At 37.1% G+C, this 72089-nt stretch overlaps 1 long non-coding RNA gene and 1 other non-coding gene across 2 annotated transcripts; one reads left to right on the top strand and one right to left on the bottom strand.

Annotated features, from left to right (window-relative positions):
• Positions 1–23276: 23276 nt before the first annotated feature.
• On the top strand, positions 23277–48740 carry LOC138752671 (uncharacterized). Its single transcript, XR_011350826.1, has 4 exons — positions 23277–23343; positions 25657–25790; positions 46250–46413; positions 48608–48740. It is a non-coding gene; the product is annotated as an uncharacterized lncRNA (long non-coding RNA).
• LOC138752109 (U6 spliceosomal RNA) lies at positions 33193–33299 on the bottom strand. The gene has a single exon (XR_011350383.1). It is a non-coding gene; the product is annotated as a U6 spliceosomal RNA (small nuclear RNA).
• Positions 48741–72089: the final 23349 nt, after the last annotated feature.

The raw sequence follows: 72089 nt of genomic DNA, 5'->3' as shown, positions 1-72089 counted from the left end.
TCTGCTCTGCCTCCAAAGACCAGAACTGCATGCAAAACTTAAGATTCTGCCTCATCAGTAACCAGGAGTTGGAGCAGAATCTCCCTGCTCTTACGTTCAATCCCATGAGCAATGAACGCCAACATTTCATTTGCCTTTTTGATTATCTATTGCACTTGCTAACAAACCTTTTGTGATAACATGAACAAGTACTATCAGGACCTTCTGTACAAGAATACAATGATCTTCCACCATATAAATAATAATCTGATTTTCTATTGTTTTTCTATCAAAGTTAATGACTCACATTTACCAACATTTTATTCTATCTGCCAGACCCTTTCCCACTCGCCTATCCTGTCTATATATCTCACTGCAGACACTCCAAATCTTCTGCTCAATTTGATTTTTCCAGTCAGATTAGCGTCATAAGCAAACTTTGACATGGTGTACTCGCTCCTTTCTTTCAAGTTACCCTCTTACACCACACTTGAGTAATCACTATGTTTACTGTCCCACTCTATGTTTACTCTCCACACCTGAGTAACCACTATGTTTACTGTCCCACCCTGAAGATCTTGACCTGGATCAAAAGTGATTTCAAATGAGCCACCAATAAGAAGCAAGTGAAAACTCTTCTGTTACAAGGGGCAGGTAAAAGCAAACCTCTTCTGAACTTAGTGAGCCTAAGTTATTACAATCATAATCTGGCAAGAGCTTGATTTTAAAAGGATGAAAGTGACAGATAATAATTATAAGTTATAGTTTAAAATACATTTCTGGGGTGGCACAGCGAATGTAAAAGTGGATGCGTGTTTTGTCCTCTTCCATAACTTAGTGCTCTGCATCCTGTGAACACATCAAGAAACTGCAGAGTGCCCACTTACAAAGTTCTGCTGAACACTTGTTGCATCAGGATCCTCGCCGTAGGCAAGGCCAAAGGAAGTCTGTTCTAAGAAAGAAAGAAAATCATTAATAATCACAGTACTGCACTCTAGAAGCAAAGTGTGATAACCTAGCATGAGTTGCATGTTATTTCACCTCAATAAAGGCATCATGATTCAGTGATAACTAATTCATTCTCCTGTATCACACTCTGAGTGCTACACTTTACCACCTCCTCAGGCAGATTCCCTGCCAATAGCATAGATGTCATGTAAATTCACCATTTTGCTTAGGTTGTATGAAATTGATAGATGGAATGTTTCAAAAACATATTGCAACATCAATTTTAAACTATGTAAAACATTTAAATATTTTTGACTTGTCAGGAACTTAATTCAACTTTAAAATGTAAGGTAAAGTACAGGCTGGAATTTGAGATAGCTCTATCAAACTGATAGTATAACCTTGGTGGGCCAAGAGGCTTCACCTTTCACTGATATTATGCAAGTCATATAAATAATTAACATGTATCATCATTTAAATAAAATCAATGTTGACCTAATATTTTGAAACATAGAACAAATTAAAAACAAATGGCATGGATCTTTGAAGGGAAGGTATTGCCAGAGTAGCTTGATTGAATTGTTTGAGAAAACAAGGAAGGTCCTTGAGGGACCACATTTGAAGGGGCTGAATGATGCAAAACAAAGTAATAATGGTGAACTAATGATTTTTGTAAGAGATGGACAGCTTCCAGTGAAATTGTGCAAGGCTAAGAGTTATGTACTTGTTTTTACATTGGCGTGTATTAATGAATTGCATCAATATGTATGTTGTTCTTCAGTAAGGAAGAAAACACAAACAGAAAAATGTTAATTTGCTAAGGTGAATATAAAAATTACTAATGGAATTCAGTCCAAAAAACTGAGAATGGTAAACTAGCAAATATGATGCAAAAAAACGGCTGGATATTAAGAAATATGAAGGAATAGACAGATCTTGGATTTATATGTGCTCAGCATGTTAAGGGTGCATGGGACAGGTAGACACAGTAGTTAAGAAATTATATGTCTTAATATTGATAGAGACATAGAGTATGATCACTGTGGGGTCATGTTTTAACTGCATTAACACTAATTAGATCTTGGCTTGATCTCTATATTGAATGGGTAAGACAGAAACAGTGCATAACATCAAAGATAGTTTGGTGGAGATTTGTAAACAAATTGCTTGAGGCAATTCCCTGTTGCAGCCCAATAGTCACTGTCTGGAGAAAGTCTTTTAATAATGCTGTTTCTTGCCTGTCAACTAATTCTCATTCCATGCCACATTACTCCCATCAAGAGTGTTTTAATTTTTATATAGATTCTTGTCAACAGCCTCCTGAAAACCAAAGTACACCACACCTACTAGTTTTCTATTAGCTATTCTATTAGCAAAATCTTCAGAGCACTCCAGTAGATATTGTTAAGCTTCCCCTTAATAAATCACACTGACTTTCTGTTACTGCTTTCTAGTGTTCTGTTATTGGGTCTTCTGCAACATATGCCAGCATTTCCAATTCTGCTGTATTAAGCATATTAGTCTTATGTATTATTATTTATTGTTGTTACTTTTAGAAATTACATTATTTTTAGTCTTATTATTAATTATTTATAATTTATGATTCCAGGTTTTTCATGTCTTCCTTTTCAAATAGTGGGGTCACATTTGCCTCCCTTCAATCTATTAAAAATAATTGAGAAAAATGATTATGACTACATGTAGTATTTCTGAGGCCCCTGCGATTAGTACTCTGGAGTGTAGATTATTGTTCCCTCGGAGTTTCTCAGCTATTCATCCCATTTATCACCTCAACATCATGTTCTTGCTGATATTAATCTATTTTATTTCTTCCCTCTCTCTTGATTCCTGGTTCCCCTATATTTCTGGGAGCTCAGTTGTGTTTTCCTTTGTGAAGTCAGACCCAAATTATGTGTCATTTTCCTTTGATTTCTTTGTTCCCAGATCTGATTTCCTCTGTTTTCCATTGCAGTGAGATCTATTTATCTTCACTAATCTTTTCATCTTCACATATTCATGTGTTTTTTTTAGTCAGTTTTTATATGGCCTGCAAATGTGCTCTCATCATCTATCTTCTCCTTTTTAATCACATTTTTGCTGAATTCAAACTGCTGCTAATTCTCAGGATTGCTTTTCTTTTTCTAGAATTTTTACTTTGAATCTAATCCCATCTTTATATTCTTTCATAAACCACAGTAGCGACCTCATTGTTGACTAATTTCTGTGCCAGACCTGAGCAAATAATTATAATTCATATATATATACTTCAAATATTTTCCATGACTTGTCTATTGTAAACTCATTTAGTATATTCCTCCAATCTATCATAGCTAACTAATAACTCATATTGGTAACTCCCTTTGATCAGATTCAGGGCCTAGTTTGTGATTTTATTTGTTTTACTGCCAAAAGGGCATGCATAAACATTAGAAATTATTTCTTTCTCATTGCACAATTCTAGTGCAGGTTGTCTGTTTCTGTACATTCCTCCAGCTATTGATCTAAAAAAAATGACAAGCACATTTCAGGAATTCCTCCTTCATTCTACTATTGCATTTTTGATGGAACAATCTGTTTAAATTAAAGCCATGCTCCTCGATTCCAGTTGGACCCTCAATGCATGCATACAGTATCTAATATCTTGTTTATTTCCATCACCTCTACTGTTCAAGTCCCTACAGACAATGTCCATCAATACTTTTCACTCCTTTTTTTAAAATTTTCTTTTTTTTTACATTTTTTTTATTTTTCACACTATAAACCATATTGATCAAGATACATACATTTTCCTTCTTGAATATATAGTGTCGTTTTCTCCCCCCTCCCTCCTCCCCTCCCTTCTCCCTTCTCCCCTCCCTCCCTCCCTCCCCCCCTCCCCTCCCTCCCCTCCCTCCCTATCTCCCCTCCCATTTATTTAAAGTTCAGAAAATAAGATACATTAAACCTGTCAAACAATGTTGTCACTCAATAAAAATAAACAAGAAATTCCACCGAGTCAGTTCTTTTCATTCTCTTCTCCTTCTGTCATTTTGGGTGGTAGATGTCCCCGGTAGGTTTTCTCTATTATGTTTCATGTATGGCTCCCATATTTGTTCAAATATTGTAATGTTATTTCTTAAATTATACCTTGATGTTTTTAGCTCCACCCCCAACCATTTTCACATAACACATTGATTTCTTCCTTTCCTACTATCATTTCAGCTTTGTTACATTTTGCCTGTCTTCCCAAAATATTTAAGATCCTTCATGTTCAGTTCCCATACTTGATCACTTCATAGTGGGATGACCATAATAAAAACAGCATCATGTGTGTAAAAAGAGAGACTGTAGATGCTGGAAAATGGCAGCATCAGACAATATATCTGACCTCTGCCTTGCCAAGCCTTACTGCTTTCTCTTACTTTCGCTCTTTTTTTTTTCCTTGTTTTGTCCTCTGTCTCTCTTTCCCCTGTCATTCTAGTTTAAACCCTTCCAGAGCACATGAACAATTCCCCACTCCCATGTCTTTCCCCAACATGGACTTAGCTCCCATTCCTACCTTAGTGTAATCTGTTCAATTTGTTCCTTTCCAGAAACCAGTTCTGGCATCCCAGGAGTCTGAATACCTCCCTTTTATCTTTCCAGCCACATGCATCTTCCTTTGTTTTGCTTTGAACAGCACATGGTACTGGGCATAATCCTGTTATTACTATCTTTGAGGTCTTACATTAATTCCCCATATTTGGCTTGTAGGACCTAATCCCTTTTTCATATGTTGCTGGTTTTGCTACCTTCTAACTCATTATTTAACCTCTCCCTCCAGAATATCCCACAACAGGCCTGAGGCACTCTTGAGCTTAGCAGCAGGGACACAAGATTAGAACTTGGAGTCTTGTTTGTGACTGCAAAGTGCCTATCTTTCTCCTTGCAATGGAATCCCTGAACACGGTAGCCTTCTCATATTTTTTGTACCTTCTCTCCTGTTCAGCAAGTCAATGAACAAGGATGCTATTGCTTTCTTGACATGAAGCTGTACAGCTCCTATTAGTATCTTAACAAAAGAGGAATTGACACCATGATTCTTCCACAGTCTCTTTTTTTTTTCTACTCTGTCTGGCTGTCCTTCCTGCTAATTCTTTCTTTTCCTGTGCTTTACATACAACTTCACTACATGGGCAATCTAGGTACATCTCAGTGAATCCACCCATCCATCCATCTCAGTGAATCCACGGAACTATCCATTACAGTGAATCCACCCATTCAACCCATTTAAGTAAATCAATGGAACTATCCATCACAGTGAATCCACCCATCCTATCCATTTCAGTGAATCCATGGAACTATCCATCACAGTGAATATGCCCATCACAGTGAATCCACCCATCCATTCATCTCAGTGAATCCATGGATCTATCCATTACAGTGAATCCACCCATTCAACCCATTTAAGTAAATCAATGGAACTATCCATCACAGTGAATCCACCCATCTCAGTGAATCCATGGAACTATCCATCATGGTGCATCCACCCATCACAGTAAATCCACCCATCTAGCCATTTCAGTGAATCCATCCATCTCAGTGAATCTATGTCTCTGTGTTACTTCAGAGGCTTAAATAATTTTGAGATGCAAGATTCAAATAACAGAAGAGAGTTTACTTACTGATGTATTCTACAATCTCAGTAAACTGTTCACACACAGAGAGACTCACACACACGCCCCACAATTGCACACTAAAGTTACTACAATGAGAAGGGTGTATTCTTACACAGTTACAAAATAGTTCATTTTATCCTGATTATATAACATTCCTTCTTCTCAAGATAAAGAAAAAAAGTGTTCTTTATCACTCTCTTTCCAGTACAACTTAAGTAACTGAACTTGTACGTTAGTTTATTTGCACAACTATTTTTAAATAGTTTTTATCGATATCACACTGGCAGCAGTATGTTCATTCACCATCTTGTGGATTTGGCTGCGACTGTTGGACTCTGTGTTGCTGGGGCATGTGTTAGTGATGTAGCTTGTTGTGCTTCACCTGACAACTGCTGTGTTGATGTTTCGGTATTAGTGGTTGTGGTCTCTTCACTTGATATTGGTGTTGCGGGCTTTGCTGGTATTAAAGCTTTCTGCTTCATCACATTTTGTGTCTGCTGGATGTGAATTCTGTTCCTCCTCGGCTGATGGCCAAATTCTGTCTCAGTTTCTATGATGGCCTTTGCTGGGGCCCATGTTTTCAACATCAGCTCTTTAATATGCACATACTGCCCTCTGAAGAGTTCTGGAAATGTTTGTGCATATTTGTTATAATGCTGGCATCCTTCTTCTTGCGTGTCAGCCAGTCTTCTTCTGGTTTCCTCCAGGTCTTTTTGGTAGAGTTGTTTTATGTCTCCTGCCATTTAGAAATTCTGTTGGGCACTTCATGTCAGCCCTTAAAAGTGTTGCTCATAATGATAAAAGAGCTAGGTCTTCTTTTGTTTTGCGAAACTTAACTAGTGTGCGTGTCACAGTTTGCACTCATCTTTCAATAAACCCATGACCTTTAGGGGAGTATGAGAATGATGTAGCGATAACAAACCCATACTCTGCAGCCAGCTTTCTGAATTCTTGTGACATGAACTGTGTTCCATTTCACATATTACTTGCTTGGGTAGTCCTTGTTCAGCAAGGACCGCTTTCATTTCTGAGGTGATAGTTGATGCTCTCAGGTCTTTCACCCTTTTGACAAAAAGAAACAGAGTAGTAACGGGCTACTATTAAATACCACTCTTGATTTTCGGTGAACAAGTCTGCTCCCACTATGTGTCATGGCCTGGGAGGAACTTCTGCGGAAATTATTTCCTCTTTTTGTTGTGTGTCTCTGTTGATCCTTTTGGATAACTTCTTCACCTGAATCTCATAATTGACAGAGATTAACTGCAACTCCCAGCTGCTATCCAGACCTAGAATTGGTGGTCTATCTGCGCCTACCACTTACAATGTACAGAGGATGGTCTTTCCCTTATGGCAGCCAATGATCTTTGCTCTCCCGCTGCTTCATCATGGGTCCACTGTAGGCAGTTAATATGACATTTGCTGTTTCCAATGCACTCTCTTTTGGATCCCCTTTTATTATGTTCCCTGGGAACATCTGGCAGTAGAGTCTGAGTGGAAGGATGTTGCTTTGTAATCCAGTATCCAGCTTCACCTTTAGGTTAAATATTGTAGGTTGGTTCTGGATTATCCTCAGTATTTGGATCCTTGTGTGCAATGCACTTCCTGCAGGTCTTGGGGGTTTGCACTTTTCTAATTGTATTCTTTATACCATCAACCCTTCCTTCTCTTTGCTGTGGGTGGGTCTGCAGAGATAGGGATTTCATTAGCATCCTTGTGGCTTCAAAGGCTCTGGCTGTGACTATAGCTTCAGCCAGCTTCAAGCTATCCTTCCCTATAAGAGAGTTTACCACTTCAGGGTAGGCATTTCCCCATATTAGTTGATCAAGTAATCTTTCCTCTATATCCTGAAATCTACGTTTTGCAGCAACAATTTTTAGTCTAGTTAGGAAGTTATCAACCATTTTATTAGTCTCTTACATTAAGCCTTGAAACTCCTATGATTAGACCTGGGTTCAAGATGAGAAGCAAACTTTGCAAATATCTACTCTGGATCATTTTTTTCTACCTCTGTAAGCTCCCCCAGAAGCTGACCTTCTCCTCTGCTGTTGCATTTTTAAAATAGCTTTGCTGAAACTTTTTAAATGATTCAACTATGTCTTCAGCCTTCCAGTCCATCACTGGGTGAACTGGTGTTGCTCCAGCCATTTTGTTCAGACATGATTTTTCTCTTCTTTCCCTTAGTTTTTCAGCAACTTAAAATCTTATGGCTTTATTTTTGTTCTCTTATAAAACTGCCACCATGTTATGTCTCTGTGTTACTTGGGAGTTTCTTAATAACTTAGAGATGCAAGATTCAGATTAAAAAAGAGAGTTTACTTACTGATGCCTTCTACCATCTCAAACTGTTCACACACACACCCACCACAGTGGTACACTACAGTTACTACAGTGAGAAGGGTGTATTCTTAGATGGTTTCAAAATTGTTCATATTATCCTGACTATATAACATACTCATTTCATTGAATCCACCCACAGCCCCAACTCCAAGATGTGGGGAGTCAATCGCAATAACTGGGTACACTACCAATACACCAAGGAAACTGAAATTCCCATAAAGTGTAGAAGCAGTAGTTCATGGGTTATGAACTTTCATATGAAAGTTTATGTAGCTGAAATTGGTTTTTTTTTGGTGTTCACTTGTATTAATGATGTCAATTATAAAGTTTCCTTGCAGACAAACTAGTGCTCAATAATTCTGGAAGTTCAATATGAATGTTTCTCAAAACTCAGGCACTTTTCTCCTTTAATTGTAAGCAGATTACTATACAATTCAATCCATAAATAAATCATGTCAACTCAGCCACACTGTGATCCCATTCATTACACCTTCAGATGGTTTCTGGAGTTTTCCTTCAAAAATTAGTGGCCAGTTATGCTAGAAGAACCACTGTCATAAAGGTGCTTCCATGTTCATCTGACAAGAAATTAATGGAAATCAGGAGAATGCAACTGACAAAGCCTCACGTCCCCACATAAATAAACCTTCTCGACAGGATTTCGCATGGAGCAATCCTCGAAAGGACACCTCCACAAGAGTACAATATACCCCTCTCAAGCTAATCTTCACCCACATCTATAACTTCCAAGAACCATGACTTCAGCCTCATGGGCTGTTAAAATCACCATCAGTATTAGAAACCTTCTATCAGAATTTACCCATGTTATTACAACTACACCAAATGTGCAATCTGTGCCTTAGTTGACAATATTATATGCAACAGTTGAACAAATTGTTATGCTGCAGGAGTCAATAATAAAAAGTTTTTGGTCAATGCATTCATAGCTAGAAGAGGCATTGAGTTGTATTTTGGGCCTTGCAAAATACATCCTTTCAAAGAAGGGACCCATGACTTTACTGTCACCTCCTTGACAACCCTTTGCTTTCAATGCTCTTTGGCCAATGAGGCTGCTTCCTATATGCATTATTCTTCAGACCTAATGCAGTTTTCTCTATGCCCATGGGAAGGCTCTGCCACCATCCCTCTTCCCCACTTTAAATTTCTTCCCCCCCCTCAACCCCATCCCTGTCCTGAGAACCCAACCATTCCTTGACAATATTCCAATTTGCCCAATTATATCGTGGAAGTACTGTGAGATATGCACCTGTAAAATTCAATATTTGACCTTAATGCCTGCTCTTCCTGAAATAGAAGGTGAGGGAGCCATAAGCATTGTTTTTAGGAGCCTTTTAAATGAGAATGAACGCGTTTCCCAACACCGTTGTTATGCATAAAAGAATTATGGATTCAACATGTCTCTTTATCTATCAAATGCTATATAATTCTTCTTCTGAACTGATTATACCTGCTTAATATTGTGGCTAGTTGGAAGCTTGGAATTACAAGGTAAATATTTCAGTGAACTCTCCTTCAACACAGAACTAGTTTCACTTAAACATAATTGCAGTATATAGAGAAAGTTCGAAGTACATAAGCTGAAATTATTTTATGAAAGGAAACTTACAAATTCATGTGTTCTTTTGAGTATTTGTAATACTCCACCTTCCTGTTTTCACACGGATACATATAACACTGCACTTGCACCCTGTTGCTCTGGTGCCAACTCCTGTTGTCACACAGCATGCTCGATGCTGCAGTCACTAACTAAATCACAGCAGGCTATTAGCTCATCACAGAAACAGTTTCTTAGCCTAGGAAATGAATCACCATGGTTATTGTGTGAATAGTGTCGATTGCCTACTTCCAAAACTTGTTATTTACAATTTAGCATATGAAGTTGGTCAGTCTTTCCATATTGAGAATTACTTACCCCTACCTCTGTGGGACATACTGCTACCCATTGTGACAAAATATAGATATGTTTTTGGAAAGTAAATTGGGGCAGGGTTTTCAGTGTAGGTCGCATATAAACACTAACACAGATCTTATTTAAAATACTGGGGCTCTGTTCATGCTAGACTTGTTGGGGCCAAAAGCTTTGGAGAATGTCCAAGAGACTTCACTAATGGATTGTTGTTTACAAAAAAGGCAACAGATGAAAGAACTTGTCGGAACCGCATTGTCTGGAGTGGAACTTGCTGTTCTAGGAGGGTCATGTGGTTTTGCAAGCAGAGAGAGTCAAACTGGCTTTCTCAGAGAGAGAGAAAGAGAGAGAGAGAGATCAGTTCTACAATTTTACAGTCACCAACAGCAACTGGGACTGGAACAGGACAAGCTGGCAAGCTTGTGGAAAACCCTATTTGGAAGTCAGGATGTGAGTGCTTAGTTCAGCCTGGTCAAAGCCCTTGTGGTTCATGCAAGAGGAGAGGACTGGCTGTCTAATGTTTCACTTTGAATAAATGAAACAAAAATGAACTCTGTGATGACCTGAAAGAAAGAGGTTATCGTCTGGAGAATCCTGAGGGAGCAAGTTTCTTCAGCAAGGCACTGAAGTGGCTGATTAAAAAAGGAATTAGTTGTGGGTGTCAGCGTACAACTAATTTATTTCTGAAAACTGACAAGAACCTTCCTGAGTGGTAACATTTATCTTACAACCACCAAAGCTTGGTGAACTTTATAAATGTTAAATTCTGTGCACAGTATAAGAATTGCTTGCAATCAATGAACTTGGAGGAATGAGAAGTGAGATTGAACTGTGAACCAATGAACTTTTCAGAACTAATACACACCTTACAACATGTGTGCTTAGAATTAGAAGGGGGTTAAGTTAGGTTAGTTAAGTCAATAGTGATAAGTTAAAGTCTAATTCTGTTGTCATGTTTAAAGATAATTAAAAGCAACTTTTGTTTAAGTAACCATTTGTCTTGGTGAATATCTATTGCTGCTGGGTTTTGTGATCCTCTGGGATCGTAACACCATGCCATTTCATCCCTAGCATTAGTACCTTAATTAGTTGCATTCCTAACAGATTTCTTCATTGGCGTAATTTATCCTGAGCTCAATACACTTGAACACATTTGTCATTTCAGAGACAAAGAAGAGGCTGCAGATACTGGAATGAGGAGCAATCTGCTGGAGGAACTTGGTTGGTCGAACAGCACCAGTGCGAGAAAAAGAATTGTAAATGTTTCTGGTCCAAGCACTTCACCAAGATAGAATGCAGAGAGGAAATAGCCATTTTAAAGAGGACAGGGTGGAAGGGGTCGATAGGGGCCAGTAGGGAATTGATGAACCAGGGAGAGGTAAATTATTTTGGAGAGATGAGCAAGTGCAGTTCAGTTGAATGGCAGGTGCTGATGGTTGGGGTGGGGGTGGGGGGAAAGTGTCTGTGAGTGAGTGAGTGATCGAGATCAGTTGGAAGAAGTTGAATAATATGAGCTGGGTTGAATCTGACTGGAGATGAGGGTTGATGTGGAGGCAGTGTTGCTATAAACAGATAAGTTGAGAAGGTTGCAATGGAAGTTATTAAGGGAGAGGTGAAGGACAGATTGGACCAGATGGAACTGAAAAGACAGAATGGGGTGATCGTGGACTTCAGGAAGAAGGTCGACCAGTTAACAATACACATTAATGGTTATGTCATGAAGAGAGTGTCGAGCACATTCCTTCATGTGCATTTGAAGGACAACCTATCCTGGACCCACAACACTTCTTCATTCGTCAGAAATTTGAAATAGCCAAGCAGATCACTGGGGACTCCTCTTCCTCTATTGATGACATTTACCAGGAGCTTTGCTTAAATAGGACTCAAAGAATTGTATAAGATGCTTCGCTGAAATACCAGGCTGAGATATAGATTCTTCACACATACTGTGAGATTGACGAACAGTATCCTATAACAAAGTAAATCATCCCAAAATATTTATATACAGCATATTCACTTTAAATTATATATATATATATATATATACATATTTATATATGTATGTATGTGCAATTATATATATATATATATACATACATATATAAATATGTATATATACACACACACACACATATATATATATATTTATTATGTACTGTGTATTGTGTGTGTATGCTTGTGTATTATGGTCCAGAGAAATGTTGTCTCATCGAGAGCTTGGGATAGCATTTTTATACAGAAGGAGGATGCTTTTCAAAACGGTCCATAAGTCTATGCTTGGCCTTACCACGGTAGTGGAAGTCACATTAGGAGCCTCATCAGTTTAGGACTCTGGGTAGTGGTGAGGGAGGAGGTGCAAGAGCAAATGTTACACCTCCAGTTGTTGCAGGGTAAAGTATTTGTAGTCACAGAAAGGTGGGTGAGGAGGGATGATAATACAAAGGAGTCATGGAGGGAGTGATCCCTGCAGAATGCAGAAAGAGGTGAAGATGGGCAGATGTGGCTCTTTGTGGGATCTAACTATATTGGCAGAAATGATTAAAGATATAGTGTTGAATGTGCTGGGTGATTCGTAAAAAAATAAGGACAAGGAAAATCAAGTTCTGTTTGGGGCCTGGGGTACAGTTTGTGAGCAGAATTCTGAGAAATGGACATGACTAAAGTGGAGGGAAAGTAAAAACACAAAATGCTGGAGAAACTCAGTAGGTCAAACAGTGTCCTTTATATAGCAAAGATAAAAATACAAAGCCAACATTTTAGGGTTGAGCACTTCATCAAGGCATGGAAAACTGATGGCACATTTGTTTAAAGTGAGAGGGAAATGTTTGAAGGAGATATGTGGGCCAAGTTGTTTTTTGTGCCTGGAACGAGCTGCCATGGTGGCGGGAGGCAGTGGGGGGAACAGATATGTTAATGATGAAGTGGCTACTATTTTGACATGAGAAAAAGCAAGGGACAGAGAGAAGTATATCATGTGGAAGCAGCAGAGTTTAAGTTTAGCTTGGAGATCATGTTTGGTTCAGATACATGGACTGTAAGGCACGTTCCTCTGTTGTACTGTTCTGTGTTCTACATTTAGTCTGTTACACCTGGCAATGAACAATTTAATTCAATAAAATTTAATTCAATTCAAAACAACTTAATTTGTTTCAGTTAAATTCAATTAAAATGAACATTGCACAACCAGAAGCTTCTTGGAAAACAAGGAGTTCTGCAGGTGGAACATTTCCATCAAGTTTCCACCTCCTCTTCCTTTATCTGCATCTCCTTTTCCTTGGAAGTGTCCATCAAGTCATAGAATCTGAACTTTTCACCTTGCTTCTGTTACAACCATAGAACATTACAGCACAAAAACAGACCCCTTTGGCCTTTCTAGTCTGTGCCAAACCATTTTTTTTGCCTAGTCCCACTGACCTTCACCCCAGTCCATGGCACTCCCTACATCTCTCATCCATGTACCTGTCCAAATTATTCTTAAATGTTAAAATTGAACCTGCAGTCGCCACTTCAGCTGACAGCTCTTTCCTCACTTCCACCGCTCTCTGTGCGAAGATGTTCCCCCTAAACTTCTCCCTTTTGACATTTAACACATGTCCTCTGGTTAGTGTCTTATCTATTCTCAGTGGAAAAAGCCCATCTATGTTTACTCAGTCTATCCCCCTCATAATTTAAAAAAAATGTTTTGCAAATCTCCCCTCATTCTTCTATGCCCCAGGGAATAAATTTCTTTCTTTTTCAATTTTTAAAAAAGGTCATAATATACACAGGATAAGGAGAAAAGAAATAACACAATTAAAATGGCATGTCCAAGTCTACATAATACAAATATATATAAATTCCAAAGAGTGAAAATGTGACATATTAGAAATAATTCTCCTAACAAAGAAAACAAAGATAAAGAAATAATTATAAAATTATATTAAAACAAAACAACTAATCTACTAAAAAAAAAACCCTGCATAATTAAAAACAACAACTGAGCAGCCTATCCCAAGGATTTGTTGAATAGTTTAAAACATAGTTGCAGTCCACACCTACAGATAACAAAAATGGCAAGAATGATATTACATCTGGAAAGGAAGAGTTAAATCATAGGATAACACCAGCTATATCCCATGAAAGTAATCAATAAATAGTATCCATGTTTCTTCAAATTTTATAGTTGTATCTAAAGTATGACCTGATTTTTTTTCTAGATTTAAGAAAGACAAAACATGAGAAAACCATTGAAATAATGTTGGTGAATCAGTCTTTCCATTTAAGTAAAATGGCTCTTTGAGCTAATAGTGCAGAAAAAGCTATAACTCAATATGTAGAAGTAGGTAAATAAGCTACATCTGTGATTCCAAAACGAGCTGTTAATGGGTTAGGTTGGAATTGAATAACCAGTATCATATTTTTCCAATATTTTCTAACATGGGACATGATACGAGTCAATGAAGCCACATCAATATTGCACCTATCACAAATGGAGTTCATGTTAGGAAAGTTGCAGGCTAGTTTATCTTTAGACATATAAACTCCATGAACTATTTAAAATTGTATCAAAGAATGATGTGCACAAAGTGAAGAAGTATTAACTAGTCTAGTAATTCTTCCCCATGTTTCAGATCATGTTAAGTTAAATTCCAATTCCTATGTTTGTCAAATATTATCCATGGGAACTGATCTCAAATTTAATATGAGTGTAAACAGTACAAATTAAACCGTTCTGAAAGGGGTTTAACCAAAACAAAATGTTAAGTAAATTTAATTGTTGTAATATTAGATAATTAGACATTACCGTATACAGGAAATTTCTAATCTGTTGCTATCTAAAAAAAATGAGTGTATGGTAATTATATTTGGTAGAAAGTTGTTCAAAAGACATCAAACCACCATCAACGAATCAATCTAAAAAGAGATCATTCCTTTAATCTTCCAAATAAGGAAGGTTTGGTCAAGAGTAGATGGTGTAAAAAATAATTAAGGTATATAATATTAGCCAAGGTAACATTTTTCAGTCCTAAAAACCTTCAAAATTGAAACCAAATATGTAATGAGTATTTAATAATTTGATTGAAAATATACTTACTGATCTTAGATAGTTTAAAACAATGGTTCTCAACCTTTTTATTTCCACTCACATACAATTTTAGGTAATCCCTATGCCATAGGTGGTCTGTGAATTGCTTAAGGTGATATGTGTGTGGAAAGAGAATGGTTGAGTACCATTGGTCTAGAAGGTAATGCTGGTCCTAAAAAAGAAGCCAAGGAATAATTCTGGACAGATTTCAATTCCAAATATACCCAGAGTGGATAATTAAATTTATCAAAATAATAAATCCAAAAAATCATATAGCGAATATTAACTGCCCAATTTTAAAATCTCAAATTTGGTAAGGCCTTGCCACCATCCTTCTTAGTCTTCTGCAAATGAATCTTATTTAATCTGACCCCCTTACCATTCCAAATACAAGATGAAATCTTAGAATCAATATTATCAAAATGAGATTTCAGAATAAAAATTGGGACAGCTTGAAATAGGTATAAAATTGTAGCATTAATATGATCAACCAAAGGCAAAGTCAGTGGGAACCATCTAATAAAAGATATTTTCACAAAATCTAAAAAAGCATAAAAATTTAATTTAAACAATATTAAAATTTCCTAGCGATTTTAACACCTAAAGTAGTAAAATTGTCTAACAATCTTAAATGGCATATTATCATAAATAGGATCATGTGTGTTTATTGGGAATAATTCACTTTTATGAAAATGTAGTTTATATCCAGAAAAACTCCCAAAATTTAACAATGAATAGAGCATCGCATGGACAGAATTAGCATGATCTGAATATAGACTAAAAGGTCTTCTGCATATAGAGAAACTTTATGTAATTCATCTCTTCTACTAATACCTTGAATCTCATTTGAATTATGGAGGGCAATTGCAAGGGGTTCTAATGCCTGATTCAAAAGTAAAGGGCTGAGGGACAGCCTTGTCTAGTAGCTGAAAACAATTTGAGTGGGGAAGATTTTTAATTATTAGTAATAACTATGGCAGTTGGTTTAAAATAAAATAACTTAATCCAGGAATTAAATCCAGAATTAAACCTTTACGAAATTTCAAACAATTATCTCCATTCAACTCTATCAAAAGATTTCAGCACATCTAATGATACTACACATTCTGAAATCTTAGATGAAGCAGAATAGATGATATTCATTGGTCTTTGAACATTAAAATGGGAGTATCACTGTTTAATAAATCCAGTTTTGATCTTTTCTGATAATATAAGGAAGAATATTTTCTAATCTATCAGCTAAAACATTAGAAAGAATTTTAGAGTCAATATTCAATAGTTATATAGGTCTATAAGATGCACAGTAAAATTGATATTTATCTTTTTTTAAAGAATTAGGGGTATTGATGCTTTATAAAATGACTGTAGTCGAGATCCTAAATACCTCACAAGTATGAGGAGTAAGTAAACTACTAAAATAACATATAGAATTCAATCATATAACCATCCAAACCTGGTGTTTTATCAGATTGAAAGAAGAAATAGCTATAAAAATTTCCACTGATCATCCAAGAAAATCTTAGGATGTAAATAAATTTTAAAAATTAAAATCAGCTGAAAATTTGGCTTGATATAAGTCTGAATAAAATTCCAGAAATACCATCATTTTTACGCATTTTAATAATTTGTCTCCTAGTTGACACAGCTTTCAACTGGCCAACCACCTGATTTATCTCCATGCAGATAAAATTCACTTTTAGATTTCATAAGATGAACTTCAATAAGGTAGGTTACAAGAAAGTTATATTGTGTTTGCAGTTCTATTCTTCCCTTATACAAATCTATAGTAGGAGTTGTTGTATATAGTTTATCAATATCTTTAATCCAATTGGATAGTTGAGAGAGTTTTGCCTAAGTATGTTTCTTTAAGCCTGCTGTATAGGAGATAATTTGTCCATGAAGATAAGCTTTAAATGTGTCCCAAAATAGTTAAGTTAAACATTCCATCCATTGAATTAAACTGAAAAAATTCTAAGATTTGATTTTTAACAAACCCTGTAAACTTTAGGTCTTGTAATAAGGTAAAATTAAATTGCCTTTGCTGGTAGCCAGAAGTGATATCAGAGAGCTCCACAGAGAATTTCAAAGGCGCATAATCAGAAATAGGAATTATGTCATATTCATAGTAAATCTTCTCTGCATTCTTTCTGTCTTATTGATATCTTTCCTTTACCCAAAAGGAAACATCAAAATCAGAACACTATTAAGAAATTCAATGTTGACATCCTTCAAGACATCAACCACTGAAAAGAGAAGTTTGAAAATTAATCAAAAATCACTTCATTATTCACTGCACAAACTACAGGCCTGAATCATACCCTTGAAGCTAGCTAAGAAATTTCTCTACTGATAGCAAAACATGAGAAGAATCATATGACTGGTGAGGAATTGATTAAACCCACAATATCATTGTTTTTTTAAAGCAGTTCTGCAAAAGAATGACAAAGATATCTAAGCAATGCCACTGAGTAATAGTTCTGTCTGCAACAGAATAGATGACATGTATCAAGACATTGAAAAATAGCTTATTGAGAAGTTGAAATCATGAAAGTTCTCAATACAACTGGATGTATCCATTATGAGGCTCTATTATTGGCATATATGAGATATATTGATCAGGTAGAGTTTCAAGAAGAGATGTTGTTTGTGAATCATCAGAAAGAACCACTATTGCAGTTGATATCTACAGCAAGCTCAAAAATTATTTGGATGAAAATGAAATACCAAAAGGAAATATGTTGGTTGTGCATTGTGTTATCCACCGAGAAAACTTAAACCCCTTTCACACTTGGAAGTGATCCCAGGAATCAAATGCCAATTGGCCTTTAAAGTGCCAAGTGTGAAAGCAAAATGAGCTCAACAACAGCATCTACAGATGCTGGCATTGCAATCAGGCAAGTGTGAAAGGGCTAATTGGATTGTGGGATTGAAATGACCCAAGTCTTTGTGTGAGTGCAGGAAGAAAACATTAAAATTAAGGTATAAACTTTGCCATGATAAAGTCATAGAGGGAGAGAAAGAGGAATTAAATAGCAATAGTGGACAATTTTAAAACAGCGTGGTAAAATTGGTAGTGCTATAGTGCACAATTTATAAAGACTGTGGGGAAAAAAAATAATGGCAGTTTGCACCTGGGCATGTGGTTGAAAGAAATTCTGGGAGGGAAGGTCTGCCATCATTTTTTTCACCCATGGTAGTTATAAATTGTACACAAGAGCGCTATTTACTTTCCCACCCTGTTTAAAAATTGTTTGCTATTACTATATATTGCTTGCACTTTCCCACAGTTCCTTATAAAGGTTTATATAGTAGGCACAACAACAACAGGAGCGAGGGGCTCATACTGAGCTGTACGTAAAGCTTAATTAAGTTATAATAATGTGATTAATTTTGTTCAAATATAAGATCATAATACATTGATCAGGATTTAGAGCAAGTTCACCATCACTCGATGCATCATGATGTCATCAGTAGAAAGTAGAACAGTCCTAACCCCGGGGTTGACTCCTTGAAAGTGTGAAAGTGTACAGTGTCCAAGTTGGGAGTGGTCAAGTTTGAAAGGCCAAACCCCCATTCCTATTCCTGGACACTGATCAGCCAATTTAGTGGGATAGAAGTGTGAAAGGGGTTTAAGTTGCCAAGAAAGTTTCCCTTGTTCTACACGTATTCTGTGATTGAGTATTCTGTGATTGAGTGTGTCAATGCCATCAAAGCTAATGCCAAATGTGAATGTCTGTTTAAACAGTTTTGTGTTGATAAAAATGCAGAAGATGCAAGATTATTGCTTCACACTGAAGTAAGGTGGTTGTCAAAGGGATACTGCTTCAAAAGGTTTATGAACTGTTTGATCTCCTTGGCGAGTTTTTGAGGGACAAACCTGAAATGAAGCTTTTGATAATAACGGATGGCAAAGCTTATGTGAGTTACTTGATGGACATTTTTGAGAAACGAAGCACATTGAACAAGCAACTCCAAGTGGCAAATATGACACTCATTAATGCAAAAACAAAGATATTTGGATTCATGATATTTCTAGAATTATGCCAAAGGAATATTACTTCAGTCAATTCTATTGGTTGAATAAGAGTGAGGTAACTAATGCTGTTACAAACGTCATTGTTGACCATTTGAAAATTTTGGTTATTGAATTAAATGATAGATTTTATGATTTAAAGGCAATTGATTTTCCTCCTTGGTTAACTCAGCCATAGCAAGTTCCAGTGCAATACTAGGAGGAGTTATCTGAGTTGCAACATGATGAATCTGTGAAAACTCTGTTCAAAGTGAAAGGAACCATGATGTGGCTGTCTAATGAGATCAGAAAAAAAATACCCAAACTCAACTACTTTAGTAAGGGAACTATTGATACATTTTCCATCATTTTATTTAGTAGAATATGGCTTCAGTGCTGTTAGTGATTTGCTACAAGCTAAGACAAACCGACTGGAAATTACAAAACATATAGATTTAAGGTTGAAACTAACAAAACAAATCCCTCAAATCAAAAAAAAAATATTTGAAGCTAACGTCAGGAGCATGGTTCCCACTGGAGTAACAATTGTTGAATGTTCGTTTGAGATGGTTGATATATTGAAGTAGTAGATGAATATGAAATATGTGTTCTAGTGTATTTCTGACCTTAATTACATTGAAATACACTTGCAGTAAATGATTTAACTAAAATTTCTTTTGAATACATAACATTTTTCCGCTAATGGTGGGGTGTATCTTTTTTGAAAAATCAAAGTGGGTCCTAAGGCAAAAAAAGGTTGAGAACCATTGCTTTAGAGACTCAGCAATTGTTACCATCTACAAAAGGAAAGGTGATCGATCTGAATGCAGAAACTATCATGGAATTTCCCTGTTAGCCACAGCAGGAAAGATCCTCACCCACATCAAGCTGAGAAAATCCTTCCAGAGACACAAGATGATTTTGGACCACCTCATGGAGCAATCGATGTGATCTTCACAACGCGACAACTGCAAGAAAAATATTGTGAGCAACATCAACCTTTGTATATGGCATTCATCGACCTCACCAAAGCCTTTGACTCTGTATCAAGGGAATTCCTATGGGATGTCCTATCCACTAATGGATGTCCTGAAATGTACATTTGAATCCTGAGACTCCTCCATGGCAGCATGTTTGCCACAGTCATGATCAGCAACAGTAGAAGTGAGCCTTTTTAAGTCAAATCTGAAGTAAAACAGGGATGTGTGATTGCTCCAGTTTTGTTCTCCATCACCTATCACCTACATTATCAAGGATGATCTACCCCCAGAAATCAAAATTGTCTACAGAACTCCTGACAAACTTTTCAATCTTGACCGTCTCAAGCCCAAAAACAAGTCATCCATGAGTTCCCTCACTGAGTTCCAATATACAGATGATAACAGTGTTGCAGCTCTCTCAGAATACCACCTACAACATAATCCGACTGCCTTCAATCGTGCTTTCAGAAAACATGGACTTACCATCAATTCCAAGAAGACTCAGATCATCTACCAACCATCACCAACTGAGACCAATCAGATAGATCCATCAATTCAACTTTGCGAACTACCCTGTAAAATGTGAATGACTTTTTGTATCTTGGAAGCAACCTCTTCCAAAGTCAACCTTAATGACAAGATCCAATATCATCTTAAATGCACTGGGAGAGATTTTTGATGTCTCCAAATAAGAACCTTTCATGATTATGACATTCGAACAGACATCAAAATGTTAGTGTACAAAGCAGTGGTGATTCCAAAACTTCTGCATGCATTGGTAACTTGGACAACATACCAATGACATCTGAAGGCATTTGAAAAGTTCCATCAATGCTGTCTTCAAAACATCTTCAATATCAACTGGGAAGGTAGAAGAACTAAAGTCAGTGTGCTAAATGAAGCAAAAACAACAAGCATTGAAGCCTATATCATTAAGAGCCAACCAAGATGGAGAGGTTATGTTGTTCAGATGGAAGATGAACATCTACCGAAACAAATCTTCTACTCCCACCTTAAAGAAGGCAAACATAAAAGAGGCAGACAACAGAAGAGATTCAAAGATGTCTGACAATCCAACATGAATAAATATAACATCAACATCAATAATTGGGAAGCCAATGCCAAAGAAAGGAAACTCTGGCAAACCATCATCCAAGAAGGAATAGGTACTTTCAAAGCCAACAGATGTGTAGAACTAGAAGAAAAGAAAATAAGTAAATGGAAAGAGAGCCAGCAACAACCAAAGCCCAACCTGTCATCTCGAACTACTTGTCCTGAATGCAGAAGATCTTACAAACCCAAGATTGGATTCATAAGCCACTTGAGAACTCATAAATAGATCAACAGAATAAAGTCCATCATCCACAAAGGAAAGCCATGATGATCTTTCCTGTAGTTCGGTGACCAAAATTCCACACAATACTCTAATGTGGCCTCACCAATGTCTTATACAACTTTACCATAACACCCCAATTCCTATACTCAATAGTTTGATTTATGAAGGCCAGTATGCCAAAAGTTCTCTTTACAAACCTATCCACATGTGACACCATTTTCATGGAGTTGTGCATCTGTATTCCCAGATCCCCCTGTTCTACTGCACACCTCAGTACTCCACTATTTGCCGTGCATGTCCTACCAAAATGCAACACCCCACACTTGTTTGGATTAAATTCCATCTGCTATATTTCAGCCCATTTTTCCAGCTGGTCCAGATCCCTCTACAAGCTTTGAATACCTTTTTCACTGTCCACAACCCCTCCAATCTTAGTGTCATCTGCAAACATGCTGATACAATTTACCACATTATCATCCAAATCAGATGAAGAAAATAGCTCATTAATATCAACTAACAATCCAAACAAAGCTGTTAAAGGATTAGGTTCAAGATTAACATGTAATATTATGGACCAGAACAAAGCGTAGATATCAATTGTAAATATTGGAGTAATTAATCTGCCACAGAATGAAGACATTGTGACAGGGTGGTAAGGTTAGTGTAGTGCTTAGTGCAATGCTAATTTAGCACCGGCAACCCGGGTTTGAATCTGATGCTGTTTGTAAAGAGTTAATATATTCTACGAGTGTTTCCTCCAAGTGCTTCAGTTTCCTCCCACCTTTCAAAAATGTATAGGGCTTATAGGATAATTGAGGTATTTGGGTGGCAAAGGCTCGCAAAATGGAAGGGCCTGTTAATGCACTGTATGTGCAAATTTAAATTTAAAATCCAAATTTAACTGGCTGCACATAAAGCATAAAAGTTCTGTCAATCACATGATCCTATACATTGTGTTCACCGTATATGGGATCATTAATTACTTCTAGCAGAGCTCTTGGAACATCCAGAGGCAAAACATGAGTAATATGTGAATATAACTCAATGTAATAAATTATTATGTATCTGATATAATAATTACATTTAAATTTAAATTTTAAATTTATTATCTATTAAATTTAGACTTACAGCATGGTAACATGTCATTTTGGCCCATGAGTCCATGTCACCCAATTTACACCCAATTAACTTACATCTTCTGGTAGATTTTGAACTGTGGGAGGAAAACAGAACTCCCAGGGAAAAACCTATGCAGACAGGGGGAGAACCTACAAGCAGACAGCAAGGGATTCGAACCCTGGTCCTGATTGTTGGCACTGTAAAGCTGTTGCAGTGACCACTACGCCAATCAAACTAGTTACTAGTTCTAGTAGGATATAAATACCTGCCACTCTCTGACCCAACTCAATGGTCCTGACATGATAGCAGCATTATTACTTAACTTCTGCCACCAGAAGCTAATATAACAAATCTTATAAAGTGTTTTGAGGAGGTTACTAGGAAAGCTGATGAAGGAAAGGCTGTGTATGTTGTCTCCATGGACTTTAATAAGCCCTTTGACAAGGTTCAACATGCGATGTTAGGAAGGTTTAGAAGCTTGGGATTCATGGTGAGGTAGTAAACTAAAGTTGACACTGGCTTTACAGGAGAATCCAGAGAGAGGTAATGGCAGTGAATGATGGCTTCTCAGACTAGATGCCTGTGACTAGTGGTGTCCCTCAGAGGTCAATGATGGACCATTGTTGTTGGTTATTTTTATCAATGATTTGGATGATAATGTGGTAAATTGGATCAGCAAGTTTCCAGATGACAAAATGATTGGAGGCATTGTGTACAGCAAGGAAGGCTTTCAAAGCTTGCAGAGGAATATGGACCAGCTGGAAAAATGGCAGACAAATGTGAGGTGTTGCATTGTGGAAGGACAAACCAAGGGAAGAAATGCACGGTAAATGGTAGAACACTGAAGAGTCCAGTAGAACAGATGGATCTAAGAATACAGAATCACAATTCCCTGAAAGTGATGTCACAGGTAGATAGAGTTTTAAAGAGATCTTTTGGCAATTGCCCTTCATATATCAAAGTACTGAGTATTGGTGTTGGGAAGTTAACGATAAAGACATAGGTGAGGCAAAACTTGGAGTATTGTGTGCTGTTTTGCTCACTTAACTACAGGAAAGATTAAAAGAGTGCATAGAATATTTACTTGGATGTTGTCAGAACTTCAGGAGTTGAGTTACAGAGAAAGATTAAACAGGTTAGGATTTAGTTCCATGGAGCATAGAAGAATGAGGGGAGATTTGATAGAGGTATAAAAATTATGAAGGGTATAGATAGAGTAAATGCAAGTAAGCTTTTTTTCCATTGAGGTTAGGTGAGATACAAACCAGAAGATACAGGTTAAAGGTGAAAGGTGAGAAGTTGATGGGAATATTAGGGGGAACCTCAGAGTAGTGGGAGTGTGGTACAGGCTGTTAGCTGAAGTGTTGAATGCGGGCTCAATTATAACATTTAAGAAGATTTGGAGAGGAACATGGATGGGAGGGTTATGGAGGGCTATGGACTGTGTGCTGGTCAGTGGGATGAGGCACAGACTAGAAGGATTCTTTCTTGCTCCACAATCCAAATCCTAGTCAGTACCAACATTAACCCTTTGGTCATTTCTGGTTTGTCCTCAAAATTCATTCATAATCACCTCCTTCCTGTTGAATTAGAATACGTCTAATTTACTTTTGAAAGCTTTAACTGAGGCATTACTCACTGCTGCAGATGGCAGTCGAGAAGTTAATAATTACAAGCATGAACACATTATTTCTCCTAAATTTAGATGCTGCTTCTTCTTCAGTTTATAATGATTTTTTCTGTTCTCCAACATTTACATAAATACTTAGGAATATTCACTTTCTTTGTTCCCTTTTAATTATCTTTTTCAGTTTCATGGCCTTATTTGAGAGTCATCAAAAAGAATGTGGCAACTTTTTGGTCTTCATGTTATCAAAATTAATAATATTATAAACCCAAGTTAGTATGGGGAGAAAGGTTCTTAGCTGGGCTTTTGACTGAATAAAATTTCTTGGGCATGGTAATGAAATTCACAAAAAAAATGCATCCTATAAATTGCTGAAGACTTTGGGGGGGGGGGAGGTGGGGGGGGGGGGGGATGAGCTCCAGGTGAATTATATTGCTAGATTCTTAATGGATGAAATGAAAATGCTTTGGGTGACATTTATGGAGAGTTCTTGGAAACTGAAACTATATCTGGGGATAAAGGGAAAAAGGGAATGTGCTTCCATTGTAAAAAAAAAATCACAGAAAGTAATCTATGAACAAGAGAGTAGTTAAGCAACTACTGGTGCTTAAGAAAGGTGAACTACTTTAAATTTTGAGAGAGATAGAGAGAGAATGTAGAACGATGACTCTTTGGGTTTATTTACAGCAAAACATTTGGTAAAACGTACATTATTGTGTTTGGTTAAAAGTCAATAAAATACATGCTGTTCTGTTAACAATTGGTCCACATGGTTAAAAGACATAATCCCTCTGAGATAATTTTTAAAAGGTAAGATTTAATCCAATATGCACCATTATCTTCAAAAAATCAGATGCTGATGGAAAATTGTTGAATGGTGGTAAACATTCAGCACAATGCAGGCTCTTCGGCCCATGATGTTTTGCCAACCTCTAAGCCAATTAATATTCTGAACCTTCCCCTCCTCACATCTATAAGCCTCTATTTTTCATTGATCCATATGCCTGGCTGAGTCTTTTAAAATTGTACCAGCCTCCATCACCATCCCTGGCAATGCATTCTCCTAAACTTTCCTCTCCTCACCTCATACAGATGCTCTCTGGTGTTTTCTAGTCTCACTCCAGGAAAAAGGTACTGGCTGTCTACCCTATCTATGCCTCTCATAATCTTGTAGACCTCTATTAAGTCACCTCTCATCCTTCCAAAGAGAAAAGCCTAAGCTCAGTTAACCTTGCCTCATAAAACACATTCAGGCAACATCCTGGTAAATCGCCTTCTTGTTCACTGCAAAGCTTTCAGTAATTAAGTGACCAGAACTAAACAGAATCCTCCAAGTGTGGTCTAACCAGAGTTTTATGAAGCTACAATATTACCTCATGACTCTTGCACTCAATCCCCTGAATAATGATGGCCAGCATACCATTAGTCTTCTTAAGTACCCTATCAACTTCCATGGCAACTTTGACAGGTCTATGGATTTGGAATCCAAGGATTCTATTCTTCAACACCATTAAGAATTTTGCACCTCACACTTTTCTGGATGCAACTCCGTCTTCACTTTTCCATCCAACTCTGAGTTCTATCAATATCTCGATGTAACCTTTGGCAACCTTCTACACTATCCACAACACCTCCAACCTTTATTTCATCTATAAACTTACTGTCTCATCCTTCCACTTCTTCATCCAGGTCATTTTTAAAAATTGCAAAGAGCAGATCTCTGCAGAAAATGGTCAGTAAATCAGGCAACTTCTGTGGAGAGATGCAAGTTAAATTTCAGATGCTGACTTTTGATTTCTACTCTCCAGGTCTGATACAAACAGGTAAGGGGGTAAAGCTGGTTATTTAAAGTGCAATGTTGGGTCCTAAAGGCTGTTGTGGTCAGTTCTGGTTATCAACTTGAAATGTTAACCATATCTCTCCCTTTATCTCTTTGACACCAACTCCCTTCACCTCCTCATCTATTTGAAATCCTTTACCCCTCTCCAGTTCACCAGTTGCCTAATGGTTCCTGTCCAACCCCTTCCACCCTGTCCTCATTGTATTCAACAGAATGTAGGTGCTTCTACTTGAAGGTAAATTTATATTTGTGAAGTTAGAGTCTCTGAAAAGTGAAATACTGAGAATTCAGAGCAAACGTGTTCTAATCTCAGAGATTTATTGAGGCTGGAAAGTTCCTTTTATACAGTTGGAGTTCCTGCCGTTTGTTTAATTGGTTGACATCAGCTGCAGGAATAACAATAGTGAGCAGGAACATCCTTGCATGTGAATACCCTTATTCCCCAGCCTTATATTGATCTGCTAGCTGGGCAGCTTGGCCAGCACCAATTTAGGGCTGCTGGTCTTGTACTGCTTCAGCTTTCAACCACGCCAGTTTGCTGTGTTAAGGGACGTGTTAGTGTGTGTTCTGCTGCTGTTTACCATCGCGCGCGCAGTGTGATATACCGGCTTGATCTCCACAGTGGCGCCGCCACACAATAATATTTATTTATTTTAATATTTGTACACAAGTGCATTTTAATCATCTGTCTGCATGTGTGTTATGTTTATATGTGTGTTTGCAGTATGTTACACTGAGGACCAGAGAACACTGTTTCGTCGGGTTGTACTTGTATAATCAGTTCATAAATTAACTTGAACTCGAGCACATGGAATTTATCCAAATGGGTGTGAAGTGATGGATTTAGGAAGGTTTAATAAAGGTAGGTATACATCAGAATGGATGGCCAGATTACAGTTTGCCAAGGAATATTTAAAAGAGGCTGCAGAATTCTGGAAAAAGGGCTTATGGGCAGATGAGACCAAGATTAACCTATAACAGAGTGATGGCAAGAGCAAAGTGAACTGCCCAAGATACAAAGCATACCACCTTTGCTGTGGTTTGCATCTTGCAGTGTAGCTCTTAACTTCTGCTTATGAAGTCTTCTGCAGACAGTAGTCATTGTCATATCCACATCTACCCCTGAAGAATGTTTCTGATCTTTTGAACATATATGTTTGGGAATTTTTCTTTATTAAGATGAGAATTATTCTTTTATCAGCAATCGAGGCCTTCCATGGATTACCGGTCCATTTGCAATTGGTGAACTCACCAGTGCGCTCTTTCTTCTTCATGATGTTTCAAAATGTTGATTTTGGTCATCTTAATGTTTGGGCAAAGTCTCTTACTGTTTTATTCTGGGTTTTCAGCCTAATAGTGTCTTCTTTGACTTGCATTGGCATAACTCTGGTCCTCATGTTGAAAAATGGCAACTACAGACTCCAAAGGTGATCAAAAGATTAGAGGCAAGCCTAGCTCTCCTATACATGCACAATGAAGCAACTAAACATATCTGAGTACTCACAAACACCTGTGAAGCCAAATGTTCCTAACATTATGGTGCCTTGAAATGAGGGGACTATGTATAAAAAGTGCTGTCATTTCTAGATGGCCAAACCAAAATGTACACAAATAACCTGGAATGTGCACCTTAATTACAGGTGAAATGTTTGATTTCAAATTTAAAACTGTAGAGCACAGGGGCCAATTAAGGTTAAAAAAAAAAGTGCCTGTGTCCCAGACATTATGGAGGGTACTGTAATATAATGAAAGGAGTATGGAGATTTAAAAAAAAAAGGGATGTTTGTATACAAAGATCCCCAAATGTGGCAGCACAAGTAGATAATGTGCTGAAGAAGACCAACAGTATGAATAGTTGATGGTCAGCGTAGACATGATGGACTGAGGACCATTGTGTCTGTGATCTATGATTGCCTGGCTCAGTGTAATTACAGTAAAAAATGTAATTTCCAACTGAGATAGCTATGGCATTAGCACACGATTGTGAGGCATTTGGCTAATTCCCTGTGCACTGAGAAACAAATGCAGAAAAGACACTTTGTAAGTGCAGTTAAGGGGCAGGAATCTTGCTGCAAGATTTAGCTTATTAGTGTACTATAAGCTTCTGTTATAGGTCAGACATGCCCTAAAGAAAATGTTTAATAAGGTTTTCTTCAGCTACAAGTCAAAATCATTCTGTTTGCTCTGCTAAGGTTTAAGGAATTATGCTAATATTAATCATCAGTTAGACACTCATGTGGAAGAGGGACAGTGCAGCCACAAAAAATGAGGATTATTTGAAATTTGTTTAAGGCTCATTTGCAGCCAAGGAAGATTGATTATTTAATGGAGACATTTTTGCATTAAATAACATTTATTATATTGCAGCTAAGGGGGTTGACCAATTAACTACCTGAGGGAAAGACTGAGCTACAAGATCTACTTATAAACTTTGAATCACAGGAATTTTATTACAAGCTGAATGATCAATCAAGTTGCTAATATTCAGCTAGTGCAGTCCATTGCAAGTATGTGAAGAAAAAAGTTATTTTAATAACCTTTTCAACAATGTAGACCACATATTATGCTAAAGTTATAAATCTTTTAAAAAGCAATTTGGGGTAATTTATTTCAAATTTCTACTTCCCTTAAATCATTGATAGTGGTCAAATCAATATGATATGGAATAATATGCATTTTACATATTATCAGAAGAAAATATTGAAAATTTCTTAATACTTTAGGGGATGGGTGAAATCTTCCCTCACAATTGAAGACATGTCATGTAACGTGAGAATAACATATACATTATGGACAATTTTTCCTGAAATTATTCAATAGAAATGACTGAATGAATGAAAAAGCAAAACACAAAGCCATATTTAATCTGCTCAATGGAAAGGAGTGTGACTTGCAGAATGGATATTTATTGCCCAGTCTCTAATTGTCACTGAGAAGGTGGTGGTAAACAATTGCAGCCTCTAAATTGGAGGTGCTCCCACAGTGACATTTGCTAGGACATGTCAGAATTATATTTGGAATTATAGTTCCAGAATTGGGACGAGATCCCACTTCCACACATCGGGTTGTTAACTTTTCTACATTGTTGGCAAGAAGAACTATTTTATTTAAATGGAAAGATTTTAATCCATGTACTTTGACTCAATGGATCTCTCAAATTATGTCATGTTTAAGTTTAGAGAAAGTTAGGAGTCGTACATTTGATATTTCTGTTAAATATGAAGAGACTTGGTGACCTTTTATAAATTATTTTCACATGACCTAGTTAGTATAATTATTTTCCTTTAAGGACTATATTTCATTTTATTTCCTTTCTCTTTGTTGGTGAAGACTAGACAATTAATTTTTGTTAATGAATTCTCAGGATAGGCTGCCTTGTCTTTTTTTTTTCTGAAATTAGGTGGGGTTTTATACAATTTTTAAAAAATTTTTTGAAGATTTTAGTTTGAGGAGATGAGAACATATTTGTTAACTGTGGTGTCATGCAATGTTATATCATATGATATATAGTGATATTTTTCCCTCCTTGATTATGTACTACTGTTCTCATGTATTGTTTACCTATAATGTGATTAATAAAAAGTTTGTAAAAGAAATAAAGATTTTTTGAGAAGGTAACAAAAGAAATTGATAAAGGTAAGGTGGTAGATGTTGCCTCTATGGATTTTAGCAAGGCATTTTACAAGATCCCCCATGAGAGACTCATTCAGAAAGTCATGAGGCATGGGATTCATGGAACCTTGGCTGTGTGAATAAAACATTAGCTTTCATGTATGAGGCAGAGAGTAGTAGTGGAAGAAAAGTATTCTGCCTGGAGGTCAGTGACTAGTAAAGTTCTGCATGGATCTATTTTGGGATCTATTCTCTTTGTGATATTCATAAATGAGCTAGATGAAGTGGCAGAAGGATGGGTCAGTAAGTTTGTGATGATACGAAGGTGGGAGGAGTTGCTGATGATGCTGAAGGTTGTCATAGGTTACAAAAGGATATCAACAAGACACAAAGTTGGAAGGACAAACCAGAAGGCCAAGTACAAAGTTAATGATTGGTTATTTAAGAGTGTGAAAGAACAGAGGGACGTTGGATTCCAAATTCATTCACACCTCAAGGTCTCTGCGCAAGTTGATAGGATAGTTGAGAAGGCCTATGGGATGTTGGACTTCAATAGTAGGAGGATTGAGTTCAAGAGTCAAGAGGTCATGTTGCAATCTAAAAAATCTCTAGTGAGACCATACTTAGTATTCGGTTCTGGTCACCTCATTATATAAAGGATATGGAAGTTATGGAGAGAGTGCAGAGGAGGTTTTACAGGATTTTGCATGGATTGGAAAATAAGTCTTATGAGGCAAGGTTAGCAGAGCTGGGACTTTTCTATTTGGAGTGTAGAAGCTTGAGAAGAGACTTAGTAGAAATCTACAAGATTGTGAGAGGTATAGATAGGGTGCACAGCCAGTGCCTTTTTCCCAGGACAGGAATAGCAAACATCAGAGGACATATGTACAAAATAAAAGGAGAGAAGTTTAGGGGAGACACCAGGGGTAAGTTGTTTTATACAGAGAATTGTGGGTGCCTGGAATACCTTGCTGAGGGTAATAGTGGAGGCTGAAACTTCAGGACATTTAAGAGACTCTTTGACAAGCACATGGATGGAATAAAAATAGAGGGCTGGTGGGGGGATGGAGGGTTTACTACTTTATTTTTAAAGGAATATATGGTTTGGCACAACAGTGAGGGCTAAAAGGCCTATACTCTCCTGTAGTGTTCTATGTTCAAAAGGACTTAAGTAATAAGGAGAGACTGGAAAATCTAAGATTATTTTCCCTGAAGTGTAAGTGACTTTATAAAGGCATATAAAATCATGAGGGGTATGGATAAGATGAATGATCAATCATTTTCACAGGGTAGGGAAGTCTAAAACTGGAGGGCATAAATTTAAGATGAAAGGCAAAAATTGTAAAAGGAACCTGAGGAGGCTCCTTTTTTCTCATAGGGTGGTGCATTTAAAGAACAAGCTATAAGTGATTGCTGCAGAGGTAACATTTATGACATCATGACATTTAAAAGACATTTAGCAGTTGTGTAGATTGGGAAGGTTTAGAGCAGTGGTTTTCATTTTTTTTTCTTTCCACTCACATACCACCTTAAATAATCTCTTACTAATCACAGAGCACCTATAGCAGAGGGATTACTTAAGGTGGTATGTGAATGGGGAAAGATGTTTGAAAATCACTGGTCTAAAGGAATATGGGCCAAACACAGGCAAAATGTAATAGCTCTAATAGACAACTGGGTCAGCATGGACAAGTTGGGCTGAAGGCCTATTTGCATGAAGTATCATACCAATGGAGTCAGCACAATTGTATTTCACAGAGACCGCTACTTCTAGCCAGGTCTCAGTGATGGGAAAGAATGTGAAGAAGAAATGCTGATAAAAGCCATAGTTATACAGCACATGGACAGTTCATGTTGGCCATCAAAAGTTGTCAACTTGTGGAACTCCTTCCCATAGAAAGTTGTTGAGGCCAGCGCATTCTAAATATTCATAAGGGAGGTTGATCTGGCCTTATTCGCGAAAGGAATCACAGGGCATAGAGAGAAAGATAAATAAGTTATTGAAGGTGTATGATCAGTCATGATTGTATTTAATGATGGTATAGGCCTACTCCTGCACCAATTTTCTATGTTTTGTCAAATACAAGTTATATTAATCCCATTTTCCAGCATTCAGCCTATACGTTTCGATGCCATCCAGTTTTGAATGCTCATCGAAAGACATCGTAATTGTTCGGAGAATACCCAGCCTCCACATTCCCCTCAATCATTGCATTCCAAACTCTGACCATGCTTTGATCAAAATATTTTTCATCAAATTCTAAACGATCTACTCCTTATCTTAAGTCTGTGGTTCATGGTGAAATATTTTTCATTCTCGACCTTCTCTCTACCCCTCAGAATCTAGTTTTCTTCATTAGATTGTCCCTCATCATTCTCCAATTCAAGGAAAACAGGCTATCCCATCTCACCTCACTGCTGAAAACCTCCATCTTAGATCGCTACCTTGTCAGTTTCCTCAAAGTTCAGATTTATTGTCAGAGTACATACAGTATCATATTCAAACCTGAGATTCTGGCCCTGTAGACTATCCAGAACTGTTACTTAGTGGTAGTGCCAAAACACTGCTCAAGAAAAGATATGTATATAAAAGAGAAAAAAATTCTTTCTTTGTGCCAACAAACTGTGCGATATAGGAAAACAATATTAAATAATAAATAATTTGCTAAGTAAAAGCTCTTAAATGAGTAATTGAGATTGTTGATTAGGAGTTTGATGGTGGAGGGATAGCAACTGTTCCTGAACATGGCAGTATGAGTCTGGTGGCACCTCTACCTGATGGTAGCAGGGAGAACATAACGGTTAGCTTAGTGGTTAGTAAAATGCTGTTACAACACCAGAGATCTGGACTGTCAAATCCCATACGGTCTGTAAGGAGTTTGTACATTTGTCTGTGTAGGTTTCCTCTCATTGTTCAAAACACACTGCAGATGTAGGTCAATTGAGTGCAATTGGGCAGCATGGACTTAACGAGCCTGTTACTGTGCAGTATGTCTGTCCTGGATGGTGTGGATCCTTGATGATTGCTGCTGCTCTCTGATGGCAGAGTTCCAAATAGGCTTTCTTGATGGTGGGAAAAGTTTGGCCTGTGATGTCAGGGCTGCATCCATTACCTGTGACATCTCTCAAGTGCAATCACATACTTCCAATACTCTGATGACCAGACTGCACACAGGAGACCAGTGGCAGCCTAATATTTTACGTGGTTGTCCATTAGCTTTCCTGTTCTTATATTTTCTGGCCCAACTAATGAAAAACTTTTTCTACATTCTGTTACCTTCAGGGATTTTTGGACATGTACATCAAGGACCCTCTGCAGTTCATTACTTCCTTGTATGCTAGAAATAAAAATCAAGGTTCCTCATTGTCATGTACACAAAATGTGTTTACTTTTATTTGCATGCAAAGGCACACAGAGGTGCCACTAGTTCAGTGCCCCCACCAAGAACAAAAAGAGAAAATAGAGTCCCATTAGGGACCTTGAGTGTCTGTAGATCCAGCCACCTCCTCTGATGCCATCACCCCCTGTACTCCTGTAACTTCTGTAGCCGCACGGCCTCCTGTCAGTTCCAGTAATTAACCCAAGATTAAGACATCTAAGTCACTCTGCTCAGCCTCTGGTTCCAGACCTTTGAAGTGAATAGGAAGCTGATAAAGCCCCAGCCCCTGCTCACCAATGGCATCTCCGCAGACTTATGTTTGTTTACCACTGCCCAGTGGTCCACTGCTGTGGGGTCTTACCTTTTTAAAATCTATCTATTTATTTATTTATTTAAAATATGGAATGATTCATGAATTTGCATGTCATCCTTGTGCAGCGGCCATGCTAATCTTCTCTGTATCATTCCAATTTTAGTATATGTGCTGCCGAAGGGAGCACTGATGTCGGGTCTTACCTTGTTGGGTCTTCTCCAGGCGCCAGCACTTGTCTACTGCTCTCGTGAAGTCTGAAACTTGTGGTCTTGTTTGCCAAACATGGGTGCTGCCACCTTGGGCATGGGCCTTGACTGTTTCTGTAATGTTAAAAAAAACTGGTTCTGTTCGAGAGGTAGTTTAAATCTGTATGGGGCCATGGTTATAACAATTAATCAGTAGAACCCCACTAAAGAGTGCTGTAAGACCTGTCTCTATGATTTCTGCTTGCCCCACATCAACACTAGCAGTTCTGACACCACTTTATGCTCTCCAAAATGCATTACTTCACAATTTCTAAGATTAAGTTACATTAGTTGTTTCTCTGTCTCTTTTACTCACTCATCAAAATTATTCTCTATCTGAAGGGTACATTTTTTCACTATTTCCAACACCAGTAAATTTGATGTTGTTGCAAATTTATTTATCATAAGCCCCAAGTTCACACCCAGATGATTAATGCACAAAACTAACAGCAAGTCTCTCTCCTAGCACTGAAATCTGTGTTACAAGTTTTCCTTGGCAAAGACAGCTCTTAATCATTCACCTTCTGTTTCCTATCATCAATTGTAAGCCCAATTTGCCATTTTGCCCTCAATCCAGATAGCATTTTACCCTTTGGTTCAGTTTTTCATGTAGAGCACACATGTTAAACTCTGGCCCGCGGGCCAAATTTGGCCCGCGATATAATTATATTTGGCCCGCAAGATCATTTCAAAAAAGTATTAGAGGTGGCCCGCTGGCCACCACGCCAGTATAGCGCATGCACAGTAATACAACAAATCCCAGAATGCATTGGTGTCAGCCTGCTAATCGCCCCCACCTCCTCTGTTTACGTTGAAGGGTCTCACCGTGGACTCTGGTTTTGGGGCCTGGCCGGTGTCAAGGGAAGCCAAGGCCGCTTCCCAGCGCCTGGAACTGGAGGTCTCGGGCCTGACCTCGCCAGGACCGTTGCCCACTCCCCTTCCCTGCCACAGGCCGATCCGCTACTCACGGTGACGGGGCCGCTGATCCGCTGAGATGCCGCCCTGCAGCGAGAGCCGATGCCCCCGCATCAACCCGATCGCCCGCACACAGGCCTGAGTAAGTATTATGAACTTTAATCTCAGGATAAAACGATCTTCCAATAGTTTCATGTCACAGTGATAAATATATTCCTGGTTAAAAATGGTCCTGCACCTGGATACAAGCTCATTAGGCATAAAACTTGAAAAGTGTGTAAATCAAAGGATATCTGTACCAATGGAAAAAGGGCATGGCAAATACCCCTGCTAAAGTTCATGCCCACAATCAGTCACCCATTTGATTGTTTCAGGAATCATGTTATTCTCCCACATTCTCAATAGCCCTCAGATTTTACTATTCCACAGCACACTAGCAACATTTGACAAATCCTCTATAGAGAAATATTATTTATTGAATATTTTATTTCTCATTTGTTAATGCTTCTGGAAAGAGTTTATCCAAAACTATTATTGAACATTTATTTTAATAAGAAAAAGTTTAACATTACATATGTTGAAAAAAGAGAAAACATGCAGATGTTGTTGAAAATTTTCAATAAAGATTTAGTTCGGCCCTCGACTTAGTCCAAGTTTTTAATTTTGGTCCTCCGTGAATTTGAGTTTGACACCCCTGATGTAGAGCATTGCTTCTTGAAATCCAAGTGGATGACAACAATTGCACTACCTTTATCAGCACAGTTACCTCTTCAAAAAAAAAACTCAAATTAGTTAAACAGGATTTTATTTCCTACAGCTCAAAATTCAGATTAATCCAGTCACTCAGGATTCATCCCAATAAATTTCCTTCTGCTTTTAGACTTACCAGCCTGTAATTACTTGGCTTTCCTGGATACAAGTACCATATTTTCTGCCCTGCAGTCATCTGACACATGGTCGGAGAAGATTTGAAAAGTTTTTTTTTGAGCTCCACCAATTTCTTCCCTTGCCTCTCATTGCAGCTTGGGTTACACCTCATCAGACTCCTGACATTTTGCCACTGTTAAGCACACCAAGACATCCAAAATCTTCTTCTGTTCAGCTCTAATTTGATCTACAGTTCCACCATTATTCTCCCTGAATTCTTCAACAATGTCTTGAATTAGGTTTGCCACTTTCTACAGCCTCCATCCTCTGCACTCAAGTTTCCAATCCAGGCAATGATATGACCAGTCAGTACATCCGAGGAAGTTCGACAGAGCATTTAACAATATGCTGAATCTCCTCTGACTTCTTAGAAAGTAAAGGTATTGGTGTGCTTTGGTGTATTGGCTCCATATTAATGCAATGACCTTCAAATGCAATGTTGGAGGAAGTCAGCCAGTCAGACGGCATCCGTGAAAGGCAAGAGATACAATGAAATTAAAAAAGACAATTATGTGAGGAATTAAAATGTATTTTAAACCCTATATTTCAAGACTGAATTATAATCATTTGAAAATATTTTCTGAATAGAATCAGATTACATATAATTTTCTGTTCATTGGAGTGAAAACAATTGCATCATTTAGAAAACAGTGGATGTGTAGATATATCTACCCACAGAAGTGTAAATAATGAATTTAGAAGCTGAACACATTGGCAGCTCTTTATATTTCACACCCAAAGGCCATTCAGATATAAGTGCTTAATATTAAAACCATAAATCTTTATTCCTGAATTTCTGATTAGAAGCCAGTTCAGAAGCATGTGACCCTAGTCACTAATTCTATACCTTTCCACCAGAAATACTCAACATCCCATCCAAGATTGCAATTATTAACATGCTGCAATTTAATGTTTAAGAATTAAACAAAACGTGTTATTCATTGGAATAATCATGCACTCATTAGTTTGTGAGACTAAAATCCAAAGTATGATTTATAATGCTCAAGATTTCCTGAAACCTTATTTTCACGAATTTTTATCATCAAGTGATTTTTAGCAAACAGCCAAAATTCTCACATTTAACACAATGAGGTGACCAATTTTATGACATTTTAAATTAGTTCCTATATAAAGAATTAAAATCCCATCAACCATAAGGTAAATTTTCCAAAACAGTTAAAAATGTAAATATTTTGTAAGACTTGCCTTTCAGAGCGTCATAGAGTTTTCCAGCATGAAAACAAGCTCTATGCCCCAACTTATCCACGTCGTCTCCCAAAGCTTGTCTCATTTGCCAGTGTTTGATCATATCCCTCTAAACCAGTGGGTTTTAAACTGTCCCCCTAAACTCACATTCCACCTTAAGCAATCCCTATGCCATAAGTGTTCTGTGATTGGTAAGGCATTGCTTAAGGTGGTAAGATTGAAAACCACTACTCTAGACCCATTTGTTCCTGAAATATTTTCTTGAGAAAAATTGTCATTGGCCCATTACCTTTGGAGTTATGAAACCATGCACATAATGAGTCAATTAGGTACAATTAAAACAATGATTTTCAAACCTTTTCCTTTCCACCCACATACCACCTTTAGCAATCCCTTACTAATCACCACACTTACGGCATAGGGATTGTTTAAGGTGGAATGTGAGTTTAAGGGGGCAGTTTGAAAACCACTGCTCTAAACTTTCTCTATTCATGCACTTGTCTAAATGTCTTCTAAATATTACGGTTGTACCCATCCTTGACACTTTCCTTGGCCTGATCCATTGCCAGTGTGAGGCCAAAGATAAACCTGAGGCACATATTCCTCCTGGAAAGCCTTAAACCCAACGGCATGAATATTGATTTTTTCAGTTTTAGGTAATGCCTCTTCTTTACCTACTTCCTTTCCTGGTTTTCTCTTACATTGCACCCAACTCTGCATCTTGTCATTTCTTCCTCTATGCATCTCTCCACCTCTCCTTCCTCCTGTCCAATACCTAATCACCTCCAAGAGTCTACCCAACCTCTTTCCACTTCCTTGATATGCTTGCTATCATCCCCTTCCTAATTTGATAAAGGATCCTGACCTGAAATGTTTGCAGCAGGAGGCTAAGAAGGTAATGCTATGTTAGGCTTCATAGCAAGAGGATTTTAATATTGATGTGGAGAGCTTCAATTGTATAGGGACTTGGAGAAACTGAATCTTGAATATTCTATATAAATTAGTCCCTCATCTGAAAAGGATTCCTCCTGCAATGGAAGAAATCAGTAAATGCTTCCCAGCCTGAATCAGAGAATGGAGGGATGAATGCATGAATGCATCAAAAATGGGAATTTAAGACAGGCACTTGGATGAAAGAAAAATAGAGGGTCACAATATAGGAAGAGTTTAGTATTTTTTCCCCCACAGTAAAGGACCTTTGGTACAACTTCAAGGGCCAAAGTGCTTATACTGTGCCATGGTGTTCTATGTATTCACTAGAGTTCAAAAGGATGAGAGGTGATAATACAAAATTCAAAAGGTTTAGGCAAATTAGATGAGGGAAGGGTTTTCTTGAGGTCAGGGGAGACCAGAATCAGGAATCACTTTTTAAGGATAAGGATAAGCCAATGAAGACTCAGGTGAGAAGACATTTCTTCTCCCGGAGATCAATGATTATCTGGACTTTGATGCAGAGTAGTAGCTGCCAAGTAATTGATTATATTCATGAGTTAATTGGATAGGATTTTTTTTTCTCTGAGGCACTGTGTGCAGTTCTGGTCGCCTAATTATAGGAAGGATATAAACAGAGTGGAGAGAGTGCAGAGAAGGTTTACCAGAATGTTGCCTGGGTTTAAGCATCTGGAGTATGGGGAGAGATTGGACAGATTGGGTCTTTATTCTTTGGAGCGTAGAAGGTTGAGAGGGGATTTGATAGAAGTATTTAAGATTATGAAAGGGATAGACAGAGTGGATGTGGATAGACTATTTCCGTTAAGAGGAGGAAAGATTAAAACAAGAGGACATGAGTTAAGAATTAAAGGGCAGAGGTTTAGAGGTAACATGAGGGGGAACTTCTTTACTCAGAGAGTGGTAGCTGTGTGGAATGATCTTCCGGGAGAAATAGTGGCGGCGGAGTCAATTGTATTATTTAAGAAAAGGTTGGACAGGTATATGGATGAGAGGAAGATGGAGGGTTATGGGCATTGTGCAGGGAGGTGGGATTAGAAAGGGGTGTTTGGTTCGGTGCGGACTAGAAGGGCCTAATGGCCTGTTTCCGTGCTGTAATTGTTATTATTATTATTATTATTATAGAGATATTAAGGGATTAGAGTACTGAATTTGGATGATGTGACATAATCCTACTGAATAGCAGAGTAGGCGCACAGGGCCAATGGCCTACACCTGCTCCTATATTCTTTGCTACATTGAAGCTAAAAAGACAAACTGGACAGAGTAAAATCTTGTATTTAACACCAATTAATTCCAGGCACTGTAAGTTTACTGTTGAAATTAAAGAGTCTTTGGAGAAAATTACACACATACTAATCCTTACACTAAATATACCTGCATAAGGTGAGTTATGCATTACTCTATCTGAAGACCTCCTAAATTGAAAGTTCTGATGACATTGGGTCAGAGAAATTTTGGTTTGGCTAGAATACATTTCATGCTAAAATATAGTTAAATCAGAGTCTTTCTCGTAATCCAAGTTGGAATTCCAAAATCTATATTGAATGTAGGCTTTGGAGAATTTTTAAAATAATATGTAGCTGCATCACTGAGAGTGGTGGAGCCTGCAGCCAAATCTATGACAAAAACACATTTAGCTCAGTATAAATCAACATTCAAGTGTTGGACTCAAAGGCATTTTTAAAACTTTTTTTTATATATACATACATAAAACCCAACCAGTTTCATTTCTTGGTTTGCAGTGAGGGACTAGTTTAAATGAACAACTTAAGTAAAAATTCTGGTGAGTTGGCCATGCAGATTCTTAAAAAGAGGATGGACCACACAATGAAGTGTCATTGTCATCCATCTGTTTCCTTCTCTGAATTGTGGTGTTCTGAGTATGTACAAGTCTTAGAATTCCACAGAGAATCAGCAAACTTGGTTTCTATTTATGGTGGTGTGAGGTGATGAATTTTGGTAAGTGAAACCATGACAGGACTTGCATTAAATTAAAGCATCCTGGAGAATGTGGTGGAAAAGAGAGAACCGGTTCCCTGAAAGTGGTGGCACAATTTGACAGGGTGATTGAAGAAGACATTTGACACACTTGCCATCAGTAGTGAGGGCATTGACTACAGGATTTCACGTTATAACTTAGATATTGGTCGACTACATTTAGAATATTGTGTACAGTTTAGTTGCACAATTATAGGAAGGATAGTATTAATTATGTTCTAATCTGGAAAAGGTGCAGGAAGGATTCATGAGGATGTTGCTGGGATTGAAGTGCTTGGGTTATGAATATGCTCGGACTTTTCTCCCTTGGGTGTAGGAGGCTGAGTGATGACTTTATAAAAGGTATACAAAGTCATGAAGGGCAGAGACAAAGCCAATCATGTTCTGAGGTAAGGGAGTCTAAAGCTAGAGAGTATAGGTTAAAAGGTATGGGAGGGGCACTTTTTTCACATAGAGAAGGATAGGTATGAGCTGCCAGATGAAGTGTTTGAGGCAAGGACAATTTTAATATTAAAAAAATGTTGAATATGTATATGGATAGAAAAGATATAGAGGGATATGGGTCAAATGCTGCAAATGGGACTAGATAGAAAAGACAACTGGGTTGGTATCAAGGTTTCTTTGCTGAAAAATTTGATGACTGGAAGTCTAAATAATAGGATTAAATCTGTCATTTCTTCAGTGTCATAGTGACTAATGGGGCACCACATGGATCAGTTCTTGGCAGCTATTCACAATATTCATTAAAACTTCATTAACGGGGCACCCTTGGGACTTTAATACCACCAGACGAAAATATTTTCTGGACTATTGAATGTTACTCCAATTAATACCCAAACACATTTGTATTAGTCACTGTTTTAAAGTATTGCACAGTAGTATGAGAAATTTGCCAGTAAACTCAGCAAGTTTAAATGAAGCATGAAATGGGTAAGTACTCAGGCCATAACCCTTGCTTATTCTGGGCTCCAACACTGGTTCCATCTACACACATCACCTACAGCCCATATCCTGGCCCAGGCTGGACTCCAGTATCAGACACTCCAGATATTGGGAGAATGTTTCCATTGGGTGGAAAGCCCAGTATTCTCATATTAAAAAAATTATTTAATATTTTCATAAAATTGTGTAGAATACAAAAAAAAACAGAAATATCCCTCCCCCTCCCCTTAACAAAATTAAACTAAACTACCCCTCTCGCCCCCCCCCGCCCCTCCAGAGCCTTAAACACATAATAGACGGGTATTAAATAGTAATTGTTTGGTGTGCCAACTCCACACAAATCATTTACTTAAAATCGATAACCATATATTTTAAATATTGACTCCAGATTTCACAAAAATGAATATTTCATAAATTAGGTTATTTTTTTTCCAAATATAGACATGATTGTAATTCATTATGCCATCATACACTAAATTCTACTTAATTTTTTATTGTAACAACTATACATTTTCTCACTACTGCTAACCCTAATCGTACAAAAGCTAAATATGGTTTATTCATTCATAACCTTGCATTTAATACATTCATATAACCCAATAAACACATCATTGGATCTAATTGCAAATCTATTTTGAACAAATCTGTAATTCCTTTAATTCTAAAATCCTACCTTATAGTTTGAGCCAGAGGTTCTATTACCAAAGTAAACAAAGCAGGAGAAAGAGGACAACCTGTTGAGTTGAACAAGACAAATTAAAAGATTTTGAAATTTGACCATTTGTCATCACTCTTGCTGTAGGTCCAGTATATAAAGCTTTAACCCAACAAATAAAAAAGGGACCAAAATTAAATTTTTCTAATACTTTAAACAAAAACTTCCACTCAACTCGATCAAACACTTTTTCCACATCTAATACTACTACCATTGGCTGATTCCACTTTTAAAGGAACTCTATCTTTTTATGGAATAACAGTAATCAATGCTCTTGAAAAAGATTCTGGAAACAAACCAGTTTCAGTTGCTAGTTTCAATACTTCTTTATATAACAGAAATAATAAATCATTAAATTCTTTATAAAACTCCATTGTAAATCCATCTTCTCCTGGGGATTTCCCACTAGGCATTAACTGCAACACTTCCTTTAACTCTAATTCAGTAAATAAAACATATAAATCTTTAACATCTGTCTCACTCAATAATGGCAAATTTAAATTAGATTTAAAAAAGAATCAATTTGATCTGTTTCTTGATTACCATCTGATATATATAAACTTTGATAAAATTTGAAAAGTTCCTCATTAATTCCCTCCCATTTATAAATAATCTCTGTATTCTTCCTAATTGCATTCATCATTCTCGATACTTGCTCAGTTTTCAGTTGCCACTCTAAAACTTTGTGCTCTCTCCCCAATTCATAATAATGTTGTTTAGATTGCAAAATCATTTTTTCATATTTATAAGTTTGCAAAGTATTAGAATACAACTTCAATTTAGATTATTATATCTTATCATCTTCAGTGGAACTTTTTGGAAATTTCTTCTAAACTTTCAATATCCTTTTCCAAATTTTGACCTTCTAATACATATTGCTTCTTAATCTTTGCAGTATAACTGATAACCTGACCCCTCAAATATGCCTTCAAAGTGTCCCATAAAACAAATTTATTCTGTACTGAACCTTCATTCATTTGCAAATAGAAAATAATTTGATCTCTTATAAATTTAACAAAATCAGATCTCTTTAACAACATCTCATTAAATCTCCAACAGTAAACAGTCTCAGTTACTTCAATACCTGAACATGTTACTAATAATAAAGAATGATCAGACAATAGTCTACTTTTATATTCAGCATGAGTAAATCGACCTTGTAATTGTGCAGAAACCAAAAATAAATCAATTCTAGAAAAAGAGTTATGATGGGTCGAGTAAAAAAAAATAATCTTTTTCAGTTGGGTTTAACTTCCTCCATATCTCAACTAAATTCAAATTTCTCATAATCTCCAGCATTCTTTTTTGCCATTTTAGTTCTTTTCAGTTTTTCGAGATTTATCCAACAATGGATCGAAACAGCAATTAAAACTCCTCCATCTACAACATTTTTATTTGATTGATCCAAAGTTTAAAAAAAAACTTTATTTATTATTTTCAAAACAAAAAACTTTTATAAAGTCCGTAATATAAAAATGAAAACTACAACTAACCCACCCCCTTCCACCCACCTTCAGCAAACTCCACAAGGAAAACATTAAGAAAATAAAAGAAACACATACAGCAGTTTAAGTTATTATTAAATTCATACATTTCAAATAAGGTGACCACATTTTAACAAAAAAGTCATAATTATCATGCAAGTTGCATCCTATTTTTTCCCATATAAATACAGGACCTCAACTCATTATGCCAACGATTTACATTTATCTCAACTTAGTCTTTCCATGACATTGCAACACATTTATGTGCTACAGCCAATGCTAAATGGAAAAATGCTGTCTGAAACTTATCTAACCCCAAATCCATAAATGGAGCAGTATAACCAAACAAAATTTTTTTTGGATCTAACAAAAATTGGATCTTAAACAAATTTTGAAGAAATTCCCTAATTTTTATCCCAAAATGATGGAACCTTATCACAAAGCCAAACTGAATGTAAAAATGTTCCTACACACAATCCACATCTAAAACACAACTTTGAATTACTAAATCCACATTTTTTCAATTTCTCAGGGGTTAGATATAACTGGTGAAAAAAATTATAATTAATCATACTACATCTTACATTAAGCAATTTAATCACACCATCAAAACACATTGTCTCCCAATCGGCCCAATTAATGTCACAAATTAAATCATTTTCCCATTTAATCCTAGATTTATCTAAATTTATTTTATCCATAGTGTCTTGTAATAATACATAGATCACAGAAATAAAACCCTTATTTAAAGAATGAGAAATCATAAACTCAAATTTTGTTAACTTAGGAATTTTCATTTCTCTTCCAAAATTATCTTTCATTAATGCTCTAATTTGATAATAGACAAAGAATTCACTGAAATTCCAAATTTCTCTCCAAGTTGAATAAATGATAAAAAAATTACCCTATTCAAAACAATCCTGCAACAACTTTATTCCTTTAATCTGCCATTCTCTTAAAAATCTATTATTCAATGAAAAAGGAATCAATTTATTTTGATATATTGGGGCTTGAACTGATATTTTACGTTTCGAACCTATTAATAAATTCCTTTTAGTCCAAATCTCTAACAAATGTTTTAAAATCTGTACATTATATATCTGTAATAAAACAGAATTCCACTAAAATATAAATTGACATAAGGTTCAGAAATACCAGCCAATTCTACCCTAGCCCAGCTCGGGGGGCACAAAACATCCAGCATACGGTTAATGAATCTTAATTAAGCCGATTCATAATAATTTTGAAAATGATGTAATTGTAAACCTCCCAAAGCTTATTTCCATGTCAATTTATGTATCGCTACTCTGGCTAATTTTCCCTTCCATAAAAATTCTCACACTACTTTATTTAAATCCTGAAAAAAAGATTTTGAAAGTAAACAAGGAATTGACTGGAAAAGATACTGAATTCGCTTAAAAATATTCATCTTAATACAATTTACTCAGCCTATTAATGACAAAGGTAAATCCTTCCACTTAATCAGATCCACTTTGATCTTTCTCATTAATGGTACATAATTTAAATTGTACAATCATTATACTTAAATACTTGATTTTATCAGTCCAACGAAATATAATAATTTGTCTACACTGATCATAATTTACCTCAGAAATTGGTAATATTTCATTTTTATCCCAATTCACTTTATATCCTGACAATTTACCATCTTGTTCTAGACATTCTTGCAAGTAAATTAAAGATAGTTCTGGATTAGTTAAATATATCAAAATATCATCAGCAAATCTGCTATCATTATACCTCTAATATTCTCATTCTACCTAATAGTTTCAGCTAATGGATTGATGATAAATACAAATAGTGCTGGCAACAAAGGACAACCTTGTTGAGATGAACGCGATAATTAAAAAAAAGAGGTTTGACCATTTGTCGCCACCCTAGCAACTGTTCGGCTCCGAATCATGGGTCCTCTACCGGCATCACCTACGGCTCCTAGAACGCTTCCACCAGCGTTGTCTCCGCTCCATCCTCAACATCCATTGGAGCGCTTTCATCCCTAACGTCGAAGTACTCGAGATGGCAGAGGTCGACAGCATCGAGTCCACGCTGCTGAAGATCCAGCTGCGCTGGGTGGGTCACGTCTCCAGAATGGAGGACCATCGCCTTCCCAAGATCATGTTATATGGCGAGCTCTCCACTGGCCACCGTGACAGAGGTGCACCAAAGTAGAGGTACAAGGACTGCCTAAAGAAATCTCTTGGTGCCTGCCACATTGACCACCGCCAGTGGGCTGATATCACCTCAAACCGTGCATCTTGGCGCCTCACAGTTTGGCGGGCAGCAACCTCCTTTGAAGAAGACCGCAGAGCCCACCTCACTGACAAAAGGCAAAGGAGGAAAAACCCAACACCCAACCCCAACCAACCAATTTTCCCCTGCAGCCGCTGCAACCGTGTCTGCCTGTCCCGCATCGGACTTGTCAGCCACAAACGAGCCTGCAGCTGACGTTGACTTTTACCCCCTCCATAAATCTTCGTCCGCGAAGCCAAGCCAAAGAGCAACTGATTATATAGTGCCTTCACCCAACCAATAAATAAAGGGTCCAAACTCATATTTCTCTAAAACTTTAAATAAAAAATTCCATTCAACTAGATCAAAAGCTTTTTCAGCTTCTAAAGCAACTTGCATTGGTAGCTTGGGTTGCTGACATGAAGCGTTGATCAGCAAAATCACTCTAAGAATATTGTCAGAGGCATACCTATTTTTAATTAAACCAGCCTGATCAGCATGTACCAATTGTGGTAAATACTTAGCAAGTCTATTTCCCAATAATTTCGCTATTATTTTATAATCTATATTTAATAAAGAAATTGGCTGATATAAAGCTACATTCAAAGGATGACTTCCAAAAGTTTCAGTGACATCCATCCCTCCCCAACCGGACTTACAAAATTATGTCTAAATCAGTTCACAGCACCAATGAATTCAATCCCATGGCTTGTTCCAGATCATTAATATCAATCATACTCTTTAACTTATTTGCCTTCCCATTCCCATTCTTCTTATCGGATGTCTTCCTCTTAGGGGTGAAGAGCACCTTTCAGGAGCCCTGTATGGCAAAGAATTGGCAAAAATTAAAGCATCGTGATCACTCTCAAAACATTGATTGGAAATTACCATTAAAAAATCTTCAAAACTGCAGGGTATCTAAAAGAAAATTTATAACCATTCCTCCAAAGCACCTATTTAGCAGAATTGAATTCTTTATGCCTTTTAATTAATAATTTCTTGACTTAAATCTGGGTAAAAGAAAACCTTATTTTCCTGTACCATCAACAGAGACTGATACCTACATGCATTTTGGACTGCAACTCGCAAAATAGTTTCCCTACCTTGATACCGTAGACAACGAATCAAAACAGCTTCTTCAACTTGATCAACTCTACCTTCAACGTTCTTCATTCTATCTTCAACTGTATCAACTGCTGTCAAGCATTTGTTAATATCTTCCTTCATTGAAGCAATTTCACCAGACATGTCAGTTATTCTAAATCTGATATCAGCAAATTGTTCATCAACATTTTGAAAGCTAGAAATCATGTTTTCATTTTGCTTAGTTATAGTTTCCACCATAATCAGGACCATGCGTAGGGCTCATTGTACTGGGGAATTTATATGGTGAAGGTAACTTTAAAGTTGTAGGTGTACCTTCCACTTTAGCAGCAGCCATTAAAAGTTCAGTATCTTCTTATTCCATATATTCCTCTAATCCTCCTTCCATCTCTTCTTGCAGGAGATTAACCTCCCTTGCAACCTGGCTGTGGGTTTGTACACCTCTCCACGTCAAGCCGAGTTCACCAGCCCGACGCTGAGAGGGTCCTCCCGCAGCTTTGGCTCATTCCGGAGTCTCGCACTTGCATGCCACAACATGCATACCGGTAGCAGCGACAGCGCGAGGTTAAGTATCTTGTGATGCTACTTCAGCTTGCTGCGTTTGCAGAGCACCAGCATGCCTGATATCGCATCCCCAACTCCCCGCCCCCCCACCTGAGGTGCTCAATGCAGCGCCACCTTGCAGCTCTAGAAACAATGTCAGGGAGGTCGCAGCGGTGCCATCTTGCGGTGCTGTATGCGCAGAGGATGCCACCGCTACATTCAACCTGGCTGGAGAAGTATGTTGAGGCTTCGGATCCATTTGTAATCGATCCTGAGGCTTCAAATTGTTCGTAGGCACAGAGTCTTCACTTTTTTAAATTACTTTAAAATGCAATTTTTTTTGATTGTTGAGTTTTCCCTCTTCTCACCACTTTCATTCTCATATCATAAACACTTTTTTCTTAAAGTTTTTAGACATTTATCAAATCATTAAATTCGGGTTTTAAACTGTCCAGTTGGGGAGAGAGGAGTTCCTATGTCTTCACCTTACTCCATCTTGCCATGCCCCCCAGTATTCTCATATCCTGATAAATGTTTACATCTATTTTGAGATGATCTCACACAGATTGTGCATCACAATATATCTAGATTTATTTCAACTTCAAAAATAACCTTTAATCAGGTGAGCAGTGTAGGGAGAACAAATATCTGTTAATTCAGGAACGATGACCATTTAATATTTGCTGTAGATTTGGATAACGTAAAAAGTGGCTTAGACACCAAAGGGAGAATTTTTGTCGTCAACACAAAAACTTCTTTATCTACACTGTATTGTTAATGACCCTTTCTTCATTCCCTTGCAGAAAGGGCATTATTACTGAGGCCAGAATTTTATGTCATTCTAATTTGTCCTATACTGACTAGAATTCTGGGGAATGTATCTGCAAATATCATGTGGTTTTGGGTTTGATCATATTTTTACGGCATCTGGAAGAATCAGTAATGATGATCATGAAACTTTTATTTAAATCTTGAATTTTTAGTTGATTTTAATTGAATTTAAATTGCTTCAACTGCTAGAAGAATTTAATGCAAGATCCCTTAATAGGAAGGGTGCTTTGTGAATTGAGCAGACACTCTGTGATTAGTAGATTCAGTGGAAATGTAAAATATTATTTACTTGCATGGTACAGGAGTTTCTTATTGGTTTAGATGGTCACCGGCAGTGCTGCAAGAGCATCTTAATCTTCTCAATCAAAAATCAATTTGCTGGAGGAACTCAGCAGGATGAGACTGAAGGGCTCAGTCCTAAAATATTGATCACTCTTTCTTCCCCCATTGCTTCTGTTCTACCTGTTGAGTACCTCCAGCAGAGTGCTTTTTCTCCCCCTCTAGATTCCAACATCTGCAGCTTTTATTGTGTCCCTCTTAATGATGTGTCTCACTGATGCTGTGGGTTTAATATCATAAATATCAATGGCTAATTACTACTGGGTGAAAATAAATCATTCTCACATCTCAAAAATATAAGAACTTGAAAAGGAGAAAAAAGCAAATGGATCTAGGCAAATAAATGTAATTTTCAATTATTTGCTCAAATCAGCAAACAATGAAAAATAAATAAATTACTAGGATTTATTTCTTGGTGCAAATGACTTGGAAATAATGGTTGTGCTAAACGTTTCTAAGGTATTATTCAAGCTACTAAGAGTTGGGGTTTTTTCCCCACCAATCTCCATACCATAAAAAGGATTTAGATGAATGGAGAGAGTAGAAAAGGGATTTACAAGGCTTGCAGCATTGTCAATTCTGGATTCTTCTGAGTTGGACTCAATCATATTATGGCCTTCAATCATTTTCTCACTTAGCAAAGGGAAAAGGGTAATACGGAGTTCAGTTTTGGTCGTTATTTCCCCAATAATAATAATAATGAGTGTATTATCATGCACACTATAAAATGTATACAGTATATGCACTGAAATTCTTACTCGCTGGAGCCGAACAAGTACCTTGTAAAAAACTACAAATCAACTGTGTACTAAATATTAATTTAATTAAAAACACAATAAATGCACAAAAAGATAGATAATAGATGTTTAATTATCTGAGTGCAAAAATAGACTTAGCAGGAATGCTATTGATGATTGAACATTTTGACCAACTTGTAGGTAAATTCCAATTACTACCAGTATGTGCTAAGCAATAATGGATTGGAGGAATGAACTCCCAACAAGCTATTGCATGAAAATTAATATCCTTCCTTCCTCTCCCTCAGATATATCGAAGAAAACTGTTCCACCTACTCTGGTTCCGCAAGTCCGTACCAGGGTTATAACTGGTGATGTCTCCAAACTTCTGAAATATCTCTCTGGAAGTTAGCATGACCAATGTGAATAAATTACTTAAAAAGTACCTTGACCATAAAATTGACCTGATCAGATTACACAACCACTAAGAAGGAATTCTTGTGGCTGAACAGTTTCTTGCACAATATATGGCAGCTTCACCAATTTTCTCTGATAACTGCCAAACCAATCCTTTTGAAACACATTGTGGTTAGATGCACTGAAAAAGAGTGACCTTTCCTCATTCAGCATCTGAGGCTTTATAATGCATTTGATGATGAAGCTGGTGGTTATCTCTGCTGCTAACTTCAGTTGGGTTTTGCATAATGTATCTTAGCTGCTGGAGTACAAAACAGTTCTACTTAGAGCCATCACAATTGGGAAATAGGAGTACCAAGGCTGTTATGGTCCCAAAAGCCATCAATCAGGGTGATCTATAATGTAAAATTATTTATGTCTTGAAATACAAGGGTGTAGTGTGCGTCGAAAGAACCAAAGACTAGTTGATCCAAACCAAGGTTTTTATTAACTAAAAGACTGGAGCATATCACAGGTAGGTCGACCAGTTCAGAATGACCTGGTCTGGCTAGGAGCAATCCTTTAAGACTTGCCAGTAGGTGTGGCTACACTCTCAGCCAATCACAGTCATCCTACACTACCATCTGTACATATACACATTGGTGATAGAATCTGTACTATCACAAAGGGACAACTAGCAAAATGCTGGAGGAACTCAGGGGGTCAACATCATCTATGAAAGGCAATAGATATTCAATGTTATAGCTCAAATATAACCATCTATTCCCTTTCATGGATACTGTCTGACTCATTGAGTTCGTCCAACATAATGTTTGATACTTCAGCTTTCCAGGACCTGCATACTTCCCTATTTGCATTTTAATCCCATGTGAATGTGTTCAGGTTTATGGTCAAATCCATATAATCAAATGTCTAGCATAGTCAATTCTCAAACTAGAATGAGGGAGAGAGAGTAGAGCTTTGAGAGGGATCTCATAGGCATCCACTTCCTGTGGACCACAGGAAATTGTATAAGCAGGCACCATTTTGATGTTAAAAGACGCAAGGACAGACATGTTGATAGTGAGGGTGAACAAGGATATAAACCAAATGAGACAAACCAAGAATGCCATTTTGGTCAGTATGGGTGAGTTGGGCCAAAGAGCTTGTTCAAGATTCAAGTTTCAAGATCAAGATTCAAGATTCCTTTATTTTTTGAATATTTTAAAAATTTTCAAACTCAAACTTAAACAGTTTCCATATTCATATATTTACAAGTACAATTATAGCCATGCACAAAAATAACCCGCTAAATTCAAGTAATTTTACCTCCCTTCCTACCTCACACTCACACTCAACAGACAGGATACCTACAACACAGCCAAGGGAATCAGCAATGGAATCGTAATTGTGTCTTATTCCTTTAAGTAGCTTCTAAGCTCTGTGGCTCTTTCTATATATACTAGTCCGTTTAGGGGCAGTCATACATGTAAACATTATTGGACATCCACATTCACACACCCAAACTAACAGGAACAAAGGAGAAAATGGAAAAGAAATTAACCAATAAAAGGTTTGAGGATTTGTATATCTCAGCAGTCAGTGCCCAGGCTGTCGATTGTGGTGTGATGGAACAACCAGGTGATAGTACAAAATGTGATATTGCACCAAATTGCCTTTCACCTGCTGTAAGGCAGACAAAGAGTTGCATTAAGAGAGAAAGAGAATTAAAAGGGAGTCCATTTGGAGTCATTGCATGTCATGTATTCACTTCCAGCAACTCTCACAGACTGTGGCCGCACAGACTCCCATTCGATCCATCGGCAATGCAAACTCCAGATCCAAACCTCCAACATGATTTGGAACCCTTCAGTGCCCAAGGCCTTAAGAAATTTCTCCTCATATCATTGTGGCTGTGCTCTCTGGTTCTATACTCTCACACTGCTTGAAATATCTGCACGTCTGCACTATCAAACCCTTTTTAATTAACCTCATTTCATTGGAGTTGGCATCTAATACAGATTATATGGAGGCCTTTTCAATCCAAAGTACTTCTAGCAGACTAGAGCATCCAAGACGCCCAATCAGTGTGATGTTTTGTATTAGTAAACATTCACAAGAACTGGGAAAAGAGAGATTAAAAAAGTAATTTGAAGTTGCTGTCAAGGTAGTAGGAGGGATGGATGGGAATACCTTTGATGAGGGAGACATCAAAATGGTTAATGGAGCAGTTAGTGGGTGATGATGCTTGTGTGTCTACATTATGCATTGCTAATAGCAAGCCTATGAGACATGCCCAACAGGTCAGGTTGTACAAAAGGAGAGGGGAAACATGAGCAAAAATAACAGATGGATGATCTACAGCAGAATTGACAGCTTTGAATATAATATAGAACATCATAGCACAGAAAAAAGTCCTTTGGTCCATGATGTTGTCATTATATAATCCTATACAACAATCTAACCCTTTCTTCCTCAAAGTCTTCTATTTTTCTAACATCCATATGCCTATCTTTTAAATGTCGCTATTGTACTAGCAAACCCCATCACCCTGGCAATGAAATCCAGGCATTTACCACTCTGTGTGTGTTTTAAAAAAAAAAACTCTGATATCTCGCACTGAACTTATTTCCACTCGCCTTAGACAGATGTCTTCTGGTACTTCTATTGTCAAGGTGCTGGCTGTTCACCTTATCCATGCCTCTCAATCTTATACACCTCTATTAAGCCTCATTTCATCCTTTGTCACTCCAAAGAGTGAAGCCTTAGCTCGGTTAACCTTGGTTCACAAGTCATGTTCTCCAGTCTAGGCAGTATCCTGGTAAGTCTCTTCTGCACCCTCTCAAATGCTGCTACATCCTTCCTGTAATAAGGTGACAGAACTGTATGCAGCTCTCCAAGTGTGGCCTTCTTCACCACCTTGTCTATATGTATTATAACTTTCAAGGAGCTTTTTAGTTTCTTCTCATCCTGTTCCTTTTCCTGCTGCTTGCCATTCAGACAAACTATTTTCAATATTTTCCCTCTGTGATTTCTTTTTCAGGCAAAAACTTTTTGCACAACAATGACCAAGTCCTTTTATAATTATCATGATTTTTTTTGTTTAATTATTCCCATGAAGGAAAGAGTAATTGGGCCACATGAAAAATTTGGGCTATTCATTTAACACAACAGTTATCTCATCTTGTTTATCAGTCTTTTGTTAAATAACATATAGATTACAGTTTTGACACTAATTATGATAAGTAGATATTTTGCAAAGAATATTGCATGAAAAACTGGATTAGAACTTAAATAGTATTTGCTATATTTTCAGATGCTTTGAAGCTTTTTAACCACCATCAGATCATATTTGAAGTTCTGTCATTTAATCAAACACAACATATAATTGTGTACCACAAGGTTCTACAAATGTATTTGAGATAAAGTAATCAATGAGTTTCCGGTTTTCGATTAATGATTGGAAATATAAGGAATTGCAATCTGCACTTTGGAAATTTACTGATTTTCTTTGGAAGAATATTTTTTGTCCACCTGGAGAGATAAATTAAAGTTTTATTTTTTATTTTAAATTTTATTCACAACACTTTAGAAACTGATTCCAGTAATTTGAACCAATGCCACCCAATTAACTTACAAGCCCATACATTTTGGAGGATAGGACGAAACTAGAGCACTCAGAGAAAGCCCAGGCAGACATATGGATAACATACAAACTTCTTATAAACAGCATTTAATTCCAACCTGGGGTCACTGGCGCTGTAATTGTGTCACCGTAACTGCTTTGCTCACCATCCTGACCTCTCAAAGATTGATCACAGAGAATACTTAATAGTTTTACAGCTTTTTGTTTCCTTGGAAAGATTCAATTTCTTACTGATTTTTTTTTTTAATTCAGTGTTCAGCAAGTTGGATCTAACTGCATCACTTTCCTGGTTAGAAAATTGTCCAATTTAGGAGGTTAATTTATTGCATTCCAAGCAAAAAATGAAAACCAATCTCATATATTGTTGCAGTTGATTTATTTCTACTACTTTAGTACAACAAATATATCTGGAGCAGGTTCTATAGCTTAAAAAAAATGTCGCTGATGGAGGACTCATTTTGGATGTCATGCTTAAATCTATTATCAGATCGACATAACATTTTTAAAGGCAAGATGAGCAACATGAAAAAAACAAATATATTTTTATGAAAAACAAAGATACTCATTCTGGCCCCTTGATATATTCCATTGCAGGCTGGAATGTTCATGAATCTCTGATATCCAGATCCCAACAATTGTGAATGAATGGGCTTATCAATTCATAGGATTATCCAAAATAGGGGAAACCCATTGCCAAATCAGGGATGAGAAATAATTGGAAGAGAAAGAGAACAAATTCAAATAAAGATAAAAATTTTGATTAAATGAATTTTTCAGAATAATTTAGTACTCAAGAGATGCAATAATAGAAATGGTAAGGTCGGTTAAGTTAGTGTCGTGGTAAGTGCAACATGATTACAGCACTAACAATCTGGTCTTGAATCCGGCACTGTCTCCCTGTGTCTGCATGGGTTTCCTCTGGGTACTCTGGTTTCAAAAATGTAAAGGCTTTGTAGGATAATTTATGTATTTGGAGACCATGAGGATGTGTGCTGTATGTCTAAATGTATCTAAAATCTGCTCAGAGAATCTCATTTTCTATTCAAGAACATTCGCGATGTCCTCCTCCTTCAAAAAACATGGCCACCTCTCTACTGCTGTCAACTTATCGCTTAACAGCATCTTCTCTATTTCCTGCACATTTGACCTGACCCCCTCCAGTCAGGTCAAGTCAAGTTTACTATCATCAGATTGTACAAGTTCAACCCGACGAAATAACATTCTCCAGTCCTTGGTACAAAAGCATGCAGACATGCAACCAGACATAACACACATGCAGAATACAGGAAAAGTATTATAGCTAAATATTGTTTTGTACAAATGAGAGTCTCAGAATGTTAGTATGTGCACTTCCTTTGGTCTTTCAATGTTCTCACTGCCTATGGGGAGAAACTGTTCCTCAGCCTGGTGGTGCTGGTTCTGATATCCTGTATCTCTTTCCCAACATAAGCAGCTGAAAGATGCTGTGTGTGGAGTGCAAGGGGTCCTCAATGATTTTGTGCACCCTCTTCAGACAATGATCTTGGTAGATCACATTGATTTGGGGGGAGGGGGTGAAGGGAGACTCCAGCAATCGACTCTGCCACTCTTATGGTCCTGTGGATTGACCTCTGATCCATTTCTCTGCAGCAACTGTAATATATGGTGATACAGCCAGCCAGGATGCTATAGAAGGTTGACATAATGGTGGCCGGAAGCCTTGTACGCTTCAGTCTTCTCAACAAGTTCAGTCGCTGTTGTGCATTCCTGACAAGGGTGGAGATGTTAAGTGTCCATGATAGGTCACCAGTTAAGTGAACTCCAAGGAATTTGCTGTTCTCCATTCTCTCTGAAGACGAGCACTCAGCTGCACAAGGATTGCTTCTTCCCCACTGCCATCAGATTCCTGAATAATCAATGAACCAAAAACACTGCCTTACCTTTCATGCACTACTGTTATTATTTTATGATAATTTATTTAGATGGTTATAATATGAATGTTTACACTATGATGCTGCCATAAAACACCGAATTTCATGACTTGTTCATGACAATAAATTCTGATTCTCTACTACAGAGTTGGAGATGTGTAGTTGAGGGTGGTCGTTCCTAGTCCTCCTGAAATCTACGATCATCTCCTTCATCTTGTCCATGTTGAGACTTAGGTTTGTTACTTGTGCACCATTTCACGAGATTTTCCACCTCTTCTCTGTAGTGCGACTCGCACTACAGGCAGGTTGTTGATGACCCCAACTACTGTTGTGTCATCTGTGAACTTGATGACACAGTTGGAGCTGGATCTGGTGTTGACATTCTGTTACTAACCCGAACAAACTGTGGTCTTTCCATTAGGAAGTTCAGGATCCAGTAATGGAGAGAGGTGTTGAGTCCCAGCAAGGACAGTTTCTCCACCAGTCTCTGGGAATGATCATATTAATCCCTGAGCTGAAGTTAATGAACAATAGCCTGACATATGAGTCGTCATTCTCCAGGTGAGCTAGGTCGGAGTGAAGCGACAAGGCTATAGCATCACCAGTGGAACTGTTTCTTCTATAGGCAAATTGTAATTGATCCAGCATCCCTGGGAGGTGTCCTCTGATGCACTGCATCATCATACACTTGAAACATTTCATAATGACGGAGGTCAGTGCCACAGGGCAGTAGTGATTGAGGCCTGTTATTGTCACCCTGTTGGGTACTGGGATGATGGTGGCTGTCTTGGACCCTGCAAGAACAATGGACTGCTGCAGAGAGGTGTTGAAGGTGTCCGAGAACATCTCGATCAATTGGTCTGCACAGTCCTTTAGTACTTAACCAGGTATGCTGTCTGGTTCCGCCACCTTGTGTGGGTTCACCCTGGATAGGACTCTCCTCATCTCAGCTATTCCGAGGGCCCATTAATCAGGGGTACATGGAACTGCACCCAGAAGTGCAACAAGAATACAATCTCCCTTGTCCTCGCCTACCACTCCTGCAATCTTCACAACCAACATAACATCCTCCACAATTTGCACTACCTACAATGCGATTCCACCACCAGACACATCTTTCCTGCCTCATCTAAGGACCACTTCCCTCCAGGACTCCCATATCCATTCACCTCTTCTCATGAATTTCTCCCTGAGAACCTACTCTTATTACTAAAAAAAAAACCTACACTTGCTCAAACACCACCTTCCTCACTACCACTCAGGGACCCAGTCTCCCGAAATAAAGCAGCACTTTGCTTGTGAATCTGCAGGATCATCTACAGAATCCAATACTCCCATTGTGGTCTTCTCTAGATCAGAGAGATTGGATTGAGATCGTTTTTTTTTTTTTTTTTAAATTTTTTTTTGTACACTCTCTCTGCCCACAGCAATAACAGGGACCTCCCAGTATCTAACCAATTTAATTCCCCACACTATTCCTACACCAACGTTCATTGCCTTATGCTTCTTCCAACCCAAAGCTACCCACAAATTGGAAGTACAACATCCAATGTTAACATCTACGTTAATTGGGTGAAATGGGGTTGTAGGCTCATGGGCCCAGATGGGCCTGTTACCATGCTGTTTCTCTAATTACAAAAAGATAAATATGGAATTTTAGAAGTTTTTAAATCACCACTGAGATCCACTTCTATGAGAAACAAGCACTAATTATCTAATTATATTGCAATTAATAGGTTTGCAGGAAATATTCAAATACCCAAGGAGAAGCAAGTTACAATTTTATTAGTGCAGAAAACTAGCAGGTTAGAAAGTAATAGATGGTAAATAAATATTCATAGAATTTGTACTTAGCTGCCCAATCATCATAAGTAAATCATACATGTTAAAATCGAGCAAACATTGCAACAATGATTGTTGCACACTAAAAGCATAATTTGGTACAAAATAATTTTATCATACATTAAATAAAACAAAGAATGAAACTTTATATTACTCCAAAATTGATCCATCATCATTTTTCACACTCACTGAAATACAAGGAAAGCAAACCACTGAGTTTGTGACTATCTTCATATGCACCCATATCTTCATATGGATTACTTAACTTTACATCAAGCAGAAGAAATAATGTTAATTTAATTCCAGCAGGTTCAAAAAGTTTCCATATCCAATTTCATTCATGATTAAAATATTCTCCAAGTCATTGCAGTTTACCTAACAGCTATCTGATTCTCAGTTTTACTTTGTTTTTTTTTCATGATTGTAAAAGGTTTCCCATTCCATTTCTTCCATTGGTTTGTTTAAAACATTCTTATTGATGGACAGTATCACTAACCTTTTATGATTTAGTATCACAAAGCAGAACTAAGTGAAGATGTCTTTATATCTCATGATGAAACATACCAAAGTTAGCTCCTAGAAGTACAATGGTCAAAATGTTTTAGTACGAGACCATTTATGATAGCTTGGACAGAGATATTTATGGCAGGAATATTTGACAGCTCATATGTTCAAATTAAATGGGGTACTTTTTGCAGATATAGTCAAAGAATGCTTATTTGTGCTCTTGTTCTTGTTACATAGGACATTTGAATTTTTTTAAACTTTATTTATTCATTCAAAAAACAAATAATATGTGACATATACAGCAATTAAACATGAACATGAACCTTTTTATATATAGAAAAAAAAAGCAAAAAAAAAGCACCCCCCTTCAGCCAACTCTCCTAAGGAGAGCCATAAAAAAAGAAAAGAATATTAAAGAAAAAATTAAATATACACATTAAAATCTAATCAATATAAATTGAAATGTAAATATTCTGAATATAACATCCACTTATTAATAAAAAACTATAATTATCATGCAAAATGTATGTAATTTTTCCATTATTAAACAATATCTCATCTCATTATGCCATCTATTAATATCAATCATATTTGTATCTTTCCATATACTAGCAAAACATTTTTTTTCTACGGATAAAGCTAAATATACAAAAGCAAGCTGGAATTTATCTAATCCCAAAGCTTTCAGAGGTTGCAAACTACCCAATAATAATATTGTTGGACCTAAAACTATTTTAGTCTTATACAGGTATTCTAAAAACGATTGAATTTTCTTCCAAAAAGATTGTATATGTATACATAACCAAACAGCATGAAAAAATGTTCCAACCGTATCACCACGTCTAAAACACAAATCTGATTCATTAAAACCATATTTTTTTAATTTTTCAGGTGTCAAATATAATTGATGTAAAAAATTGTAATTAATCATTGCACAACATGCATTTATCAATCTAGTTACACTATCACAACAGATATCTAACCAATCATCTTCAGAAAAAAATAAAACCAATATCTGCTTCCCATTTACTTTTTGATCTATCCCAACCCTTTTTATCCATACCATCCTGAAATATTTGATACATAAATGAAATGTAACTCTTCTCTGGTACCTTCATAAGAAGTGTCAAATTTAGTCATTTTAGGTAAAATCATATCTCTACCAAACAATCATTTTACAAAAGATCGAATTTGATAATAAAGAAATAAAGAATTCTTATCAATACCAAAATCTTCCCTCATCTGATTAAAAGATAAAACTTACCCTCTTTAAAACAATCTCCCAAATTTTTCACACCTTTAAATCTCCAATGCAATAAACTTTGATTATGTATTGAAAAAGAAATAAGTTGATTATTATACAATGGAGTCAAAGCCAATAATTTACCCCTAGAGCCTATCATTTTATTTTTCTTTATCCATAACTTCATTAAATGTTTTAGTTTAGGCACATTATATTGTTGTAACAAATTTATATTCCACCTAAACAAAAATTGATGTATTTCAAATTCAGAAATACTTGCCATCTCAATTTTAACCCAACTAGGAGGCCGTACCAAATCCATCAATGAACTAATAAATTTAAGTTGGGCTGTGTCACATTTGTGGCCCGAAATGTGAAGTTAATAAAACATTAAACACAAGTTTTATCAGGTAAACTTCTCAGTGGCTTTATTTTCCCGTTTCCTTTTGTTCTCCTGCTTGTGTTCTTATCTCTCTCTCATACCACGTGACTTCTGGTACATCTCATACATATTCATTATCATGACATCTCTCCTTTAATCAGAAATAAACTTTACCTTCACTTACCAATATCCTTCATCTCCTGGTCGTCTCGGATTTCCTTTATTTCTGGCATTTTTGTGCGGATTTTTCTCCCAAAAAATGCTTCTGCAGGACTTTTTCCAGTGGTTGCATGAGTCGTTGCTCGATAGACAGCCACATAAGATAGCAATGCTTCTCGCCAATTTTGTCCTTCTGCGTGTGCAATCCTCAATTGTTTTTCAATGGACTGATTTTGTCTCTCTACTTCTCCGTTGGCTTGCGGCCATTTCAGAGTTACTTTATGATGGTGGATACCTGTGGTCCTCATGTATTCCGCAAATGTCTCTGAAATGAATTGTGGACCATTGTCAGAGTATAATGTAACAGGTAATCCATATCTTGCAAATATCTCTGCTAACGCTTGTATTGTTTTTTCAGTGGTTGTGGACTTCAACACCACATATTCATAGTATCTGCTGTAGTAATCTATCACTACCATAATTGATTCACCCGTCGGTAAAGGTCCAAGAAAATCAACAGCTACGTCGATCCATGGTCCTGTCGGGAGTTGCGTACTCTGGATTGGTTCTGGCGGATTACTCTTACTTGTGATTTGACATCCGTGACAAGTTTTAACAAATCTCTCTGCATCTTTATCACAACTTGGCCACCATACCTTGGTCCTGAGGTTTTGCTTGGTGCCAACAATGCCTAGGTGTCCTTCATGCGCTAAGGATACGATCTTCGGTCTCAATCTTTGCGGTATCACCAATCTGCAACCTCTTAATACACACTGTCCGATGCAACAAAGTTCGTCTCTAATGGGAATGTAAGCCTTGTGAGTACACTTGTTCCTTTGTCCACTCTGTATGCATTCTCTTACTTCCATGAGTTCTAGATCACGTTCGGATTCTCTCTCAACTTCCTTCGTAGTCACAGCTTTCGGTGTCGACTGAATAGCTATGAAGCGTACAAAGCTCTCTGTTTCTGTTCCCAATTCTGACTTGGATTGTGGACCACCATCCTTCACCAATCTGGACAGCGGATCAGCAATGTTTGCTTTCCCTGCAATGTGGATTATTTTATATTTGTAGGGTTGTAGTCTGAGTACCCATCTCTCTATTCTGGCACATGGTTTGGATCTAGGTGCATAGATCACCTCTAATGGCTTATGATCTGTGATGAGTTCAAATTCAATGCCGTATAAATATGCATGGAACCTCTCACAGGCCCATACAAGTCCGAGTGCTTCTTTCTCTGTCTGAGAGTATCTTCTTTCCACATCTGATAACAATCTGCTGGCATAGACAATGATTCTTGGTCCTCCATCATGCATCTGGACCAACACAGCTCCTAAACCAACTAGGCTGGCATCCGCTATGACTTTGGTTGATGCCGCCGGATCGTAATATCCAAGAGTTTTTGCATCTGTCAGGCTTTGCTTCAGCGCTGTGAACGCTTTCTTCTGCTCAGATCCAAAATGAAATGGTACACCTTTCCTGGTTATTTTCCTTAGTGGTTCTGCCACTGTAGTGAAATTAGGAATGAACTTTGCACAAAAATTGACCAATCCCAGGAAACTCCTCACCTCTGTTGCGTTCTGAGGTGCACATGCCTCTGCAATAGCTTTCACCTTGGCCTCTGCAGGGTTTAGTCCTTTCCGTGTAAGTCTGTGTCCCATGAAGTCCATTTCTGACACACCGAACTGGCACTTGTTTCCATTCACGGTAAGGCCTGTCTCCTGTAATCTAGATAGTACACGCCTCAACCATTTGTCATGCTCTTCCTTCGTTGGTGCATGGACTATGATGTCGTCAGAAATGTTGGCAACTCCAGGAATGCCTTGAATCACTCGATGGATTTCATACTGGTAGATCTCCGAAGCTGCATTAATTCCAAATGATAGTCTCTTGTAACGATACAATCCACAGTGAGTCACAAATGTTGTCACATCTCGGGAACCTGGATCCAGCTCTAATTGATGATAGCCCCATTTCAGATCAATTTTTGAGAATACCTTGCTGGTAGTTAGTTCTTGAAGTATTTCCTCCATTGTTGGTATAGGGTGTCATTCTCTAAATATAGCTTCATTGGCCATTCTCATGTCAACACATAGTCTTATGTCACCCTTTGGTTTGGGCACAATCAGTACGGGACTGACCCATTGTGTCGAATGTTCCACAGGTTCAATAATCTCTTGTTCGATCAATTCTTTAATTTTGGCTTCGACTTTCCCACGAAGTCCAAACGGAGTTTGGCGCATTGGTTGTGCCTTGGGTTTGACAGTTTCATCTACCGCTAGCTTCAATTGTCGACCTTTCAGCTTTTCTACTCCTTGGAAGACTGCGGGGAATTCTTGCTTCATATCCTCGTATGACTGAATTGAATTGACACAAGCTCCAATATGAAGTATTGCCAGGTCTTGCTCAGTAATGGTTCTCCCCTCTCTTCTATGACCATAAACTCTGCTTCGGTATACTTATCTCCAGCTTCAACAGTTGCAGTAAAACATCCAATTGTCTGCAATGGCTTTGTTGCTGTGTATGGATACAGTTTCTTGGAACACTTCTTTGAGGTACAGATGATCTTTTTCCTTTTCAACTTCTCCCATAAATGTAGATCAATCACATTACTGTCACTGCCTGAGTCTACAATGACCTGCACTGGCACTCCACCAATGATCACTGGGACCTTCTCATGATGTACTTCATTCAACGTAAATTGGTAACAACTCTGTTCCTCCTGGGTATCATCATCGTCACCGTCTATCTGGCGAATGATATCTTTCTTTCCAGGATACTTTCCTTTCCCCCAGGCTTTGCCTTTGGAAGTTGCACTCTTCCTCTTCTGGTCTGCATTGGACTTGCTTTTGCACTTCTTTGCAAAGTGGTCCTTACCTCCACACTTTCTGCAAACTTTGCCTTTGGCCGGGCAATATGGGTCTTTTCCAAAGTGACCTCGGTTTCCACATCTATAACACTCCACGTCACGTGTCGGCGTATATCTTGGCTGATTATGGCGATGTGAGAGCCTCTTAATTTGCTGGCTTGAGTTGTCTTTCAGGGTCATGGTATGAAATTGCCCTTCAACAGCCTCTAATGCAGCAGCAATGGTTAAAGCATCGGTGAGTTCCAACTCACTCCCTCTTTCCTCTTCTGAGTTTATCTGATCTGCAGTGCTGTACGACTTGATCTAATAATTGGTTGTCCAAATCAGCTGGCATGTAATTGCATCCAACAGCTAGCTGGCGTAGTCTCGTCACGTACTGACCAATTGTCTGGCCATCTTCTTGTCTCGTTCTCTGAAACAAATGGCGTTGAAATGTAGCATTCGGTGTCACTACATAGTGTGCATTTAATGCATCTACCGCTTTCCGGTACTCATCCTTTCTTCCAGTATTCAAAAGTGTCTTAAATGTTTCCCGAACTGCAGGTCCCGCGGTGAAAAGAAGTAACGCCCTTCTCTGCGCTTTTTGTTCAACTGTACCAGTGTCTAGAAATAGGCCATGACTGTCGGCGTAGGATTCAAATTCTTCCAGCCATGCCTTCCACTTCACACTTACAGTGCTTGCATCACCCGTTGGGTCAAAATGAGCAATTCCACTATGTGTTAGAAAGTCACAGTTTGCACCAGCCATGAGGAAATATTCCAGCCCCAAAAGTACTGAGTCAAAGAGAAAATTCTTATCACCTTGAAGTTGTCTGTAATCTTCTGTAATCTTGTTTAGTCTTTAATTTTCTTCAAGCTTCTTTCATCCTCGTCACCAATGTCACATTTGTGGCTTGAAATGTGAAGTTAATAAAACATTAAACACAAGTTTTATCAGGTAAACTTCTCAGTGGCTTTATTTTCCCATTTTATTTTGTTCTCCTGCTTGTGTTCTTATCTCTCTCTCATACCACGTGACTTCCGGTACATCTCATACATATTCATTATCATAACAGGCTGCCTCATAATAATTTTGAAAATGTGGTAAATGTAGTCCCCCTAACTCATATTTCCAAGTTAATTTATTCAAAGCTACGCTCAAAAATTTACCCCTCCATAAAAACTCCCTAACCATCTTATTCAAATCTCGAAAAAAAATTTATCAAGTAAATACGGAATAGATTGAAACAAATATTGTATACGCAGAATTCATCTTAATTGTATTTAACCTTCCCATTAAATTAATAGGTAAATCTTTCCATTTAATCAAATCAGTTTCATTTTTTTATTAACGGAGCATAATTTAATTTATATAAAGATTGATAACTAACATTCAAAATTTTACCCAGATATTTAATTTGATCAGTCCACTTCAAATTAATAATATTCTTATAAACTGAATAATCTCCTTCACTTACCTGTAATATTTCACTTTTTTCATCAATTTATATCCAGAAAGACATCCATATTGTATTAAACATTCCTTCAAATGCAAAAGTGACTGAGCTGGGTTTATTAAATACACCAATACATCATCAGCAAATAAATTAATTTTATACTCCTCATCTAAAAATTTCATACCTTGTATCTGTGTATTTTGTCTTATCAACTGTGCTAAAGGTTCAATCACTAATGCAAACAAAGCTAGTGATAAAGGACAACCTTGACGAGTTGATCGAGTTAATTTAAAATACTCCAAAATCAAACCATTCATCAATACTCTTGCTGCTGCTTTACTATATAGAGCCCTAATCCAACTAATAAAAGAAGGACCAAACTTAAATTTCTCCAAAATTTTATACAAAAAATTCCATTCAATTCTATCGAATGCTTTTTCTGCATCCAATAGTTATCACCATTGTGTGATCTAAAGATTTTCGAAATCTATTAATTAAACTAATCACACGCAAAATGTTATCTGAAGCATATCTATTCTTTATAAAACCTGTTTGATCAATATGGATCAACTTTGGTAAAAATTTAGCCAATCTATTCGCTAATATTTTAGCTATTATTTTATAATCTACATTTAACAATGAAATTGGTCTATATGAAGATACTTTCAAAGGATCTCTATCTTTTTTAGGAATTACTGTAATTAAAGCACTTGAACAAGACTCAGATAATTCATAATGTTCTCCAACTTGATGTAATACATCTCCAAACACTGTAGATAAATCATCATAAAAAAATTTATAAAATTCAACCGAAAATCCATCATCACCAGGCGATTTACCGTTTGGTATTTCCAGCATAGCCATTTTAATTTCCGAATCAGTAAATGGTTCTTCTAACTCCTGTATATTTCCATCCTATAATAATCGGTAAATTCAACTGTGATTTTTTTTTAAAAAATCAATCGATCCAGTTTCCTGTTTTCCTTCAGATGTATATAACTTTTTATAAAATGAATAAAATTCATCATTAATCTCATGAGGTTTATAAGTAATAAGAGAATTCCATCTAACAGCATTAATAGTCCTCGATATCTGTTCTTTCTTTAATTGCCACACCAATTCCTTATGAGCTTTCTCTCCCCATTCATAATATCGTTGTTTAATCCTGTTAATCACACATTCAAATTGATAAGATTGCAAAGTATTATATTTCAATTTCAGTCTAGATAATTCTATTTTCTGATCTTCTGTAGCATCTTTCTGAAATTCTTTTTCTAACTCATCAATCTGTTTCTCTAATTCAAGACTCTGATTTATCGATTATTTTTTATTTTAGAAGTTTAACTAATTATTTGTCCTCTCAAATAGGCTTTCATAGCATCCCACAATACAAACTTACTTTGAACAGAATTAGAATTTTCTTTCAAAAAAATTAATTTATTTTTAAAAAAATCAATAAATTCCATATTTTTAACAACATTGTATTAAATCTCCAATGATAAGCTATTTCAATTTTCTCACAGAAGTTTCATATGTAAAATATAACAGAGAATGATCTGAAATCACCCTACTTTTATATTCCGCTTGTTGTAATTTCCCTTGTTAATGTGCCGATACTAAAAAGAAGTCAATACTTGAAAATGATTCATGTCTAGAAGAATAAAAGGAAAAATCTTTCTCTGTCGGATTAAGACGTCTCCAAATATCTACTAAATTAAGATCTTTCATCAACACTTGGACCTGAATTGCCATTTTGGATTTTTTAAACTTTCTTCGGAGATTTATCTAATAAAGGTTCCAAAATACAATTAAAATCACCACCAACTAAAATATTATCATTAGCCTGACCCAAACATAAAAATGCATCTGAAATAAGTATTTCATCATCTGCATTTGGGGCATAAATATTAAGTAAATCCAAAATTCACTAAAAATCTTACAATTCAATTTAAGAATACATCCTGCCTTTTCCTCCATTGATTGTAATTCAAAAGATAAATTTTTATGTATCAAAATTGCTACACCTTTAGCTCTAGAATTAAATGAAGAATATACATGCCCAACCCAGTCCCTTTTTAATTTCACGCTTTTCTTCACATTCAAATGTGTTTCTTGTATAAAGGCAATATCAATTTTCATTTTATTAATATACGCCAAGACTCGCTTACGTTTAACTATTTAATCCTCGAACATTAAAAGTGGCAAACCTCAACTTTGACATATCTACTATTATTATTAATTACCAATAATATCTTTATATAAAAACTTAAATCAACGTATATAGGCCCTCCAATAAAAAAAAAAATCACAAATTAAAAACTAAAAAAAAATTACCAAAAGGTAGTAATCCCATAAACAAAAATTGGGTGTGGGTCACCCATCAGTGGCTGATGACGAGTAAAGAACAGTGCAAATCTTTCCCTCCCCAGTCAATCAATAACATCAAAATATTATAATAAAAAAAGAAAAAATAGAATAAAAGAATTCTTCTTTTCAAACAGAAGATTCCAATCTCGAAGATCCCATTTCAGAAGGAGGTAGACTCTTTCCATTCCCATTTTTCCCATTTCTGCCATTTCTTCTGTTTCCAGAGCAACCAGATTTTTCTTTAGCAGATAATGGTGGACAACGTCTTTGTCCTCATATCTGGCAATGAATCAGCAAAAATCATTGGTTCACGATCAGTTACAAAAAACCGAAATTGATGGTCTCCATAAAACACCTTCAACACTGCAGGGTAACGAAAAGTAGACTTATAACCTTTACACTACAAAACTTCTTTAACTGGATTGAATTGACGTTGATGTTGAATGACCTCTCGACTCAAATCAGGATAAAAAAAAGACTGCTATTCTGAATCAATAATGTGGTTTGTCGTTGTCTCGCATTTTGTACTGCAAGTCGAAGTATTGCTTCTCTGTCTAAATAACTCAAACATCGAATTATTATCGGTCTCAGTGGTTGACCAGCTGAAGATGTTCTGCTTAAAGCTCTATGGGCTCTTTCCAGTACCAATCCCCGAGAGAAAAATTCTTTCCCTAATATTTGCGGAATCCATCTTTAAAGAAACGAAGAGGATCTTGTCCTTCTATACCTTCTGGCAAACCAACAATTTTCACATTATTCCTTCTGCTTTGATTCTCCAAATAATCTATTTTTCTTTCTAGCTCCTTCTCACGTTCTCCTAATTCTATGATTGATTTTTGCACCTTCAACACTTTTTCTGTGTTAAAAGTCACTTGTTGTTTACAGTCCAAAAAAGTAGTCTGAATTTTTAAAAATTCTTCATAAGATGCATCCACACGTGTCTTAACCATATTTAATTCTGAACTTATACCAGCATTCATTTGAGCCATTTCATTCATTTGAGATGTCAACAAAGGTTTTATAACAGCTTGAATAACTTTATTTAATTGCATGCACTGTGATTCAGTAAAGCTCAGCTCTACTCTCTCTGACATAGTGGCAGAACAAGGTAACTGCAGCTCCTGCTGCAACTCAACAGAAGGCATTTTAAAAGTCTTACTGCGGGTCTGGACTCCCAGTGATGGCATTCAGACTTCCTCAGGGGGTCGCCGCTGGTCTCCCCCCTTATCTCATTGATTTTTCATCAATTCACGAAGAAAAACAATTTCTTCAGATTGAAATGCTACCTGATGCATTTCCAACAATGGAGTCATCTTCCTGCATGCTCCCTCCATTGAAATCGAAAGGCTTTCCAAATCGGGGGTCCACTTCTTGGGAACAGGCACCGTCTTCTGGAAAATGGGTAATTCCAGTGCCATCCTTCATTTGGTGAGTAATAGGGTTTTTTTCAGCCCCCACAGGTGATCTTTGGGGTTTAGACAATGAAGAGATTGAGCCTGGGGCTGTATCAAGTCTTCTAGGCCCCAAATCTTCAGCACTTCGAAAATGTAACTTCTTAAGAACTTGAGGTTTAGTTTTTTTTTAACCATTAGTGGCCATAATAATTCCTTAATACTTTAAACTAAAATTTAAAAAGTTTAAACTTGAAAACAACGGGTTAAAAAACAGGTATTTAAAAGTCTGGCCAGAGAGGTTGAGATTGCATGTCTAGACTCTACGCCATCTTGCCACACCCCCGGACATTTAATTTAAACATGGATACAAAACTGATTTATAATTAATTGGTGATTAGCTAAAACAATACACCCTTTCCTTCCTTCTCCTGACAAGAAAGTGGCCAAACACAGATTTCATCTCATTGTCCTGAATGAATTCCAATCACATGAACTACTAATACTGATTTTAAAAGGGCAGGAATGTTTCATACGAGCCCTGAGTATCCAGAAAGAATAATCCCATGAAACTTCATATGAGCACTATTACAAATCTTAGCAACAGATAGAATTTCTGAGCCAAGCTAAGGCATCACATGATTAGTTGGCTAGTGATCCACAGGGGAAATTTGGCAGCTGTCATATTGTGTAGATTGAGTTTGGGAAGCACTCTTGTTACCCTGACCCCCAACATTACTTTCAATTTTACAAATCTTTTCTGCTGTGGTTCACCAGGTTGATTCCAGACATGAGAGAGTTAGCCTCTGAGGAAAGATTGAGTTGCCTGGGGAAGAATGAGAGAGGACCTTATTGAAATAAAATTATGAACAGAGAGAGGAAGGAAAGTGGTTTATACTGGTAGGTAAGACTAATACTAGGGGACACAGATTTGGGAAGTATATTTCGGATAGAGTTCTTGAGGATCTGCATTTCCCATAAAGTGGAGAATTTGTGGAATTCTCTGCCCAAGGAAGAAGTAGAGGTTACCTCATTAAATATATTTCAGATGCCGATAGCTTTTTTTCCATTGTGGGGGTAATTAAGGCTTATGGCCTGAGGGTGGGGAGGAAGATCTGTGGAGCTGAGTCCATAGTCAGATCAGCCACGATGTTATTAAATGGCAGAACAAGCTCGACATGCCAGATGGCCTAACCTTATCCCAATTTCTAAGGTAATTACGTACATCACAACAGCAACTATTTTAGAAATGCTTCATTTATTGAAAAAACATAGGGACACTGAGAACAGCACAGTGAGTGATAATATAAACATTCTTAATATTATCTGCTTACTTTAAACTTTCTTGGATTGTTTCTCACAATATACAAACAGGATTGCATTATCTCTGCTCCCTGTAACATCTCATGAAAAGTTTATAATATTTTTCCATTGTTGTAAAGCAAGTAAATATAATAAACACTTTGAAAGGTTCTACAAGTTGCAACTAAGGTAAGCAATGAGTTAACTTATTTTGATGATTTCTCTGATATAGGTGCATGGCAAGTGGTGTAATGAAATCTTTACCATATTATGAGCAGAGATTTGGGGCTTCAACTTTACATCTTTTTGTGTCTTCTGCAGAATTGCTCTTCCCATTCCTACATTGAATTATCATCTAACTACCATAACTAATCCATAACTTCTTGTGTTTTGTGACAGAATATTTAGGAATATTTTTGGGAGATAAGTTGGGAAAGGTTGGAGTAGGTTACATACACACACTTTAAAACAGATCTTATTTTAAATACTGGAGAATTCATATCCAGAGTGACTTTACAGAAACTGTGAAGAATGCAATGCCTATGGAGACTTCACAAGTGGGTGTTAATTCAATTGAAATGAATGGACTATTGTTATTAAAGCTACAGCAAGAGACATACCATCTCCTGATACTTTTTTTTGTAAGGCTTTTGACAAGAGTGCTCAGAAGTCACTGATGGGTTCTTGTTTACCTAAAATAAAACAGATGAACCAGAAGGCTGACTCCTATTGTTTTATGGAGAAAGTCAGGTGTTTTTTGCAAGCACAGGGAGTTAGTCGAGTAAGTAGTTTCTGACAGTATGAGTCAAGAGAGAGAGAGAGAGAGAGAGAGAGAGAGAGAGAGAGAGAGAGAGAGAGAGAGAGAGAGAGAAGTAAAACAGGTTGCCTCTCAGCCAGTGTGGGAGAGACAGAGAAGCTCACTGAAACTGAAGCAGGAAGCTTGTTGGAACTGAAACAGAATCTCCAGAGGATGGCTGAAAGTACTGGCTGTCTGGTGTTTCATTTCAAATAAGGGAAACAGAAAGGAACTCTGTGATAACCTGAAAGAAAGAGGCTATCATCTGGAGAACCCTGATTGGGTGTTTCTTCGGCCAGACACTGAAGTGGCTGGTTACAAGGAATTAGTTGTGGGTGTCCAGCCAACAACAAATCTCTCTGAAAATCAACAAGAACCTTCCTGAGCAGTAACCATTTACCTTTCAAGCACCAAAGCGTGGAGAACTTTATTCATGTTAAATTTGGTGCACAGTCCAAGAATTTCCTGCAACCAGAGAACTTGGAGGAATGAGAAGTGAGATTGGACTGTAAATCAAATAATTTTTCTAAATTTACTCACACATTACATACATGTGCGCTTAGAATTAGAAGGGTTGTTAGGTTAAGTTAAAAATAGAGTTAAAGTTTGATTCTGTTTTCATGTTTAAAGATAATTAAAAGCAACTTTTATTTAAGTAAACATTTGTCATGAATATCTATTGCTGCTGTGATTTGGGGTCCTTTGGGCTCGAAACAGATTGGTGAATAAAGTACAATCAATGAGTCAAATTAGATTAGTTACTGAATGATTAGATGCTATCATCCAATTTCTTCCCATTTCCCATGAAGTATATAATATTACATCAAGAAAAAAAATGGCTATTTGTTTATTTATTTACTTAAATTTCTAATCAACCTCATTTGGATAGTTTTGGGTCTCCTGCTGATCCTATTGAATTCAAAAACAAAATACACAAATGTCATATGTTTAAGCTAGATTTATCAAGATGCTTTTGTAAACACTGCTTGAACAATCCAATGGTAAAATGTTTTAGCATTTAAATATTCCTCTTTTCTATCTGATTCTCATGCCTTTTCTGTAAATGCCATAATTTTGTTCATGCAACCCACAGGAGGCAACCTTTTCAGCATCAAAAAGCAAAAGACATTCTCCAAAAGCATAATCAATCCTTCAAACTTAGTGGTATCCTTAGACTAGTCTTAAGGCAAGAATCTTCATTGGTACTTCAATTTATGAATACTGCACCCTAAGCTATGCCTTTCATAAGTGAATAAAGAATTCACCATTTACAGCCACAACAAAAAAAGCTAAACTTATTCAATACAAATGTGAGCATGGAATAAAGTGACAATATTATTAAATTTCAAAGTTGTGATTTATTGTTAATACAAGGCATCACAAATAACCCCGAGTTTCTTTTTCCTGCAGGCCAGGCAGAATTTCTACTTATCAGTAGTAGAAAAAAAACTGTATTTAAGATACATATTTAAAATAGATTGTATTTCAGTGGCAGGTATATTCCACAAGTTATTTCAGATTTAAGTGCAAAAGATATTTGATATTGAACTCTGTCAGTGTTATTTCAACATCTACAATAGGAACAAATTGGTGTAGATATAAAATAGATTTCTATACCATGTATTATTTTTTAAATGTTGGAAGCAAATATAAATGTTAATGTTAGAAGATAGAACTCTACAGCACAGGCCCTTCAGCCCTTAATGTTGTGTTAACCTATATACTCCTGAAAAAAAAACCTTCATACCTCATAACCCTCTATTTTTCTTTCATCTATGGGACTGTCCCCTAATGTTTCAGCCTCTACCACCAACCCATGAAAGGCATTCCAGGCATCCACAACTGTGTAAAAAAAAAAAAAAATTACCCCTGATATCTCTACTAAACTTTTCTCCCTTCACTTTGAACAAATATCCACAAGTGTTTGTAACTCCTGCCCAAGGGAAAAAGTGCTATCTACCTTATCTATGCCTCTCAAAATCTTGGAGACCTCTATTAAGTCACCTTTCATCCTTCTTCACTCCAAAGAGAAAAGTCTCAATTCTGCTCATCTTGCTTCCTAAAACTTATTTTTCAATCCAAGCACCATCTTGGTAAATCTTTTCTGCACCCTCTGCGTAGCTTCCACATTCTTCCTATGATGTAAATGACCACGTATTAACAAAATATTCTAAATGTGGTCTCACCAGAGATTTGTCAAGTTACAACGTGACCTCTCAACTCTTGAACTCAATCTTCCAATTAATGAAACCCAGCATCCCATAGGCTTTCTTAACTATCCAATCAACCTGGGCAGCCTTCTAAAAATACATCACCTGCCACTTTTCCACCCAACTCTGCATCCTGTTGTAGTAGGAGGGTCATGTGACCTCCCTAGCCAATCAAGAGTTAAAATTACCTACCTGTGTGTTTCACTCTTGTAGTTGATCCTCCAAGTGTCAATCAATGGTTAGCTCTGTTAGATCTTCCCACAGGTGAGGATAATTTATGATTGGTCATTTGCAGGTCATGTGAATAGACCCAGCAATGAAAAAGCAGCATGTAGAGATTTTTTTTTTCTCATTTTTTTTGCTGCTTCCTGGGAACTATCTCTGAACTTTAGATGGCAGGCCATGTGTGGTGCCAGAGGACTGATTGCAATGGATCTATCCCAAGTTATTCTGGAAACCAGGTCCTTTTGATATACTTGTTAATGGTGCTTTGATTGCTAGAGAAAAAGGGTTGATGGGTACTGTGTGTTAACCCTTGCATTCCCAATCAGTTGTTGGAAATGTTTAACAATAATTTACTTGCACCCATTGTGTAGTTATTAGTTTATTATTGCTGTGTCTGTGTGAGTGTGTGTGCTTTTGTGAATTCCCCTGTGTGTAAATAAAAGCCATTGTTTTGGGACAGTGTGACCAATGTTATTAACATAAGGTGTAAAATTTGGGGTTTTTTTGCACCAGCTTTATCTTGTACCACAAAAATTACACAAATTAAAGCCTGAAATACAGATCAATGTTTCAGATGTGGCAAAAAAAACAAGAAACTTTTTGTATTCAACTTGGTCATGCTCCAAGTTGAGGCCTTTCTGGAAAGATTGGGAAATCCTCTTGAACAAATCACTAAGATTAAATTTATGCAAACATTGGAATTGTTTATATTGAAAAATATAGCAGATATAAGAAATGTGGCTGTCAAAACACCAATTAGAATTTGTACAGATGGCCAGGGAGTATATAATGGTTCCCTGGAAATCTGATTCGCATCTAGATACGATTTGTGGAAAACAGAAATATATGCTTGTATTTCCCTGGAGAAAATTACATAACCTTAAGAAAAAATGAGATGTTTTCTAAAAATTTGGAGTCATATCTTCAGCACATAGGGTATAGATTCTTAATGATGCCACCACCCCCCCCCCCACCCTCTGCCCCCCTTTGATGAAACCTTTTGTCTTTTCTCTCTTCAATTCTATTGACTATTTCTCTTTTTTTCCTGAGCTGATGGAAGGTGAGAGGGTTAGGGCTTGTTTTTTTCTTGTTTTTCTTTACCTACTCAA

This window comes from Narcine bancroftii, chromosome 1, assembly GCF_036971445.1.
Source record: "Narcine bancroftii isolate sNarBan1 chromosome 1, sNarBan1.hap1, whole genome shotgun sequence".
NCBI classification, from domain to species: domain Eukaryota; kingdom Metazoa; phylum Chordata; class Chondrichthyes; order Torpediniformes; family Narcinidae; genus Narcine; species Narcine bancroftii.
Note: the sequence above shows the minus strand (reverse complement) of the source record. Positions and strands in the feature narration are given on the sequence as shown.